Raw genomic sequence first — 72,089 nt, 5'->3', positions numbered from 1 at the left:
CAAGAGACCAATGGCAATTTGCGTTCACTGACAGAGGTTTGACTGATTGTGAAACTTATTATTCTGCCCATAAGGTTGAGTTCTTGGTTTTGAAAGGGGCCATCACTAAGTTCAAAGACTATGAATATTACGCAAAACTTCAAATACTGGCAACAATCCATTGACATATTGTGCCAAGTTGGATGTCGCTGACTAGAGACGGGCAATGGCACTGGCTGATTATGATTTCTGTGTTCTCCTACATGTGGAAATTCCCTCTATTAATCCATGTTAGTTCCTTCTATGAAACTTGAAGTTCTGTCTAGATTAGTGGTGTCAAATTCAAATAGAAATGGGGGGCCACCAGTCTGTACATAAGGATCTGTATACGTGGAATGTATACTGAGGTAGTTTTTAAATATAACACTATATTTTATTTATTTAGAGAATATATATTTATATAAATATTTATATAAATATAAATATACACACATACTATTTATAGTATGATCACTCTCCTGGTCTTATTCTATCATTCTCCTGATTTCATTTCTATTTGTTGAATATTTCCCAATTACGTTTTAATCTGGTTTGGGCCCCACTTCAGGAGTGCTGTGAGCTGCAGGGCCACTTGCTTGACATCTCTAGCCTACAGCACTAAAAGATTAAGTGACTTGCCCAGTGTCATAGAACCAGAATGTGTCAGAAATGGGACTTGAACCTAGGTTCCCCTGGGTTCTCTCATTCACTGTTAAAATCCTTATAAAAATTACCTTTACTTAATGCCTCTAATTCCTCACCAACCACTCTCAACAAGGCCTTGAAACCAAACTCTCATCCCTATCATTCTATTGACACACCTCCACAAAGATCAGCTCCTCATGGTAAAATTCAATGGCCTCTTTTTCAGTTCTCATTCTTCTTAACCTCAGTGCATCATTAGACCCTCTTGATAACTGTCTAATTTTTAATCCTCTCTGCTCTCTTAGTTTCAAAGATACCACATTCTCCTGTTTTTCCTCCCATTTTCTAACCACCTTTTCTTTGTCTTCACCAGCTTTCCATTCTCTTCTAAATAAATGGCTTACTTAACATGGCTATTCCTCAAAGAGCTATTCTTTTCATTTTAGTTATAGTCATATAGAGCTGAAAGAGACCTCTTAGGCCATCTAACCCTGACTTTACAAATAAGAAACCTAAAATCCAAGGAGGATAGAGTGACTTTCCCAAGATCATCAGAAGCAGAATTTAATCCAGGACCACTGATTCCAGATCTACTACTCTTTCTATTGTATCAAGCTGACTTTTATCTTTCCACACTACCTCTCTTAGTCACCATATTCACTCTTGCTGCCTGAATTACTTCATAACTCTATACTTTAGTTTCCTATTCCTTTTAGTTTCCTTTAAAATGAGGAAACTAGAACAAATGACCCATAAGGGTCATTCCCTTATTATATACTGGGTCAGTTGGGGGCGGGGAGGCATCTCTAATAGTCTTGATCTATATCTTGCCATTGGACCTAGATGGCTCCGGAGGAGAGAATGAGACTGGGGACTTTGCACAGCCCTCCCTCACTTAAATCCAATTCATTTGCAAGTCATGGCATCATCTTCCTGATGTCATGGTCCTCTTCAAGAGCAAAGGATAAACAACATTGGAGCAGCTAGGTGGCACAGTGAATAGAGCACTGGGCTTGGAGTCAGGAAGACCTAAGTTCAAATTTGTCCTCAGATACTTACTAGTGGTGTGATCCTGGCAAGTCACTTATTCCTGTTTGCCTCAGTTCCTCATCTGTATAATGAGGACACACTGGAGAAAAAAATGAAAAACCACTCCAATATCTTTATCAACAAAACCCCATGGAGAAAAGTCCATGGGGCCACGTAGCGTTGGACACAATTATATCAGTACCTCCCACTCAAGAGGACCAAAAATGAACTTTATATGTTTCACCCTAAATTGGCTCCTCCATCTGACTTCATTATTTCTCTGTGTGGGACCATTGTTTATCCTGTCTTTAGTAGTCATAATATTCAGGTATCTTTGATTCTTTTCCCTTACTCATGTCCAATCAATTACCAAATCCTGTGAATTCCACATCTTTTAATATGTGTTTTCTCCATTTATTCCTACTATATCCATCTCCTAATTAGCACCCAACTAGTCTATTGCAATAATCTCTTTCTTTATCCCTCTACTCTATCTTCCCTGTAATCCATCCTTCATGCTATAGCTAGAATATATATATATATATATATATATATATATATATATATATATATATATATATATATATATATATTTTGGCAAGGCAATTGGGATTAAGTAACTTGCCCAGAGTCACTCAGCTTGTAAGTTTTATATATCTGAGGCTAGATTTGAACTCAGGTCCTCCTTACTCCAGGGCTGGTGCTATATCCACTGCACCACCTACCTGCACCCAGAATAATCTTTCTAAAACATAAATATGATAATATCAGTCCTCTGCTCAAAAACCTTTAGTGATCACATATTGCCTACACCAAGGTAAATTCAGACTTTTTGTGTGCTATTCAAGGCCCTCCACAACTTGGTATCTAATAGCTCTAGCCAAATAGGAGGACTTTTTGACAAGTTTTTGTACCCTGAGACATACATTGCATTTTCAGGCCTCCATATCTTTGCTTATACCATCCCTTTTGCCTTAATTGTTCTTCCACTGCCTCTATGCCTAGCAAATTTCTTCTTAATTCAAATGCCACTTTTTCCATGCTTTCCCTGGTCACTTGGTCCATAACAGCCTTCTCTTTAAAACTTTAAATAACTTTCTATGTTTCACCTCTCTGATGCACAGATTGGGTATATTGTGTATTACAATTGCTCTGTTTTTGTCTTTTCCCTCTACCTATTAACATCATAAGGGCAGGGACCAAGTTTTATTTAAACCTTGCACTTTAACAATACTCTGCACATAGCATAACTTAATAAATGGTTGCTGAATCAAAGTTAATGGCAGCCATGTAAGACTATTGACTCATAACTGAGCTTGTAGTCCACTCAAACCCTTAGATCTTTTTCACATGAGAGGCTGTTGAGCCAGATTTCCCCCATTCTACATTTGTCAAATTTAACCTTTGAATCACTAGAAGAAACACCCTTGAACTTCTGCCTCTAAATAGATACAGATGTTTTCAAAGAGCTCAATTCTTGGCAAAAGGCTTTCCTTCTCTAAGGAGAACAAAACCAATAGATAAGGTAAGAGGACCTCCCTAAGTAACTTTCCTTTCCAACATGTCAGTTTCCATTTAGGACACAATCTTGGAAATGTTTGCTAAAGCCATAGGCCCCTAATCAATGGCTGCCTCACCAGGTTAGTCCACTCTGTCCTCCATTTCACTACAGCATAGGAATCGCCCTGCATGCAGAGGCCCACTAAGCCGAGCATGTTGGAATAAACAAACACAAGCTAAACTACACCCCTATGGCCTTCACTATTACAACTTCTCAGCAATAGTTTAGCAAACAACAAATTAGCAGCTCCCATATGCTTTGCCTGTGTCTGTGTGTCTGTCACATGTGCCAGCTTCTAAGAACACATGGTAAATGCCAACTGAACACCCAACGTTTTGGGCACAGCGAACAGAGAGAAAAAAAATCACAGTGATTTAAATGTCACAGCAATCTACTTTGCTGTGGCATATTAAGAATTCTCATGTTCCATCCACAAACTATTCACCTAGCTTAGCAGGATGGGGCTGGGGGAGGGTGGAATAGAGAAAAAGAAAGTTTCTCCATTGAAGATGTACTTACAAAATAAGGTAGCCACCCACCTGCAACCATATTATCTCCTTCTGCCATTGATCGAAATTGTAAAATAGTAGATTTTCAAGGGTTTTTCAAGGTTATTTAGTCTATCTCATTTTACAGGTGAGGAAACAGAGATTTTAAGGTTTTAACTTACAAGATAACTTCCAGTTCTAAATTGATCATCTATGATCCTAGCTGTTACATATGAAAATAAAAACAATTCCAAACATTAATGAATCCACAGAGGTTAGGGAAGTCACATCATTTCTTCAGTCTTCAGTTTCTTCACCTTTAAAATGAGAGCATAAGCCTAAATGATCTCTGAGGCATCTTCTAGCTCCATGCAAATCAATGCAGTTAAAACTAGAAGAGAAACCATGAACTAGGGGGAAAATATTTTCAGCAAGTTTCTGATTTCTAATATCTAAGATGAACTGATTCAAGAATGTAATTCTCCATTAAATGGATAGTCAAAGGATATTAACAGGACATTCTCAAAAGAAGAAAAGCAAACTAACAACTACATGGAAAAATGTTTCAAATTACTAATAAACCCAGAGAGGTTAGGAAAGCCACTTCATATTTTTAATCTTCAGTTTTCCCAAATATAAGATGAAAATGATCTCTTCTCTGCTAAATAGTGAGTTTAGATTAATCAATAAATTAAAGATGACTCTAACAAGTGAAGAAATATAGTAGAAAATCTAACACCCTTTATGAATTAAAGCGGATTATAGAATCACAGAATGTGGAACTGGAAGACACCTCAAAGATCATTTAGTCTGTGTAATAGCTTTCTCCTGCCCTGTCCAACCCCCCCCTTATAAAAAATTGTTTTCTTTGAGAAACACCTAATTTTTTTCTCCACAAAAAGAAATTCAACTTTGGTGGCCTCTGAAGTGTTTGAAGTAATCGATGTTAGGAGGAACATAACTTTGTGATTATTGCTAAAGTGGGTTTTGGGGAAATCTTTGGATGTTCCCAACCATGGTTTCTAGGATACTGGAAGAACAACAGTCTGCAAAGATATCTACTCCTTAAAGAGTTCTCTTCAATCATAATAATGGCTAGAATTTTTCAATATTATAAGGTTTGAAAAGCTTTTTACATATGTAATCTCATTTGATTCATATAATAGCGCTTTGAAATAGTTGTAAAAGTGAAGATCAATCAATCTACAAGTAGTGCCAGACACTGTGGTAAGTGTTAGGAATTCAAAGATGAAAACTGAAACAATCTCTACTCACAAGAAGTTTACTTTCTAATCAAGGAAATAGCAAGTATATAAAAATATCTACAGCATAAACATGAGGTGAATAAATACAAATATATGAATAGCACTTAAGCACAAGGCCATTTTCCTAGATGTTAGTGTTATCAATACTGGGGCAAATAGTTTGGGAGAGAGAAAGAGGTATTCTGGTAAATGCTTATCAACTGGCCATTTGGGACACAGAGGGGAATATATTCATGACACACTTTTAAGTTTAATCTGAATTATTGTTAACATTTTATTCATCACTTTCTTAAGTGTAGATAATAAACAAAATAATAAATCAAGCTCTGATTTGTAGCAGATGCCAATTTCTGAGGTATACATTCTTATACTGAAAATTTAACAATTGGCTCTCCTAATTCCTGCATACTCCTGGAAGGAAGCTATTAGCAGTTGGAGGTGAATTGGTTGAAAAAGGTTAAAAGGTTCATGCAGAAAACAGTGCTTTGAGTTATTTCTTAAAGGAAGATAGAAATTCTATAAGATGAAGGTAAGGAGGGAGTGCATTCCAAACATATGGGATTGCCAGTTCAAAGACAAAGATGGAGTGTTGGGTGTGAGAAACAGGGAAGCTACTTTGGTTGGATAGCAAAATTTAGGAGTGGAAGTAATGCCCAATGAGGCTGGGAAACAGGTTTGGGCCAAATTGGGTAGGATCTTAACATGTAAATAGATGTTTATATTTGTTCCTAGAGACTATAGGGAGATATTGGAATTTATTGAATAGGGGAATAACAGGATAAAACTTAAGTTTGGGGAAAATTACTTTGGCAGGTATCTGGAAGATGTATTGGAGAGATGATCTTGTTTGAGTAAGAAAATAATGTTTGGTGTGTAAATATATAGATAGCTATAGATACAGATATAGATATATAAATAAATATAGATATAGATAGATATAGATACACATCAAGTTTGAAGAGACAACAGAGACAACAAAGACAAACAAGTAAAGATTTTGGGATTTGGAAATGCTGGCCTGGTGTATATCTAAGAGTTATAGATGTCCATTACTCAGTAACATTTTCAGCTAACACTACTCAAGATCTGTCACAAGTCTTTTCCTTTTGTTGGGATGTTGTTGTTCTTCAACTTTTTTTTTTTAGTAGGCAAACTGGGCCATCTTTTGCCTCATTTCTTACCTAGCCCTAAATCACTGAATGGGTATGATGGGGTTGGGATCTGGGCCCCAGAAAGGAAACACCCTGGACTTTTCCTCATGGCCAAATCTCTGGCTTTCATCTAAAGCTATAATCCCATCAACTGGCTTTTCATTGTGGCTACACTCAACCTTCCATTGTCTTGCCTCCCTTTCCATTTCCCTGGAATTCTATTATCTCGTAGACTACTTAGCCACTCCTAGATCCCTCCCACAGTCTTTCTGTATATGAAGTCCATCTTGTCTCCCTTACAATGCTCAGATTCTTATAATCTAGACACTGGACAGATTCTTATAATCTAGCCAATAGCTTACTAATGTTCAGACCCCTTAAGAGTCTGCTTTACATGGCAGATGTTCTAATAAACCTTATCTTTGGCTGAAAGAAGGCTTGGGTCGAATTCTTTTGGACAGGACCCCATGTTGTGATATTGGGGTCCCTGAACTAAGACCTGGGAAAGACCTTAGCTTAAAAAGGCCAAATTCTCCCACTGCATCCAAGGCCATCACCAGTCATCCTGACCTATGTCTTGTCACTGGACTCAGATGACCCTGGAGGAGAGAGTGAGGCTGATGACTCTGCACATCCCTGCAGCACTTAAATTCAATTCACTTGCAAGTTAAGACTTCCTGACTTCATTGGTCCTCTTCAAGAATGAAGGACAAACAAGAATAACCACAACAATGTTGCTCCTTATTAGCAAAACAAAAGAGAAGGTCTAGACCTGAAAACAGAGCTGGGCTATACATGTAAAAGAGAGCCCTCCATCTCTCCAATGCCTTTGTATCAACAGAGAAGAATAAGGGGATTGTATGAAGTGGGATTCAGAAAATAGGCCACTTTCCTAGATGTCAGTGCTTTCAATACTGGGGCAATTTTAGGGAGTAGAGCCACAGAAGGGAAATCATATTGAAAAGTGTGATAGGATGAGGAGAACAAGGTTTGGTGGCTTGTACAAGATGGCAATTGGAGCAGCAGAGATCTGGATGAGGTTTAGGCTTACATAGTGCTTTAGAGACACAAAGTGCTTTACATCCATTATCTCATTGGATGCCTACAACACTGTGAGGTGGTGAGTAAAAGCATTATTACTCCCATATTGCAATAAGGAAGTTGAAACAAGATCACCCGGCTAATCCAAGTCTTCTGACTCCAACATCATTTTCAACCACACAATGATGGCTGCCGTTATTAAGTAATTGTTAAACCCAACTTACAGTGGTTTAGTATAAAGAAAGAGTACTGGATTTGGAGTCAGCAGACCTAGAGCTGATTCCTGATCCTGCTATTCTGGACCACGGTTTGCCTCATCTGTAATATGGGGAAAGGGGATGTACTAGATAATCTCCAGCATTCCTTCTGGCTCTACATCTATTATCTTGTGATCACCTTATCATTAACAACTAAAGAAAATGAACTAAGCCAGTGAACTCTGGGGTTCTGATCTCTTAAACTGAAGTATCATCTGGGTAAACATTTTATTGATGATTCCAGAGTCAGAAAAATCATAAACTATAAAGTAAGGTTATGTGCATAAAATTAAGATTTTGGTGAGCATTCCATGTCACTTCCAAGATATGGAACCTTTTTGGCTAGGAGACTGGATCAAAAAGCCTGCATCTGTCAGGAGTCTCAATATAATTTTCCTCACCCATAACTAGCTCTCTCTTTTTAGTGAATTCTTCTCATATCCAAGAGCATATCGCGATTTTGCTGCAGAGTAACACATGGCATCACTGGGAATAATAACTTGAACAATTAATAGTTTTTCCATGTCCAGGAAGAGGTAATTTTCCCATAAATGATACCAAGGAATAAGAATGGGGGGTGGGACAAATGAAGAGAGGGAGGGGGGTAGAAGGATTTATCCTGATCTGGCCTTTAAGCCAAAGCGGCCCCTAGATCAATAAGCATCATTAGCAACAGTCCCCTGAAGAAAGCCTCCTGTCACAAGGCTGACATTTAATCTGTCTCAGATGGGCCCATGTGCACGTGTGAAGAAGGCAAATCTAAAGGTTGGAGGGTCAACAACAAGAGGAGGGAGGAACAGTGATCTAACAGGACCCTCTGCGTATAAGGGGGACAATTACAGGCACAGCATTTCAAAAGCAACCACGATATTCTTAACCAACCAAAAATATCTGCTATCAATGGACTGCTAGCTCATATTTAACCTTCACTTTGAAATATATTTAAATGACTTCTCTAATGTTGTTCTTTTATCATTTGCTTTTCAAAGCAGATCTGTGGGGGAATGTTGCGTATGGAATTGATTAGTTATTTTGAAAGTTTAGCTAAGGAGCCAGTCTTCTCTTATATCAGTTATGCTTTTACCTGCCATAGGTAGCAGTTACTAAGAAATAAATCCTACTCTGTTTAAAATAATCATTTTTTTTTAACGGAGTAGATTGGGAAACTACAGTTAAAGCCAGATCCTCATTCATAAATTCATTCACCAAACCTCTGTTAAATAGCTACTGTGTGCAGAACAACGTGCTAGGTGCCAGAGGAAACTTGGTTCCTGCCTTCATTGAGCTGAAAGTCTAATATGGTAAGAAACTAACACAAATAACCTGGGAATTCATTATTACCTGTAGTGAGTAAGCCATGCCCATATTTGTATTAATTAAACTGGAGACAACTATGATCTAGTGGAAATAGCAATGGATTTACAATAAGGATTTACAAAAGTTTCACAATAACTGTACTTGAGTGCCAATTCTGCCACTTGTGAATTGTTGACCTTGGGTAGTAAGACAATCATTCACTCTCTTTTAGTCTCAGTTTCTTCATTTGGAAAATAATAATGAAGGGAATCACATAAGGATTCTCCTTTTGGTAGGTCGGGTAGAAAGCCCACTCTATCCTTCTTCCTTCTTTGCCTAGTGCATAGTTGGGGATCAAATCAGATAGTGTATTCGAAACAACATATAAATGTTGATTACTATTATTATTAGTCAATCAATTAGCAAGCATTTGCTAAGTACTTACTATGTGCTAAGCACTGTGTTAGGTGCCCAGTATACAAAGACAAAAATGGAAGAATCTCTGCCCTTAAGTCACTTACATTCTACATAGCAGGGAAACAACAAATATATTCCCTTTTCTTTGTTTCATGGGTTGGATGTCCTATGTAGAATCCAAGTAGGATAGGGGCTGCCTTTCCTCCAGATGTTCCTGTTTGTGAATGACATTGTGTTGATTGCATTAAGACTCAGAATATGAAACAGACCCTCCTCAATGAGATCTACAACTACTCAAAAGAGATTGGCCTAACAACAAACAGGAAAAGCCAACTGAATAAAAAATGCCTGTTGTCTAGACAGTTGGATGGCCAACCCATTGAGCTATTCCATTAGTACATGTATCTTGGAAAAATGCTACATACGGAGAGTAAACTGGGACCAGAATTGGCTAAGAATAAAAGAGTGGTCTGGACCTCATTTGGAAAATCATACAACACTTTTAGCAAACCCAAGTAGCTTCTTGTCACAAAAACCCATCTTTTTATCATCAACATCTTTCTGATGATGATATATGGCTTGAGGACTCACAGGGGGTTTAATAGAGTGCTGAATTTATAGTAAGTAAGACCCAAGTTCAAATCCCACTTTAGACACTTATTAGCTATATGACCCTAGGCAAGTCACAACATCTCAGTCTTGGTTTCCTCATCTGCAAAATGGAGACAATAATACCAGCTGCCTTATAGGACCGTTGTGAGGATCAAAAAGATAATGTGTGTAAAGTGTTTTTGCAAACCTTAAAGTAATACATAAATGTTTGTTATTATTATGATTATTATGACTAAGACTCATGGATGACCCCAATTTCCCAAGGATCAAAGTTACAGGTAATGAAGAGGACAACAGACAGATGCATGGTGGATAGAACATATTCCCAACTATGACTTGCATGCAAGAAATTATGGAAAAGATATCTCAAAAATGTATGATGGAGAAAAGGAGGCAGGCTTGTCTTGTAATGAGAGCAAAAAGCTATCCATCTGTCATCCTTTGCTCTCATTACAAATGATGAATGCTTCAAGCTTTTGGATAGCATCCCTATGGAAGATTTATGGGAAGACATGTGCAAGAATCACAAAAGATGAAAAGGTGTAGATGGGTGATGATCTATACCACTAGTTGTATCCATATCAATGATATCTACTAAAGCTTAAGAAATAGCTCACTTTATGATACAAACATATTTCTGAAAAGTTGGCTGGAGATTAAATTTCTGTAATTCAAATCAGATTTTTCCATTGATTTTCTTTCTTAAATTAGAAATGCATTCCTATGGGGGAATAAAAAAATTTTGGTCCAAGATCTTGTAATCATACTTCAAAATGCAACAAATCACGCATTCACAGGAAAGGGATGGTGATCTCCTTTAAAAAAAATCATAGAATATTATTAAAATATAAATAATATACTTCAACTGAAATATCACATTATGAACTGCATGAGAGTATAATTAACCACGTAAAAACTGCACTCAAAGGAGAATGCAGCATTACTCTGGTCTATCTTAGCCTCTATCCAAGGGGATTTCATTACTGAATGGATCGTTTCATTCATCTTTGTGTCCCCAGCACCAACCACAGTGCCTGGCATACAGATGGAATGTAATAAATACCACTGATTGATTGAATTGCCAGATATGCCTTGTTAGGAGGCAGCAGCCTTAACAATAAAGAAGTCCTTAGAATGGAACTCAAGTACATCAAAATGAAACTCCAGTGTATGACTGTAAGTAATAATAATAATAAAATACTCTAAGCAGTTGGCTTTCTTATTAGTGTCAGTCATAATTATAACTCTCAATCAGCTAGATCTTAACAGGATTTACTTGTGGGAATAACATGAGCCCTTTCTTCTAGAAATTGGGTACTTACTCCTTCCAAGCTTCAAGGTGATCAATTACTGATATGAAATATTAGTGGCCTAAAAGCCCTTGTATAGTCAGGATGCTCAGGGGGCTCGTATTGGGAGGCAACAGAAGGGAGTCACGCATGGATTCTCCTTTTTGCAGAGTGGATAAAAAGCCCATGCTACTCTTCTTCTTTTACCTGCTTGTTCTTCTTACTTCCTGCCCTGCCTTTTAATACCTTTGCACCAAATGTCCCTCATGCCTGGAATGCATGCTCTCCTAACTTCTGCCTCTTCTATTTCCTTCAAGACTCAAGTGCTACCTTCTACATTAAGTCCTTCCTTATCCCCTCAGGTGCTAGCATCTACCTTCCCTCCCACAACGAATACTTATTATACATGCCCCTACATACATATGTAGTCTCCCCCATTAGAATGTATGCTCTTGGAGAGCAGGGATTGTTTCATTCCCCAGTGCTTAGTATAGTGTCTGGTGCTTAGTAAGTACTTGAATGTTCATTGACCAATTTCCCTTCTCCCACAAAGCTCAATGCTATAGGGAAAAGTGAAGAAACAGAGAACATATTCAAGAATGAGGAAAGAAAAACATTAAAGTTGTGGGTTTTTTTCAAAATCTGATCCCTCAATCTAAACCTCTCCTTCTCATTTGTTGTTTGCCCAAATTCTCACTGGCTTGTCCAATATTGCTTTGATCAATGAAAGAAACTCAAATGATATTCCATGTGCTTTACCAAGGATCACCCAGAGCTACCAGCTGTCCCTCTTCTCAAGGTCTTCAAACCTATAGTTTCAAAAAGGTAAGGGTCAAGGACCCTAACAAACAGTACTACTTCTACAGGGTGGGCATTCAATAAACATTATTGAAAGAATAAATGACCTGACTTCAAATGTCAGCACTGCCATTTACTACATGTGACTACTGGCAAATAATTTAACATGATAAGTTTCCTCATATATGTGATAAAGAGATTGGATCAAAAAGTCCTTCTAGCTCCAAGTTCTAGGATCCTTTGAAGGCACCTCTGACACCACTGAGTTCCATACTGAACTTGAGAAAAATTAATAGTTAATATCAATCAGTAGGTATTTATTAAATGTGTACTGTATGCCAGGCATTGTGCTAGCTACTGGGAATACAAGTACAAAAAATCAAGCAATCATTAAATAAAAAGAGCTTTTACATTCTAGTGAGGAAGGGAGGAAGGAGGTGGAGTATGCTTTATTTCTCCAGTTCAGTCTAACCACCCTCGTGGTTTTAAGGGAAAGCTATATATGTAAAGATAATATATTTAGAGGAATAGTTAAAACAATACATTCTACTTAACTACACTTCCACTATTTTCACTTACTACCATCCAACAAGTTAGAATTCGATATAGCTCAACCTCCTCCTAAAACTGAAATTGACAAACATCAATATCACCATTTTTGTCATTTCAGGTATCAACATATAACTGTAAGCTCCTCTTGTTCCTCTTTGAATCCTATGATTTTTGTTCTTTTTTAAATAAAAGGTTGTTTTAGATCTTTAGCTGTGAATAAAGCTGTTATTCCACAAGAACCAAAGACTCTGAATTCTTCTAATGTAGTAGCAAAAATCCTGAGTTTGAGATCAGAGGACCTGGGTTACAATTCCAGTGGAATTTCTTGATGTACCTTTGTACCTTTGTGACCCTGGGAAAGTTACTTAAGTTCCTTATAGATGGTCTCTGCAGTCCCTTCCAGCTCTAAAGCTTATGACTCCATGATATGAATATTGTGATTTCATGGGCTCCCCTATGGTTTGACCACAATATACCAGCAGATCTTGAAACTCTATCTGATTGATGTCTGACTTGGTGGCTGCTACAAGTACATTCTTGTACCATTGACATCCCCTCCCTGTCAGTTTCTTACTCTATTAGAGCCCCTCATGGTAGGTAAATAGTATTTTTCATATACCACGACCCAAAGCCCTACAGTGATCATATGACTTTCGGGAAATGAAGTGTTGCCCCCAAAAGGAAAAGGTAAACATGAGAAAACATAGTCTGTACACTGAGACTGGAAGGGCAGTATGGTAATAGAAACATAACATCACTATGATAGGACTCCAAATTCAGTAATTTTTTTCATCCTACTGGGAAGGAGAAAATGATTGGGAGACAAACCTCCAGCTGGCATGGAGGGTAAAAGGATCTGCTCCCACCCTGAACAATTAAAGTTCTTGCCAGAAAGGTTTATCAAAGCATAAGAAATCTGCTATTGAAAAAGGAAGTGCCAAGACAGCACAAACTCATCTTTTTCAAATGTCTTATCCCTTCTAATCTGGGTTTGGGAAATAGGGAATATTGGCAGGAGAATAGAAAGAAGGATCCAAGCTCTGAACACAAAGTTCCTCAGGAGTATCTTGGGAAATAAAAAAAAAATGATATCAGATCTCAAATGAAACAAGAGGCAGCCCTAGAATTGATTAAACTTTATGGTTGCAACATTGTACAGTCAAATAGATGGACTCAAATAATAACCCCAGGATAATGTTTTAGAAGGAAATATAGGGAAAGAGGCCTTGGGGTAGATCCAGAAATCCCTAAAGATAGTAAGGGTTTGGCAGGGGTGGGATGAGAAACATTTTGAGGATGGAAGAAAAGGTCAAAAATGAGAAAATGATAGAAGAGTAAAACTGGAAAGAGAGAGAATGATATGATAGTGTAACTCTTCTGGCTTGCCCAAGGGTGCACAAGAAAATTTGATAACAATGTTGGGTACAAGAACAGAAATGAAGAACCAGCTGGAGAAAGTGACTCTAGTGACCCAGCCTTAGGGAAGCCTTGGAAATGGATGAAGGTAATGATTCTCTGAAATCTTCCATAAAAAATATTAAATTAAATTAAATAACATACTAGCTACATGCCACCAAAGTGCCTCTCAAAATCCCCTCTGGTCTAACCACTTCCATTCCAAGTCCAGAAAGATGATGCCCTCCTAAGCAAATCCCACCATCTCACTACTATAGACAGTTGTACTTATTAAATTCTCAAGAAAAATCAAATATGACTTCTTAAATCACGACAATGATTTTATGTATGACTCATGTGGTCTGGAGGGACACATGAAACACCTGTGGAAAGCAAAGGACAGATTAGTCAGGCAACAGTCAATAAGCATTTATCATTGAGTGCTTATTGGCTAAGAGTCAGGGATACAAAGAAAGGCAAAAACAATTCCTGCCCTCAAAGAGCTCACATTCTAACTAATGGAAGAGAGAACTCACAAACAACTGAGTGCAGAAAAGCTCTGTGGTTTGTGTGTTGTTTCCCCTATCAGAGATTAAAGATAAATGAGACAGCAGGGATGAGGGAGGAGGCAATCTGATGGAGAAGATGGGATGGAGTGGGATCACTTGTTCAAGTAGAGAGGTTTGCCTTGGCAAGAAAGGTTATCTTTTCTCATACATTAAAGGACACATGAGTTACAAATATGGTGTGCTCACCATATCACTACCTAAAAAAGTGTAATGTACAGATGTTCAAGGAAAACTAGTATCTCTGATGTGAGGGCTACCAAGCCTTTTCAGGGCTGCTTTCCACCTTCAATATGCACCTTTCAACTGACTTTCATCTGTGACTCCAAGAAGCTGTAGCATGCACAGAGGCCACACACGAGGAAAGCATTTTGGCAGATGGGCTAAATCAGGTTGGGGGTAACTGATGAGCCTCAAACACATCAGTAAGTTGGGGGTGGGGGTGTCTATACTAAGTATGTGAAGACTTCCCTTGGCAGAATGGGCAGATGAAAACAATTTGTTCCAATGCCATGAAGGCAGCTAAAGCAGGTGCTATGGAGTGATTGAACATTGAAGATGCCAAGGTCATCCACTGCATCCCAAGCCATCACCAGTCAACTTGACTTTTGTCTTGCCACTGGATTTAAATGACTATGGAAAAAAAGAATGAGACTGACAACTTTGTGCAACTCTGCCTCACTTAAGTCCAATTTATACACAAGTCAAAAGACATCAGCCATTGCATTTCATCATTTTTGCCTACCTCAAAGTCCTGTGGTGTATGCAAGTCATGAAGCAGCAGATGCAGGTACACTGGGAGCTGTAGTCACAACTCTGCCCACAGGAACATCTTCTCACTGCATTGAAGCATCGGTGAAATTCAACAGCCCCCTAAGTGTCTGAGTAGCCTTTCTAAAGGACTGCACAGCTCACCTCCTAGCATGATGAAGGGACTCAAAAAGGGGCCCTAAAAATTATCTACTTCACCCAGCCCTGGACAGTTTACCACAGCAGGCGGGGATCCTACACTATGTTCAAAACACATACACACAAAAAGGTACAAAAACTCACCATTGGTACATGGAATATGAACACAATGAATAGCTCTTGTTGTGAGGGAACTCAACAGGTATCACATCCAAATAGCAGATCAGCAGGAAACAAGACTGGCAAATGAAGGCCAGCTTACCAAAGTCAGAGCTGAATAGATGTTTTGTTTTGTTTTTTCTGGAGTGGCCACAGTGATGTGGAATGCCATGAAGGAAAGCTCCTTGCCACCATCATCAGTGCATATGTTCTTACCATGACAAACCATGATGAGGTCAAAAAGAATTCTATGAAGACCTGGAGATTCTCATCATCAATGTGCCGAAAGAGGACAAGTTTGTAATTCTTGGTAACTTTATGGCCAGAGTAGGCATAGTCTATCAGGTATGGCAGGGAGGCCTTGGGAAGAATGGACACACAAACAGCACCAGTAACAGTCACTTACTACTGAAGACATGCATCTCATGACCTTCTCATCACCAACTCTGTCTTCCATTTACCTAAATGCAATAAAATTTTATGGATGCACACTCACAGCAAAATTGGCATTTCATAGACTATGTCACTGTACAGAGAAAAGAGAGACAGGAAGTAACAGTGATGAAGGTGAGGGGTGGTATAACATATTGGACTAATTGTAGACTTACCTTCTCCAAGCTAAATATGCACATTCACCAAAAGTGGCAGCCCAAGGCAAGACAACTACCGGAAGACTTAATGTCAACAGATTAGAGCATTTCTCTGAGTGTGAACAGTGTATTGCTAACTTGGAGGGAAAGCTGAGCCAATACACAGTTGGCAACAGTGGACCAGAAAAGGAGTGGGCAGCTTCCAGAGATTTGGTGTACGTCACTACATTTACTGATCTGGGCCAGAACACTTGCAAACATCAAGATTGGTTTGACAAAAATGATGCAGAAATTCAGAAGCTGCTAAGCAAAAAATGAGAACTCCATAGGGTTTATGAGCAGGATAGTTTATCCATCTCTAAGAAACAGCATTTAACTCCATAAGTACAGGGGCAGCTAGGTGGCGCAATGGATAGAGCACCAGCCCTGGAGTCAGGAGGACCTGAGTTCAAATCTGGTCTCAGACTGGACACTTGACACTTACTAGCTGTGTGACCCTGGACAAGTCACTTAACCCCATTGCCTAGCAAAAACAAACAAACAAAAAAAAGTTAAGTGCAAGCAAAACCTGGAGGGATATGAAGTATTTGGGGCTTAGTAAGAAAGCAGATGAAATTCAGTTTTATACTGATAGTAACAATCCGAAGTGCTTTTATGATACTGTGAAGGCAATTATGGGCCAAAGACCCATGGTGCATCGCAACTACTCAGTGATGATGGAACCACATTGATTAGTGATAACAACACATTCCTAGAGAGATGGGCTGAACACTTCCATAGCATTCTCAACAGACCATCGTCAGCCAATGCTGAAGCCATTAACTATATGCCTCAGGTTGAAGTCAATCCCTCTCTAGCTGAATTTTCAACTGAAGAGGTTTTGAATGCCATTAGGCTCCTCTCCTGTGGCAAAGTGCCTGGTGTTGATTCTATTCCAGCCGAGATTTACAAGGCAAGCAGTCCATTGCTCATACAAAAGCTGACTGAAATCTTCTGAGCTATATGGCAAGAGAATAGTAATCCCAGAAGTTCAAGGATGCCTCCATTGTCCATTTCTATAAAGGAAAAGGAAATAGGTTGTCCTGCAACAATCATGTGAGGTGGGGGTACAGAGTCTCTCTCTTAGTAACTGCCAGCCAGCAAGACTCTTGCCAGAGTCCTTCTTAATAGGCTAATCCTTTACCTGGAAGATGGCCTTCTACCCAAGAGCTAGTATAGCTTCAGAAAGGGCTAACAAAACAAAAACAGCATCAAGGTCACCTACTTCACTGATGGTAAATCATTTAACTTGAAAAGGCTGCAAGCCAAGATTAAAGCGGAAGAAAAGTTGGTGAATGACTTTTTGTACATGGCTGATTTTGCTCTCAATGCAGCCTGACAATTAATACCAAGAAAACAGAGGTTCTCCCCACCAGCCAGCACCACATCATCCATATGTGGAACTATAATTATAGCAAATGGAGAAATTACAAATGGTGTGGATAAATTCTCTTGCTTTGTCAGCATACTTTCCAGGGATGTACACACAGATAATAAGGTTGATGCATATATTGCCAGAATAGCTCTGTGTTTGGGAGGCTCTGAAGGAAAGTGTGGAAGAAAAGAGATATTAGGCTGCCTACTAAACTGAAGTTCTACAGAGCCACTGGAGTGACTGTTATAGTGTTTTGAACTTGTTCTGACCTCATTATCACGTGCCTGCGAAACCTGGACAGTGTACCAGCACCATGCCAAGAAACTGAATCATTTCCATTTGGAATGTCTTAAGAAGATTCTGAAGATCACCTGGCAAGATAAGGTAATGGGCACTGAAGTCCTTTCTCAAGCTGAACTGACAAGCATTCAAATTCTACTACAGAGGGCACAACTCTGATGGACTGGCCACATTGTTCAGATTCCAAATGGATGTTTGCCTAAAAAACTATTTCACAGAGAACTCACACAAGGCAGGCATTCACATGGTGGTCAGAAGAAATGATACGAGGACATTCTCAAGGTCTCTTTGAAGAACTTTGGAATTAATGGAAGATATGGGAGACACTGGCTCAGGACTTCCCAGCATGGTGTGTCCTTATCCAAGAAGGTGCTGTACTTTTTGAGCAAAGCAGAACTGCAGTAGCTCAAAAGAAACAGGAGATGGATAAATTTAGAGACATCTCCATTCCAAATGTTCATATGGACTATTTGTGTCCAACCTGTAGTAGAGCCTTCCAAGCACGTACTGGTCCGATCAGCCACAGTCAGACACACTGTACATTGACCCCAACACACTGATGTCATTTGGGTCCTCTTTGACAACACAGGACAACAACCAACCAACCTCTGAGAAATGATGTTTTTTTTCTATTTCTAAGTATGAGCCTCTATCCAGACTAAAAGAAGTAAAATACATCTAATCTATGTTGGCTATAGAGATGATCTAGGTGGAAAAAAAGTCATTTACCTCTACTATGGAATTATTTCAATCGAGACAATTGATTCATTTCACTCATCAGACTCAAAGAGGCTCAGAGAGGATAAAGAACTCATCGAAAGTCAAAAAGCTAGTACACAGCAGAGCAGAATCCAAACGTTCTGCCCCCCAAGTTCAAAATACTATAACAGTCACTCCAATAGGACATAATACCCATTCTCCAAAAACTAGTTAGCAGATGAGGCTGGTGTTTCAGAGGGAGAAAATCATAATAATGATGGAAATGACCACTGATACACATGCTCACAACTCAAAAGAAATCCTGCCTCCAAACCTTCACTCACACTATCACCTGCCCCACCTCCATCAATTGCCCATTCTTCAACTCCAAAGCTACCTCTTTCATAAAACATCCCCAGATACCCCCCAAAGTAGAAATTATTTTCCCTTATTTTGATTGGATATGACTTTATGTTCTTACACATTTAATGTGTTCTAATTTGCATTATAACTTGTATTTATGTGGCTTATTATCTCTGCTGATAGTTTTTAAGTTCCTTAGGGACAAAGACCATGGTCTGTCTTCCCAGACCTAGCACCATCCTTTACATACAACTAGTACTTAATAAATGTTTTCCTAATGTTGAATGAATGAATGAAATCAAAAGCAGGGCAAGAGAGAATTAAGGAATGGGCCAAATGTATATGAGACATTGGATCTCAAAGAAACAATGTTCTTTCCTCTTTGTGCCCTGTTTGGTTATAATGAAGAACTCAGAGTATTTGCTGCCAACAGATGCTTGTAGGCTCTCAGTTTACTTATGTAGAAAGTGGTAGGTGTTGGTACAGATGGTATTGGTAAGTGTGGGCGAGATTGATATGAAGTAAATGGGCCAGATGGCATTTTCCCACCTACATGCATTTGCTTATGCTATTCCCTCTACTCAAAATGTCCTACCACCTCCTTTTGCTCTATCTAAATTCTATCCATCCATCAAGGCCTGTCTTCATCCTTGAAACCTCCCTAGACAACTCTAGCCCACAATGATCTCTCTGTCCTGTGCACCTCTGTAGCACTAATCTGTCAATCATATGATACCTAGCTACATCTCTCATCTTGGTATCTCACATTATTTAAATTTTCCACTATTTATGTTTTTTTGTTCCACCTACTTTGAAAGCTCCATAAGGATAGGTATACTTTACTGAATACCTCCTAAGCCCTAGCGTATTGCCTCGGCACAGGGTAGATGTTTCAGAAATATTTGATTGATTTTTTCTGGTTTGCTGACTTTGGAAAACTATTAGTAGCAGACAATTACTTCGGACCTTGTAGCTCTATTACTAAATAATGATAACACCAATTATCATAGCCTAAACTCATGGGATGAATGAGATTTTTGAAATTATTTTTTAGAGAAATATACAATGCTGCCAATTATTATTTAAAGCTTTTGGGGCCCTCTTTTTTGGAACACTTAACACCATATGGTAACTAGTCACAAATTGGATCCTTGTAGACCAATGTTTTCCAAACTAATTTAGCCCCAGAATACTTTTAAGGCTTGAAATACATTGACAGAACTCATAAGTGCTATTCTGGAGATGGTGGGATAGGTGGTGGAATACTGCCAGGGGGAAGAAGGAGGGGGCAGAGTGTATCAGGAACATTTTGGAGAAGAAGAAAGGAAATTAAAGCTATTTTCATAGCTAAAGTTTGTTGCATATAATAATTCCTTTCGATACATATAATTTTATATTTAATATTTTAGAAGGCAAAATAGTACTAGTTTTAACCATTTCACCCACAATCACCAGTTAGAGTACACAGAACACCAGAGTTCCCCAAAATCTAACTGGAGAGATGCTGGGGTGTAGACAATCTCTGCAATTGAGACAATTGATAAAGTGGAAAGAGCTCTGAATGTGGTATTGGGAGTAACAGAATTTGATTCCCAATTCTGATGACGTAGTAACAAAACAGCCCAGTTTGTGTCTCCTTCTGACCTCCATTTTTCTTTTCTCCCATGTGCTTTCATAGTGCTTTATTGATGCTCTTTCACTGGTGGATTAAGGAGCTCCCTTTACCACTGCAGGATGTCTCCTTCTCTGCCCCTTGAAGTCTTAAAGAATTGCCCATAGCCCTAAGGGGTTAAGTGTCTTGCCCAGGGCACATACCAGTAATGTGTAAGAGAAAGGGCTGGGATCCACCTGGTTTTAAGGTTGGCTCTCTATTCATTATATAACACATACATAATTATATAACTATTGCCAAGAAAAACAAACCAACACATCCTCCATGTCTGTAAATGCTTTTATTGTTTCGCACCCAGAGCATTTAACCAATAATAACAATGGCCTGATTTCTCTAATAACATCCAAAGAAGTTTAGCTATGGCTCAGAACATAAGCCTTTGTACTTATTTTCTGAAGTGGGATGATAGGAGTGGGGAGGGAAAGTGGGGATGGATCATCAGTCTCACCTAGAGTTGCTTCTGTTCCTGAATTATGGAGAGAGAGTTTGGAAATGTCTTCATGCTTTCATACGTTTTGTTGAGCTTGCAGTCTCACTGGAAGGAGAAAGCAAATCTCAGGTGCTAAACACCAAATTGCTTATTGGAACAGCTGCCACTCTGAGCTGAGTAAGCAGGACATTCAAGGATGGCACCTTCCCCTCACATACTGCAGTCAAAGATTAAGGTTTTGGAATGCAAAATAAACAAGGGGTGGAAAATCTAATCGTGAAATATAGAGGCACAGCAAGAATCCTCTGCTAAGCTTTGGAGGGTCTCCTTACTTAGCCACAGTCTACCCACACACACACAGGGACCCATGAGAGGTGATTCTATGTTGAAGGACCATATTAAGTGAGTTAGCACAGAATGCTTTTCCAAATACCCTTCAAGGATGAATGACTAACTTCCTTTGCTAAGGACAGGAGAAGCCCCTCAACAAGACTGAAGGGCTATGATGAACAAAGGCACAAAAAGTCTTTAACTAAGTCTTTGAAGATGTACTCTCATTAATGATAGTACTTGTCTCTAGACTCTCCCTAGGCTTCTCTCTAGGATGTAGATAGCAACATACTTATGGCTTCTCAGATGTGTGATTCTTATCCATGTGTATCTATCTATCCTACAGGCAATATCTGTCCAACAGTCTGGGGACTTTCTTCAAGATTTCTTGATATGGTTCCATACCATCAAAGCAACTGGCCTGACCATCAGTTTTCCCTGTCTACAATTAACTAGCTTACCTTCTCTTCTATGGGCATGTATCTCTCTGATAACGTCCCCTTATGATAACTCAAACAGTACACTAAAATTTACAAAGGACTTTCCTTGTAATCATCCTATGAGATATGCAGTATAATTTTTATTTTCCTCACTGATAGTTGAGGAAATGTGTTTATTGAGTGGAAGTGATTTGTCCATGGTCACACAGCTATTTACAGAGTTATAGTTAAAACCCAGTGCTCTTAATTCCAAATCTAGTGCTTTTCCCACTTATTGATGGGTACTTACTGAGCACTTCCTACATTCTTTGCTTTCTGGGGAATACAATACAATAGAAGGAAAATGTCTATGGCTCCCTAGGAGCTTACAGACCAGTTGGGTATACAAGTTTTTGGGTTTTTTTAAATACTTAAGGGAACTAGAGAAAACAATATAAGGCAGAATACTATCAACTCTTAAACAGTATGGTAAATCATAAGTTCTATAAGAATTCAGTCAGCTGGTCAGTAAAACATTTATTAAGCACCTACTATGTGTCAGGCATGATGCTAAGTGCTGGTGATACAAAGAAGATAAAAGATAGTCCCTGCTGTCAAGGACCTCACAATCTAATGGGTGAGACAACATGGAAATAAATACATACAGACAAGCTATATACAGATAAAATTGGAAATAATCAATAGAAAAAAGACACTGGAATTAAGCAGGATTGGTAAAGGCTACCTGAAGAGAGGGGAGATTTTAGCTGGGACAGGAAAAGAAAAGGTCATGATGGAATGTGGTAGTTATTGGAATCAAGAGAGAGATTAGAGCTAAGTAGATTTGAGAATAACGAGCATAGATGGGCACAGTCAATATGGAAGAGTGACAGGAAGTATTTTGGCCCAGCTCACCCAGAATACCTTGCCCACAATGACCTAGAAAAAGGGGCAGACTGATTTCTAATTGGGGAAGCTAAGAAAAAAGTCAGAGTGAATCATCTTTCTAGCCCTGGAAAGCCTGAGAAACAGACAGAGAGGGCTGCAGACACTAAGCATGGGGGCTGGCCCAGAGAAACTGAGTTGCTGTGTGACAAAGGTGGGAATGTTCTAGTGCCCAGGAATGGAAAAGGGACTGAGACAGAAAACAAGGGCAGAAAGCACTGGGGCAAAAAAGAAAAAAAAAAGCACTAAGGCATAAAGAGCTTCCAAGGGGATCCCTGAACTAGTGCTGGGTACAAGAATGTGTGCAATCTGGCAGTTTTGTCATTCATTACCCAGTTCATAGTCAAAGATCCACAGCAGAGAACAATGGTCACTAGTGAGCATGAGCAGACTTTGCTGCAGACTTTGCAAGAAACAAATTCTGGAAATCCAGTTGTGTGACTTGGAGCACAGGAACAGAGAGGTGACTCAGTTCTATCCTTTAATCCAACATGTAAGTCTACAGTAAAATAACCAGGGCAGGAGTACCAGACTAAAGGGGTATGATTAGTTCAGTCATTCTGAACCTGCAAAGCCTCCAAGTGGTCTAACAATGACTGAGTTCAACAGCAACCTATTGAAACTCAACCACACACAAGCCAACAGACTCAAACCTGGATTAGGAATTTGCAGAGATCAGACCAGGAAGACAGTGAACAGACTTCTCCCTGTATCACACCATACTGGGAGCACTGAAAAATTGTAGGCCCCCAAACTGAGCTGTGAAAGTAGCAGAAGGATGTAAAGGGATAGAAGCTCAAGCCAGACATTCCTCCCTCCCCGCCCAGAAGTGCTCAGAGCCCAGCACTAATATAAAGTCCAAATTCAAGAAATAGGCTGGAAGAATAAGCAAACAAAAGAGCTACCATAGTGATAAGGAAGTTCAAAACACAAATACAAAAGACAACAATGACTTAAAAATATCTACAAGCAAAGCTTCAAGTGAAAAATGCAGACTGGACACAAGCCAAACAAGAATCCCCAGAAAAGTTAAAGAAAAGCTCCATAAAATTATTTTAAAAGGCAAAAGAGAGTGATAGCTGAAAAAATGGGAAAAAGAAATAAGCACATTGGAAGAAAGAAAATTAATAGCTTAGTAAAAAGAAGTGCAAAACCTTGCTGAAGAAAATAATTCCTTGAAAATTAGAATTGATCAAATGAAAGCAAGTGACTCCAGGAGACATAAAATAACAATAATAATAATAATAATAATAATAATAATAATGCAGAGTAAAAAGATTGGAAAAATAGAAGAAAATGAAAAATATCTCACAGGCAAAACAACTAGTCAGGAAAATAGATCAAGAAGAGATAATGTAAGAATCACTGGACTATGTGACAGTCATGAATAACAAAAAAAATCCTAAAAATCATATTTCAAAAAATCATGAGAAAACTGCCCAGATATCTTAGAACTAGAGGGTAAAGAAGACATTAAAAGAATCTGCTGCTAACCTCCTGAAAGAAACCCCCAAATTGAATACTTCCAGGAATATTATAGCCCAAAATCTAAAATTCTCAGGTCAAGGGAAAAAATACTGCAAGCAGTCAGGAAAAAAAAAAATATGTACTCCAGAGTCACAGTCAGGATCACCCAAGATTTAACAGCCACCACCACAGAGAAAAGGAGAGGTTGAAATATGATATTCCATAAGGCAATGGACCTAGAATTATAACCAATAATCACTTATCCAGAAAAACAGAGTATATTCCTACATAGGAAAAAATTGACCTTTAATGAAATAAAGTACTTTCAAGCATTCCTGATGAAAAGACTAGGGTCCAGCAAAGTTTAGAAACTTTCACATTCAAACATAGTACTCAAGAGAAGTATAAAAAGGTAAACTTGATTGAGAAATCATAAGTGGCTAAACAAGGTTAAACTACTTACATTGTCATATGGGGAAATAACATAGGTAATCCCTAAGAACTTTATCATCACCAGAGATCTTAAAGGGAGTCTAATTAGACAGAAGGCCTAGGTGTGATTCTGTTATATTTGGATGATAACAAAAGAAGAATGGAAGGATAGGGAAGAGAAATGTAATGGGAGGGGGGAAGGGAGAAGAAGAATGGGGGAAATTCTCTCACATAAATGGGGCATGAAAGAAGACTTTATACAATGGAAGGGGCAGTGAGGAGAGAGTGGGAGACACTTAAAACTCACCCTCATCTTCCCCAGTTAATAAAGGGGAAAATACATATACATACCCAGTTGGGTATAGAAATTCATTTTGCTCAATAGACCAGCAGGAGGGAAAGGGATTAAGGGAAATGGGAAGAGAATAAATGAAAAGGGAATAAAGGGGAAAGGAATAAGAGAAGAGGGAAGATTAAGAGAGGTAGTTGTCAGATTCAAAACAAACTCTTAAAGAGGGAAAAGGGGAAAAAGTGAAGAAAAATGTAAGAGAATAGGATGTAAGTATACAATTAGTAATCATAGCTGTGAATGTGAATGGGATGAACTCACCTATAAGACAGAAGAGGATAGCAGAATGAATTAAAAACCAGAATGCAACAATATACTGTTTCCAAGAAACACACTTGAAACAAAAAGACAAATATGGAATATAATGGGATGGAGTAAAATCTATTATGCTTCAGCTGAAGTAAAAAAGACAAGAGGGGCAGCAATCATGATCTCAGACAAAACAAAAGCAAAAATAGACCTAATTAAGAGAGATAAAGAGGGAAACTACATTTTGCTAGAAAAGTACAAAATAATGAATTAATATTGGTACCGAAGATACATGCATCGAATGACATAGCATCAATTCTTAAAGAAAAAAAATAAATGAGTTAAAGAAGGAAATACATAAAAAAATAGTAGAGGATTTCAATTTACCATTCTCAGATTAAATAAATCCAGCTTTAAAATTAATAAGAAGTTAAAGAGATGAATAAAACTTTAGATACATTAGATATGATAGACCTCTGGAGAATATTGAATGGGAATAGAAAAAAGCATACCTATTTCTGAGCTGCATATGGCACCTTTACAAAAATCAACCATGTATTAGGGTATAAAAACTTCATAAGCATATACAGAAAGACAGAAATTTAAAATATATCTTTTTTCTGACCATAATGCAATAAAATTATGTTCAATAAAGAGGCTTTGAAGCATAGATTAAAAATAATTGGAAACTAAGAATAACTGTAAAGAAGGGATGAGTCAAAGAAGAAATCATAGAAACAATCAATAATTTCATTAAAGGTTGTGACAACAATGAGGCAATCAACCAAAATTTGTGGGATGTTGCCAGAAGAGAAAATTTCTGTCTCACACTTACATCGATAAAAGAGAGAAAGAATATATCAATGAATTGGGCATGCAACTAAAAATTTAGAAAATCAACAAATTAAAAAACCCTAGTAAAATGCCAAAATATTTACAAAAATATAAATTGTCTACATTAACAAAACAGGAAGCAGAATACTTAAGTTACCGGATCTTAGAAAAAGAAATTGAACAAGTCATAAATGAACTCCCAAAAGAAAAAAGAAAAAAAAACAACTCAGGATGAGATGGATTTATAAGTGAATTATATCAAACATTTTTAAAATTTTGTTCTTATTTTCAGTTCCAAATTCTCTCCCCACCTCCAACCTTTCCCCTACCCATTGAGAAGGTAAGAAATTTAATATTCATTATACATATGATCTACCAAACACTTAAACAACATTTGATTCCAATACCACATAAACTTTTTGGGAAAACAATAGATAAAGTTCTATTCACTTCAGTTTGTATCAGTTCAAATAATTCCGCCCAGGCTTTCCTGAAACCATCCCCTTTATAATGTCTTACAGCACATATTCCAAAAGAAAAAATTATCGGATTTGAAGACTAACTCAAAAGAGGGAAGGAGGGAAAACCAGTGGTCTAAGACAATTTAGGGTAAGTTTGGAAAAGAAATCACTTTAAAAATGGAAGATAAGCTTAAGATATGTTCAGGGGAAAATAATACACCTAAAATGGAAAGCAATTGTAAATATGGAAACTGAGCACGGGGACAGAATGAGCCCAAATATTAGACTAAGGAGAGATGAAACACCTTCATTCAAGTCTTAGAAGGGGTTGTCATATAGAAAAGGATATAGCTATCTTCTACTAGACCTCAGAAGAAAAAACTAAAAACAAAAGCTGCAAGTTTCCAAAAGGCAGATGCAGGTCTAGTGTAAAGAAACATTCCATGGCAGTTAGAGAGTTAATCAAGAGCAGAAGCTCTTTGAGGACAAGAACTTTTCAGATCTAGCGGGTTCTCCCATAGGGATCTTCAACCAAAGTCAAGGTGAGGTGTTTGTCAAGTGCACTAGAGAGGGCATTTTTGTCTAGGCACCGGTGAAACTAGACAGCCTCTGAGGTCCTTTCTAACTCTGAGATCCAATGACTTGAGTGAAGGATCCTTAAGAAAGAATACGTTTCCTAAAAGGAATGCAGAAGAAGTAAGAAGCAGGTTAAAGTACAAGCTTGTAGGCAAAGAGGAGAAAGACGAGTTGATGACAGCTCCTTGAAAACACTACAGAAATTAAGACAAATGAAATGAAGATATATGAATTGTTCATGGCCAAGTCATGTCAATATGATAAAATAAGTATACTATCTAAATTAATTGATAGATCTGATACCATACCAATCAAACTTCTAACAGATTTCTTTATATGTCTGGATAAAATCATTTCCATTTATCTGGAAGAAGAAAAGGTCAAGCATCTCAAAGGTAATAACGGGGGGAGGGGGATAGAATAAAAGAGCCCAAGTAGTACAGTATCTCAAACTGTTCTTTAAAGCAGTACTCATTAAAACTATTTGCACTAGTTTTCAAAACATGAAAAAATTAATCAATGAAGACTCTTTGATAGAAGGAATGCTGCTTTATTTCCTCTTCACATCCTCAGTACCTACCAAAGTTCCTTATACATAGGAAGCAGTTAACGAATGCTTGTTGAATTGAAGTGACTTTTAAACTGAGGCAGGGAATTAGTGCCTGGAAAGTAGGAAAAAGAGAGATCATAATAGTTTGGAAGCCAAGAGAATATGTCAAGAAGCAAAGGTGCATTTTAAGTTTCAGCTCAAGGACCATCTTCTACGTGATCTCTTTCCCAGTCCTTTAACTGCCGGTACCCTTCCTTGCAAACAACCTTGTATTTGACTATTTTGCATTTTTTTCAGTTTATATTTATGTTTTATGTATTTATATCTTCATCCTTTTCCCTCATATTAAAATATGAGCACCATACAAATAGGGATTGTTTTATTCTTTGTACTTGTATCCCCAGTACCTGGCACAATGCCAGGCACATGGTAGGTGCTTATTAAATGGTTGTTGATTGCTTGAGAAGATAATTAACTGTGATAAATCCATTAGAAAGCTCCTGGAGATCAGCAATAAGCTTAGAATGTATAGGAGGAGTGTTCGCGCAACGAAAAGATGGAATGCTGAAAAGCATTTTGTATATTATAAGTCGCTATATAATTGTCAACTGTTATTATTACAAATCTGACAATAAGGGATTGCTTCTGGATTTACAGTAGCTAGGATACTATGTCCCTTTTCAACTAAGGAGTCCCTCTGTTCTGGATTCAGACTGGGTTCAGTACTGGAGAACCTGCCTTTTAATGAAAGGTGACCTGGGTTTCCTTTCTTCATGCTCTTCAGACATACTCCAGAGACACATTATTTAAAGCTTAGGTTTGAGCTCACACCCAGGTTACCCCAAAGGGGGTAATAAAAAGGTATTCATATACAGGATAAGTCAGGTATGGGAATGGCATTTTGTTTAAGAGACAAATTAAGATTAAAGGTAAGAAATCCTTTCAGCACTGGACCACCACATGATCAGAAGCAGCCTAGAAATTTATCCTCTCCAGAAGGTATAAGCACTGCATCTCTGTATCCCATGAGTCCCCATAAGTTTCTAGCGGAGCCCTGAGCTAATGCTCCATTGAATGGCCCCTAAAGGCCTATTTAACCTCCATTGCACAAACAACCTCACTGAAAGAAGCACATCACTTTAGATTTCATTGTCAGGTATGTACATTTAAGAAGCTTATAATTCCTTGTTCACAACACATTTGCCACATAGGAAAGATTCCTTAGTACAATGCTCTGTTTGTCCCCTTTCCACTTTTCTTCACCTTTAGCATAATTTATCAAAACAAAAAAAGGAGCAAAACATGAATTGATCAGTCTCCCTGTTTTAATTTAGCAAGACAGGTCATAATGGCTTTGTTCCTTGGCCAGACATGCCAGAGAACTATTTCCACATATTAATGTGACTTGACTTGGATAGTCATAATTACCCTGACAAGATAAAGAGAATTAGTTAAAACTTAATTACAACCACATGGCTAACAAGTATGACAGTGTGTGTGTGTGTGTGTGTGTGTGTGTGTGTGTGTGTGTGTGTGTGTGTGTGTGTGTGTAGGGACTCAAATTCTTTGTTTTTGGTTTTGCTAGTCGGGAAGGAGGTTCTGCTGAGTTATACCACAAGGGCATCAATTAACAAAGTGAATCAACACAGGTCATAACCTGTCAAATCAGACGCAAAACTCAAGAGAAAAATAAATTAACAGTACTGACACCTGTCCGCCAAAGCCTAACTAATAAACAAGAAGAATAGGATCCCCGATAACACAAAGAAGAAGGACAAACCATGTAAACGAATCGATGCATGTTTTTATCAGTGTGTCATTCCTAAAGCACGAGTCTGACCAAGTCACTGCACTACTCAAGAAACTTTGGTAGATCTCCAATGCCTCTTGAATAAAAAACAAACTTCTCTGTTTGGTATTTAAAGTCTGGCAAATCAGCGAGGTCAACAAGCATTTGAGAAGCCCCTACTGGGCACCGGGCACTATGCTAAGTTCTGGGACACAAAGAAAGGCAAGCTCCTTTTCCCAAGGAGCTCACATTCTAACGGGGGGGGTGGAGCATGCAAACAACTGTGTCCACACAAGATAGGCTATAATCTGTTACTCCATACCGATTTGATATTGCCCCCCTCACATACTCACCACTCTGGACAAATTGGACTACTTGTTGCTTCCAACATTCAACATTCCATCCTTCACCTCTGTGCCTTCACAAAAGCTGTCCTCCACATCTGAGAGGCTTTCCCTTCTAAAGGTCCACCCCTTAGAAGCTCTGGCTCACTGGGAGGCTCAGCACATACTCCCCCTCCTATCTGAGTCTTTTCCTGGTCTTCCACACCCTAAATGTTAGTGCTCTCTATCTGCCTTAAAATGAGGTTGTATTTGTTCTATATAAGTTTTGTATTCAGTGTACATGCTATATCCCTCTGGTAGAATAAAACATTCCCCCCCCCACCTCAAGATCAGATACTATTCCATTTATATTTTTGCATCTCCATAAGTAGAACATAATAAAGCCTTAAGAGGACTGAGAGGTGCCTTATAAGGGAATCTTCTAAGCTAAGTTTTGTTCTACCAAGTCAAATGCTTTTTTTAGGGTAAACAACAAATATGGTGCCATTATGTGTCTTCCACACCTTTCAGTGACATTAGGATCGTGAAGTCATGGTGCTTAATAAATGCTTGTTGGGTTGTGATAAGTCACTGCTTAACACCCAGATTAGGAAAAGAAAGAGTATATTCACCTTTACAAATGGAGATAATGAAGAATTTTCTTCAAATAGCACTAATGGAATGTGACAGTCTCTAATTTCAGCCACTTCTACATAATGGTGACCATCAGGGAACTGTCCATGAAGATGATGCTTGAAAGAGTCAGCTCCACAAGGCTGCTCAAGATAATCAACACATTAGAGAACTGGTCCACCAACCAGGGAGAACAATGAGCAGAAAACTTGCAGCCCCCTCCCCAAATGTTTAATGGAAAGAAGGATGGGGTAGAATCTTCAAAAGCGATTACATGATAGATGAAGAGAATGCAGAATGTCAGGGCTTACTAATATCCTAAAGGCAGTTCATTGAGAAAGGAGATACTAGGTAGACCCTGTAACAAGGATGATATACGACAGGTTGACCATCCAACCTATAGATTGGGTTCCCTAGGACTACAACAGCTTACCGGAAGGCCAAAAACTGGATGAGAGGAGCCAACATTGAAAGATTTGATTTTAGTGCTCTTTAGGTGAGCCAACATAGAAACAGCATTCATTCCACCTTACATGTGCTGCCTTACCTGTTTCAACTCCATTGAACAAGATGCCTGCAACCCCCCATCCCCACCCCCACAAACCACCCCCCAGGATAAGTTCATCACTTCTAAACTCACCACCATGCTGCTAACTCAAGCTTTAATTGATTCCACTTCCCTCAGACCCCTCTCCCTTCTGACTGCAGGTTTGGAGGGTGAGGTACCAAATTCCTCTTTATAGAGGGCAAAAATTGGACTCTCAGCTCACTCCACTCTGCATCTGGTGCCCTGCCTTGGTTTCAACTTCACAGAACAATACAATCCAGCTTAGTACTGTCTGGTGTCCCCTCTCCCCATCCCCTTTCTGCCTCCTTTTGTGTATTCTCTCACCCTTCACATTGTCAGCTCTTTGAGAGGAGGGACTCTTTCTTTTTATTAATTGTATTCCCAGCACTTAGCACAGGGCCTGGAACACAGTAGGTGCTTAATAAATGTTCACTGGATAGAATTAGACATGAGAATTTGTATTCAAATGCTGAATATTAATATGGTTGTGAAGAGGACCAAAATGACATCACTATGTTAGAGTCAAGTTACAGTACATCCAACTGCGGCTGATCAGACCAATGTGAGATCCAAATGTTCTACCCCAGGTCGGGCACAAATAGTCCACGTGAACATTTGCGGTGGATTCTCTAAATGCGCATCTTACATTTCTTTTGAGCTATTTCAATTCTGCTTTGTTCATAGAGCACAGCACCTTCTCTGATGAGGGCACAACGTTCTGGGCAGTCCTGTGCCAGTGTCTCGCATGTCACACAATCAATTCCAAAGTTCTTAAGAGAGACCTTGAGAGTGTCCTTGTGTCACTTCTTCTGACCACCATGTGAGTGCTTACCCTGTGTGAGTTCTCCATATAACAGTCTTTTGGGCAAGCATACATTTGGAACTTGAACAATGTGGCCAGCCCATTGGAGTTGCACTCTCTGCAGTAAAGTTTGAATGCTTGGCAGTTTAGTTCCAGAAAGGACCTCAGTGTCTGGTTTCTTATCATACCAGATGATCTTCAGAATCTTCCTAAGACAACTCAAATGGAAGTGATTCAGTTTCCTGGCATGGCACTGGCATACTCTCCAGGTTTCATAGGCATACAACAATGAGGTCAGCACAACAACTCTATAGACCTTCAGTCTGGTAGTCAGTCTAATACCTCTTCTCTCCCACACTTTCCTTCAGAGCCTCCCAAACACTGAGTTAGTTCTGGTAATTCATGCATCAACCACATTATCAAAGCGCACATCCCTAGAAAGTATACTGCCAAGGTAAGTGAACTTATCCAGAGCATTCAAAACTTCTGCATTTATTATAACTGCTGGTTATACATATAGATGGCGTGGTGCTGGCTGATGGAGCACCTGTGTTTTTTTGGTGTTAATTGTTATGACACAACCTCTCTGGACAACAGTTTTCTCAAAAGCCAATTAAAAAAGCATCTATATAGAGGCAGTATGATGCAGTGGATGGAGTATTAGATTTGAAGTCAGGAAGACTTGGTTTCAAATTTTAATTCTTATAACTACTATTAGCTAATGTGATTCTTAACCTCAGGAAAATGTCCAAGAATTATCTACTGTCTTAGATCAGTTGGGTTGCAATCTGTTTTGATGGAGGGAATTCCCACACTGGGATTTAATGATACTAGTAATATCCTATATAAAATGGAGGGGGGAACTCTTGGATTAAATGACTCCTGTGATCCTTTTTACCTCTAAGTCTATAACTCTGGTGCATTCAATATTTGACTAGCTAGCATATCAATTGTCAAGGTTCTTTACTTCTGGTCTGTGACTTAAGGCCATTTTGTTTCTTGCTATCACCTCTACCAAAGAGATCATAAGGAAGTCCAATAAAAAGGTTAAACCAAAACTATTATAAGACACTACTTGTTAGACAGCTCTGAACCAAGATTCAAACTCTGAGCCCAGATCAATAACCGTATTACTTTAAAATCCTGTTATAACAATATAGTGACAACTAAAGTTAGAGACTGCCTGGGGGGCAGGTAGGTGGCACAGTGGATAGAGCATCGGCCCTGAATTCAGAAGGACCTGAGTTCAAATCAGGCCTCAAACACATAACACTTACTAGCTGTGTGACCCTGGGCAAGTCACTTAACCCCATTGCCTAGCCAAAAAAAAAACAAAAAAAAAAAGTTAGAGACTGCCCTAGCCTACTTATAGTAAAATAGTATTCCGTTATAGTTATATACCACAACTTGTTCAGCCCTAATCCAATTGCATTGTCATCCAACAGCATTACTATTATTTTCATTACAACAAAATTCACTCTTATAAATGGTTCAATAAAATACATTTTTCTAGTCTGGATTCCTTTTGCTGAGGATTGTTTCAAGGAATAATATCATCTTGACAACTGTTATACTTTATTGCATGTAATATGTAAAATTGGTTTGGATATTCTCTTGATGTTCATCTCATTTATTTATATTCTTCAAGGACTTACCCCATGGCCTATAAAGGACAACATGTCCTACGTCTTAACAAATAGGAATGTCAATAGGAGTGCTTCTGGTTGGCTGAAAATAAGACCACAATTCAATACATGGAAATTAAAGAGCTTAGACATGCACATTTCTGAGATCTGAGTAAAACATTTTGAAGACGAGTGCAAACACTTGGATATTTGACAGAAAATTCTAGCCTAATGCATGAGGTGGCCACCTATACTATAGCACCTCATATTTTTTACACAGAGCATAGGAACACTTATTCACTCTCTGGGATGGTTCACTCTCTCCAACTTTCCACTCTTCAGATGGGGCTAGCTTCCCAGAAAAGGACTACTACCATATGGTCAAACTCAAAGACTCTTGGACTCCTAGAGGTGACTCCATTGTAAGAAAAGACATTCCTTCCACTTTATCTCTAAAGCCTTTGCCAATGTGCTTCTATTTCCATAAAACCATAAACTCACAAGGCTAATGTATTTAGCTCTTAAACATAACCATTTACTTAAAAATAAGACAAAAGAAATAATAATAACATCACAGGTATTTTCATATCATGAATAGTAAATATATCAAAATCCACACAAAAATCTGGTTCACATCCTCCCACTGATCCACTGGATATGTGAGGGACAGTGGGCACTCTTACAAAAACTTCCCAAAGAGGCACATGAGTGAGAAAAAATGGAATGGAATTCACAATTATGGAACTATAAACTTCAGTTTCCTCTTTCTGTCTCAGTCCAAAAAGTTTCTTGATAAACATAGCTTCTGCATTGAATAGATGCTTCCACTGCTAAACTGAGCTGATCCTTCCTCCTTCTAACTGACTGACTGAGCCCATATGAGGTGTCAGCCAAGCTAGTCATTCTGCTCAGCAGCTTCTCTGAGTCACTACTTCCATTATGTTCCTCTGCCTAGCTAATAGTTAATAACCAAATTTTCATCTTCCATCAATGATCAGGTAAATTACATTTTCTCATGACAATAGAAAAGTTCTGGTGCCAATATTTTTCCACTTATTAGTGGATTCTTTTGTGTATTTTCACTGAATGTCTCCCATGCCTGGAATACTCTCTCTCTCCCCACATTTATCACCTGGCTTCCTTAGCTTACTTCAGGTTTAAACTAAAATCCCACCTTTTGCAAGAAGCCTTTCCTAGTACCCCTTAATGCTACTGCCTTCTCTCTAAGATTATTGTCCAATTATGTACACATAATGTATATATGCACATATATGTATGTGTGCATATATAGAGTACATATAATGTACATATGCACTTATATATCTATATGTATGAGTACATATGTATGTGTGTATTTATATATGTGCATATAAATGTATTTTATATAAGTGTGTGTATATGTCTTATTTGTACATAATTGTCTGCATGCTGTCTTCCCATTAAATTGTGAGTTCCTTGAGGACACAAACTGTTTTTGTACATCTTTGTATCACCAATACTTAGCACAGTAGCTGTCAATTAGAAAACTCATAATAAATACTCATCGACTTGAAATGACTAAAAGTTTGCAAATTCTTCATATATTAAAGCATACTGTGTTCTTCATTCACTCCAGTTTTCTACAATGTGTCACATTTAAATGAACAACTGCTGTCTCAGAACTCTAAGTCAAGTCTTAACTTTACTAACTACTTCTTTTAGAACTCAGAGGAGCCCTGCACTCCAGATGTCAAGGGAGGGAATCTGTTGCTGGACTGGAGGGCAACCGAATGCGGTCCCTTTCTTGTCTAAGATTCTGTGACAGTCAGATTGCTTGTGACAGCCACAGAATCTCAGGGGAGAAAGGGACATCAATAGCCATCTAATGCAACCCTTATTTGAAAAGAGTTCTCTCCTAAAGCATATGTAACTAATTAAGCCTTTACTTGAAGATTTCTAGGGAGAGGGAATCCACTACTCCCTCAGACAGACCTTTCTATTTTTGCATAGGTGACACAGTAGATAGAGCGTTGGGCCTGAACTAAGGAAGGCTCATCTTCCTGAATTCAAATCCAGACTCAAACATTCACTAGCTAGGTCACCCTGGGCAGGTCACTTAACCCTGTTTGCCTCAGTTCCTCATCTGTAAAATGATGTGGAGGAGGAAATGGCAAACCACTCCAATATCTTTGCCAAGAAAACCCCAGATGAGATCATAAAGAGCTGGGTACAACTGAAATGACCGAACATCAAAAAATTATTATGGAGAGTCACATAAATCATCAGCATTTCTATAAATCATTTCTATATATTGCTGACAAAGTCCAACAGGAAGAGATAGAAAAAGAAATTCCATTTAAAATAACTACAGGGGCAGCTAGATGGTGCAGTGGGTAGAGCACCTGACCTGAAGTCAGGAGGACCTGAGTTCAAATCCAGCCTCAGACACATAACACTTACTAGCTATGTGACCCTGGACAAGTCACTTAATCCCATTGCCTAGCCAAAAAAAAAACTACAGACAACATACCTGCCAAGACAAATCCAGGAACTATATCAATGCAATTACAAAACACTTTTCACACAAATAAAGTCAGATCTAAATAATCTGAAAAATATTATTTAAATCAAAGCTATCTATAGTGATATAAAAATACTATAAACCATCATTGATTAGAGAAATACAAATTAAAACAACTCTAAGGTATCACCTCATACCTATCAGATTGGCTAATACGATAGAAAAGGAAAATGACAAATGTTGGAAGGAATGTGGAAAAATTGGGACACTAATGCACTGTTGGTAGAGTTGTGAACTGATCCAACCATTTTAACGAGCACCTTGGAACTATGCCCAAAAGGTTATAAAACTGTGAATACCCTTTGACCCAGTAATACTACTATTAGGTCTGTACCCCAAAGAGATCAAAGAAAAAGGAAAAAGATCTGCACATACAAAAACATTTATAACAGCTCTTTTTGTAGCGGCAAAGAATTGGAAATTGAGGAGATGTCCATCAATTAGATTATGGCTGAACAAGTTGTAATATATAATTGTAATGGGATACTATTTTGCTATAAGAAATAATGAGGAGGAGGATTTCAGAAAAACCTGGAAAGATGTATGTGAACTGATACAAAGTGAAGTGAGTAGAACCAAGAGAGTGTCAGATACAGTAACAGCAATATTGTACAATAATCAATTTTGAATGACTTAGCTATTCTCAGCAATACAATGATCCAAGACAATTCTGAAGAGCTTATGATGAAAAAATGCTATCCACCTACAGAGAAAAAACTGACAGAATCTGAATGGAGATTTTTTTTAACTTTTTCGTGCAACTTTTTTACTTTTTCTTTTTTAACTTTTATGTGAATGCAACTTTTTTACTTTATTTTTCTTGGGGGTTTTTTGGTCTGTTTTTTTTTTTTGTAGCACAGCCAATATGAAATATGTTGTGCATGACTGCATATGTATAATCTAGAGCAAATTGCTTGCCTTTTTATTGAGGGGGAGGGGAAGAGAGAATTTGCAACTCAAAATTTTTAAAAATGAATGTTAAAATTGTTTTACAGTGGATAGAGCTCCAGCCTTGGAGTCAGGAGGACTTGAGTTCAAATCCAATCTCGGACACATAACACACAACACTTAATAGCTATGTTGTGACCCTGGGCAAGTCACTTAACCCTAATTGCCTAGCAAAAAGCAAAAAACAAAAGTGTTTTACATGTAGTTGGGGGAAATTATTTTTAATTAAAAAAAGAAGCTTTTAAAAAATTATTATGGGGAGGGATACAATAGTTGCCTTCAAATATTCGAAGAAAAGTCATATAGAATTGGGATTAGAGTTGCTCTGCCTAACACTGCAGGGCAGAATTGCAACCAATGAGTAAGAATTACAAAGGCCCAGATTTTAACACAAAATAAGGGAAAATATCCTAACAGTTAAGGTTGTTCAAAAGTAAAATGGGCTACCTTAGGAGGTAGGGAGTTCCCCATCACTGGAGGTCTTCAAGCAAAGGGTAAGTAAACACTTGTCATGAATATTACAGAGACCATTCATGCTTAGGGTAAGAGTTATACTTGATGATTTCTACAATCCCTTCTAATTCTGCCATTCTATATGATTACCTGATTCTACCTCAGGCCTCATGATTCCCTATCTATGCTGGACAATTGGAAAATTGGCAACTTGGTTTTCCCCCCATACCTCATTACCTCAACAATCTGTACTGGGTTTGCCTCACCCCCTATCCTCCAATTCCATTTGAAAAAGTCAGAATTACATAGGCTGTAGGAACTAGTAAAATTTTAAAGCCAAAATTGCTAGGAAAGTTTCCATTTCCAGGGGAAAAAAAATCATCACTTTCAAAGAATTGTAATAAGCTTACCCCCATCTGAAGTCCTGGCAACCCACAACCTACTCAACAGAACACAAAACAAGTCTATCTGAAGAAAGACTGGTATTTCTTTCAAGATGCAAATCTTCTGCTGGGTAATTTGTCTTACACACAAAAACATTAACCTTTGGAATCCAGTGTCTGTGTTAATAAAGTAATATTCAGCTCACACTAGCGGCCACCTCATGACATCCTGTTGGAGTGTAATGCAGTAACATCCCATTTGTCAGTGAGGTCAGCTCCTTAGGCACTACATAATTTGGAAATGTGAAAGATCCCAAATTATCTTTTCCTAAGGTGACAAATCAGGTACAGCACTCACAAGCCCAGACATTTTGCTCACTGAAATAAACAAAATACAACTGAATTAAGGGCATCAATCTCTTCACAGTTTAGCAAAAACAAGTTTATTTCTTATCCTGAAAACAATTCCTTAGACTTGATTCTGGAGACCAATTCATTAATCCTATTGTGTCAGAGAGAAGATTAGGTACAATTGCTAATCTATCCAGCAAGAATAAAACATGGCCATGACCCAGAATTGCATGAAGGAGACATCTAGTTACTTGCGCTCTTATTTAAAATGCAGAGCAAATATTCTGTGCTCTGGAAAGTGGATCATCCTGATGGTGTTTTTCCAAAGGCAATGTAATAGTGAGCAGATCACATCTTCACAGTCCCATAATCAACGAAAATGCAGAAAATACATGATCCCACTGCGTTTATTGCTTGTTGATCACAAAAAAGCCTTTGACATGGTAGGGCAAAACATAGTCTTAAAGGCTCTCCAACAAAGTCTTTCATGCTGATGTTAAGATCATGTAAGATTGCTTGACAGCTGCAGTTACAGATAACTTTGTTTGAGCAAGGCATAAAGGACAGAGTCGTATTCTCACCAAAGCCTTCATCATCCTCATTGAATATGTCCAACATGTGGAAGCCCAAATGAAAGAGAGATTCCTTATATGTGAGAACGTCCTCCAGATGTTACTGTTTGCAGGTGACAATGCACCATTTCATCAAGCCCCTAGTATACTATGCTGCCTCCTCATTGAGATCCATGGCCACTGAAAAGAGAACAAATATTCCACAAAAGAAAAAATTAATCAAGAATGCCTAATATACAGACTATGATATGTGGTTTAGACCTATAATTGTGTAGGGCAATGAAGCCAAACTCTAATAGGAAGGGACTCCTGTGCATATTGACTTAGAAAATCACAAATTATATTATCTATGCTGTATTCTATTTTTATTTATTTCCTAAACATTAGATTTTTTTCCTTTTTTTATTAATTTATTTATTTTCGGTTTTCAACATTCACTTTCATAAGATTTTGAGTTCCAAATTTTCTCTCCCTTCCTTCTTCCTTCCTTCCCCTCACAAGATGGCATGCAATCTGAGATAGGCTCTATATATACATTCATATAAACATATTTTCACATTAGTCATGTTGTAAAGAAGAATTAGAACCATCCCCATTAGATTTGGATCTGACTTGGCTGCACTCTTTTGCAAGTGAGTTTGATGCCTTTTATAGGGCTCTCCCTCTGCCAATACAAAGAAGCAACTCCTGTTTATTCACAGTCCTAGAGAGATGTCCAGAGCACCCTGGAAGGTAAATTGGTTTATCTCTGGTCACATAACTAGTATGTGCCAAAGGCAGAATTTAAAGCCAGATCTTCATGATTTCAAGCCTAGCACTCTGTCCACTACACTACTGTGAACTTAGAGCACCCCTCCCCCTTCAAAAAGAAAATATGCCTATCACAATCCTCCTTAATCTCTGCGCCTTCCCTCTGAAATTACCTCCATTTTTTTTTAACTGGGACAATTAAATCTTTTGTCTTCTGTAGTTTTCATTTATGATTTCTTGAAATATAGCTCTACAAAAACAGGCTTTGGAAAAGTCTTTTATGATTCCAATGGAACTATTTAACTATGCCTTTAAACCCAATTCATTTTGGCTTTCATTGATTGGCTAATCAATGGTCCCAGCCCAAGCTTCTCTTGCTCATTGTTTGGGTTTTGGAGGCTCAGAGTCAATGAAATAGAAATTGTTTCTGTTCTGGCCAGAAACTGAGGCTCTTCCCCTCTCAGAGTGACTTTTTTATGAGGCCAAACTAGGCTCTCTTTGTCTCAATTCTTACCTAGCCTTTACTCACTAAATGGGTGTTGCCTCGAACAAATTGAAACCTGGAAAAGACCTTAGCTTAAAAAGGCCAAGGTCTTCTACTGCTTCCTGGGCCATCGCCAGTCATCTTGACATATCTCGCCACTGGACTCTGATGGCTTTGGAGAAGAGAGAGTAAGGCCGTTGACTGCACAGCTCTGCCTGACGAATCCAATTCACTTGCAAGTCAAGACATTACCCTGATGACGTCATTGGTCCTCTTTGAGAATGAAGAACAAACAGCAACCTCCTGCTTACTGTGTCTATCTGTCTCCTGTTTGTACATAGCTGTTTGCATGTTGTCTCTCTACCTTACACTGACAACAGCAACTATCACTTCTGTATTTTTATATCACCCCACTTAGTGCAGTACCTGGCACACAGTAGGTACTTAATAAACGTTAATTGAATGAATCATCAGACAAACCACTGAGTTAGTCCACCAGTACATATGTCTCGTACAGACACTGAAAATTAAAAATGGAGGCGAAGAACTGAATAGAAGGATGAAAACAGGCTAGACTGTATTTCGGGAACATGTGCACTACTTTTAACAATTTCAAATTGCTCATTGTCCCTTTTCTTCCCATCTCACCCCTCCCAAAAAAGGCTTTCTTTTAAACATCATTACTTTTCTGTTGATGTGATATAGCTATGAACCAAAGACCACCACAATGTCCAAAGAATCAAGATTCCAGATAATCTCAAGAAAACAGTGAGTGGAGGCAGAGTTGAAGGCAGTTCAAACAGCTATGAGTATTTACACCTCAGAAACTAGTGCACACATCAGGGCCTGATTTAGTGGTTTGTTGATTAAATAGACTTAAGAAAGTGATGGGGAAAAAATGTTAATAATTCAGATTAAACTTAAAAGCTGTCCTGGCTACATTTTTTTTCCAGAGAGCTGGTTTGTCAAATATTTGCCACCACACCTTTGGCTATAACATTTCCAACTATGGCTAGCGCACAAGAAATCCTATGCAAGATCTTGCTCAGGACGTGTATGCTCAAAAAAGGAGATGGACTGGTTACACAGTGAGGGGGAAGGATAACAGATGGACAGCCTGAGGGCTACATTAGGATCCATATAAAATTTTGGAGGTTTTTTTGATTTGGTTTGTCTTTTTTAAGACCTGGAGGAAAGCCTCCAGCACTTTGGGTAGGTCCTTTAAGGAAGATTTATATAAGGACACAAACAAGAATCCCACAGAATGAGAAAGGAGGCATGGGTTGCTATGCACAGTGAGGAGGGAAGGACTGTGCTGATGAGCTCCCGGATCAATCCAAGCCTCCAGTGGCAACTGTAGCAAACCTAGTAAGTGGGTTGTTTTTTAACAAAAAGAAAATAAGATGACTATGCAGAATATATGCAATAAAAATAGTTTTTCTGTGTTATTCTGCAGGGAGAGGCTGTTTTATGGTAGAGAGAGAGAGTTGACCTCAGTGTCAGGGAAAACCTAGGTTCACATTCAGTGCCTCTTAATAAATGTTTGTTGATTTATTGAACCTGGCCTCCCGGTGTCTGAGGTGACTCTCTGAGACTTTAAGCTGCAGAGAATGTACCTGTAGAATAATAGTAGCTAGAATTTACATAGAGCTTTATGGTTTGCAAAGCAGTTTACATAAGTTAACTCATTTGACCTTCACATCAGCCCTGGGAGTTCCATATTTTCATATTAAGGATGAAGAATCTAAGGCCCAGAGAGGTAAAGTGATTTGCTGAGGATAACACAGCTAGGAAGCAGGATTTGAACTCAGGTCTTCCCAGCTCCAGGTCCCATGCTCTATCCTCTGTACTACCTACCTGCCTATACCACTGTAAATTACAAGAGTTCCAGGAGTTCCTTGCACTAATAAATCACAGGTCCACCCCAGAAAATAAACAAATTCTGCTATAAAATATCATATTTGTGAGTCAATAGTCCTCTTTCAAAAAGAGCTAACAAATCAAATTTATTCTGAATGACATCTCACATTTGTTTGTACTTTGTTAGGGCCCAGAGGCATACCTATATGCATTAATGATAACAACACATTTCTACAGCAATTTGGCATTTTCCTCACAAAATCCTGTGAAATGGCTGCAGAAATGCCATTATCCCCATTTTTCAGATGAAGAAACATGTTCAGATTGCTGGAATGTCTTGCCCAATATTGGTCAGGTAGTGAGTGTGTCAGAGCTGGGATTCAAAATCAGGTTTTATGAATTCAGATCTGATCCTGGTTTACTAATATGAGTTGCATGGGCAATTTGGGCACAATGTGGGTTTTAAAATCATCTAGAAATTTAATGTTTGTTTACTTTTAAACAGATAATGAAACATGGATGTTTTCATAGCACAAAAAAACAAAAAAGTATTTTTTCAGGCTGCAAGAAGACATGGGTGAGAGGCCCAATAAATTCAGTTCAATTTGACAAAAAATTTTAAACTCCTGTGGAGCTTTTCACTTCTTTAAATACAGCCAAATCCACCACAAATCTCATGACTCTTCAGAAACTTAAAAATAATTTATTCTCAATAATTTCATTCCACATTTTACCATCACTTTTTTATGAACTCACATTTTCTATAAACAAATAAGTAAATTCAACACACTTGTTAGACAAGGGTGTGTAAGAGATAGAAGAGGTTCAAACTGTAGAAGAAACAATTTCAGGAGGGAAGGAGGAAGGAAAATGCACATAAAGATGCAAATGTCATGTTATCCAGGAAAATCGATGAGAGGGGAAAGACCTCTGGGCCATGTCTATGTTGCTAACTTAGATGAAACAATTTGTGTACAAATTTTGCAAGTAGTAGAATCCAACCTGAATTTCCACTACAACCATCTATGAGGCAAAATATATCCACCTACAATGTCGAATGCTACTATTAAACAATGAGTTATACTCCATAAAGTCTCGGTCATTTTTAAGTGATGCAAATCCATTCGAAACATCCATGTAGATGGGTTTTCAGCTAAAGTATCTTCATATTTCTGAACTACTCAGACCATAGTGTGGGTAGTTTCAAATAATCCCTTTTAACTGTCAAACTTATCATATCTCTTTCAGAGAGTCCTTCAAGGCTGAAAAAAGCTATATTCCAAGTCTGAAACATTGGGCAAAATCAAAAAGCTTGATTTTATACCACCAGCTTCAGTAGCCTCTCCCAAAGAGATTGTAGGTACTGTTACTGTACCTTTAAGAGTCAATGGAATCTTGGAGGGACAATTTAATTGTCACTATGAAGAGTGTGAAGAGACCAAGTTTTTTAGCTGTCATTCCAGAGAGAATGTTTCAACTATGATGTCTGAAAAGAAGATGGGGGGTGGGGGAGGAAGGACTAAGGGAACTTATTCCTTGAGAGAAGTGAATTTAAGCTTCCTCTTTTGAAAAAAAAAATGAAAATTCTTGAGAAGATGCTTTAATCAGTATCCTAAGAGAACTAAACAGCAAAATTGTGTGAGAAGTTAGCAGTTGTAAGCAATATTTAAAGAAGACTTTGGCTGTGATCATTCTCACTAATGTGAGATCATAACTAATTATTTGTCTTTGTCTTATTGTTCATCATTCCATTAAACAGTATTGTCAGTAACCTTGATGGTATTTTAAGGCCGAACAACCAGGGAGTTTTATATAGGGAAAGAGACAAACAAATGCTTATAGAAAGAAAAAAAACTTTCTCTATTTTAAGAAATAAACATTTTATCAATTGGGGTGAGGGTTCACAGCTAAATGATTAATTAGTGAGAGATGCTATAATTTTAAAATCTAACGTGGAAATATCAGAACACATCTCTGACTGCTTTAGAACTCAAGATTAAGGATAAGTAAGGAAATTGGATGAGTAGTGAGTTAAATGGTGGTGATCACTCCACCTAGGATATATGTGGGTGGTCAACTCTGCACTCCAGCTGTATGCACAGTCCTACAATTGAGTTCAGAAGTTTAGTTTAAAACTGCTAGTTCAACAGGCTGATTTCAGACAAACCTGGAAAGACTTATATGATCTGATGCTGAGTGAAGTGAGCAGAGCCAAGAGGACTTTGTACACAATAACAGCCACGTTATGCAATGACTAAGATTGTTAAACTGAACCCTTCTCAGCATTACGAGGATCTAAGACATCTCCAGAGGCCTCGGGATGAAAAATGCTGTCCACATCCAAAGAAAGAACTGTGGAAGTCAAATCAGTATCACTTATTTTTACCTTCTGTTGAGTTTTGTTTTATCTTTCTGATGGTTCCTCCTGTTGGTTTTAATTTTTACTTACAACTTCACTAATGTGAAAATATGTTTAATGGGTATGTAAATGTAAAGCCTATATCAAATTGTGTGCTGTCTTGGGGAGGGTGGGGTGGGGAGGAAGGGGGAGAAAAATTTACAACTCAAAAGCATATGGAAGTGATTGTTGATAAATCAAAATAAATTAATAAAATTTAAAAAAACCTGCTAGTTCAAAATGCAAGCATTAACGACAGTCCACATAAAAAAGAACTAGTTTTTAGCTGACCACAAACTTAATATGAGCCACCAATATGGTGTAACTATCCTTCACATTGGCAAATAGGATAAAAGATAGAAAAAATTCAGGTTGGTGGTACTGTGGGAAATCGGGAATAATAATACATTCCAATGGTTTTGGAAAACAATTTGTAATTATGCCCAGAAAAAAAGTTACTAAAATGTTCATATCCTTTGATCAAGCATTCTCTTCACTATGAGCTCCAAGGATGTCAATGACAGAAAGTAAGTTTCCATGTAAAATATTCATAATAGCCTTTGTGGACATAGCACAAATTAGAAAGAAAGGAGGTGAATATCAGTTGAGGAATGTTAGAGGTAATTGTGGTTTATGAAAGTAATGGAATATTGTCATGTTTTCAGAAACAACAAATTGGAAGAATTCAAATAAACATGAGTAGAGGTATATGAAATGAAACGGAAAAAGAAAACAGAACCAAAAGAACACTATACCAGGTCTACAGTAATGTAAATGAAAACTGTACAAAAGGAAGCTAAACTTTGACTAAATGAAAAGACCAATATTGGCTCCGGAAAGCAAATGAGAGACATATATCCCTTCCCTACCTAGAGAAGAGAGAGCTATAGCTGCCAAATATTCCATCAAATGATCGGCATGATTCCTCTATAGGTTGGCTTCAATTTCCTGTTTTTCTTTATTACAAAGGAGGGTTCTGTTAGAGGATGCATTATATTGGGAAATGATTGTGGTATTAAAAGAAAGCATCAATAAAATTTTAAAAACCAGGAACAATATTTGTATAGTACTTTGCAAATTCTAAAGCACTATATAAATTCTGGGTATTATTATTATCAGGGCAGTTTGGTGGTGCAATGAATAGAGTGCCAGACCTAGAGTCAGGAAGACTCATCTTCCTGAGTTCAAATCTGGCCTCAGACACTTACCAGCTGTGTGACCCTGGACAAGTCACTTAACCCTGCTTCTCTCAGTTTCCTCATCTGCAAGATGAGCTGGAGAAAGACTGGCAAACCACTCCAGTATCTTTGCCAAGAAAACCCCAAATGAGGTCACTGAAAGGTAGATACGACTAAAACAATGGAACAACAATGAAATGCTTTTGAGCTAACTGTGGCACACATCGTAAATAGTTTTTGTTATTGCTGCTTAAATATCAGTCTGCCATTTTTACATCGGGCCCCATACTAATGTTACTCTTCTCTCCATAACTCTACCCACAAATGCTTCCAATTTCACTAACGTGTGAAAACAGCAGCAATATCAAATGGGTCATCTGTAAAGCAAACAAGTCAAGTTGTAAATAACAGCACACCCCGTAGCCAGATGGTACAGGTCTGGTGTGTAGAGGAGTGATTCAGCTTGTTCTGCTTGACCCAAAAGGCAAAATTAGGACCAGTGATTGGAATAATCACTTCTCCTGCTCCTGTAGCACTTCAAGTTTCATATAGTCTCTTGGAATACTACAACCTGGGAAGGTAGATAGTCTTAATATTATTATTCCCCCATTGTATAGAAAAAGAAACTGAGCATCAAAGGGTCTTCATGACTTGCCCAGGGTCATATAATTAATGTGTCTTAGCCAGAAAGTTTTATAAAGAGTCAAATTTGGTTTGATTCAAAGAAAAGCTTCCTAATATCTAAAACTGTCTAAAAGTATACTGGACTGTCTTTGAGAAATTATATTTACCTGACTCTGGAGGGCTTCAGGAGGAGATTACACAACCTCCAGTCAGGGTGCTGTAGAGAGGAATGCTGCTCAGATAAGAGTTAGACTAGATCACAGAATCATGGGGTTTAGAACTGGAATGGCCCTTAATGCCAATCTAATCCAACCATTTCATTATACAAATGAAGAAAGTCAGGCACCAAAGTATTTGGGTGACTTGGACGAGAACATCTGAATAGCAAGTAGAAGAGTTGTGATTTGGATCTAAGTTCTCTGACTTCAAAGCATGTATTTCTTTCCATTATAACACACTGACCTCTAAGCTGGCTTCCAACTTTGAGATGCTTTGATGATCACCCACTGACTTTAACTGAGTCTTAACTTCTCTTACTGACTTTCAAAGCCCCCCATAATCTGGCCTCATAATCTCTCTTCAACCTTATTCTCAACTACTTCCCAACAGGTTCCTTCCACTCGAATCAGAATTTTTGTTATTATTTTATTCAGTCATGTCCAACTCTTTGTGACCCTATGGACCATGGCACGCCAGGCCCTTCTATCCTTCGCTATTTCTCAAAGTCTGTCCAAGTTTGAGTTCATTGTTTCTGTAACACTATCTATCTATCTCATCCTCTGCTGTCCCTTTTTCTTTTTGCCTTCAATCTTTCCCAACATCAGAGTCTTTTCCAATGAGTCCTGTCCTAATAGAAATTAAGAGATATTAAAGTAGGAGGAGGAAAAAAATGGGAAAAAATCTGAGCAAAATAAAAGAGTTTTAAGAGATTTCTTCTCTAAAATCAGAGGGGGAAGAAATAGAAAAACAAAATTACCTCCCCCCATATTTTTCATTTCTTTTTCCTTCAGGCTGTCATATCTCTAAATATACCAAATGTGATCATTTTTTCTGAGCAAGCCAAGTTATACACAGTATATTTGTATGTGCCTAAATTAGCAGCATGCTTTAAAGGATGCTTTTTCAAAAAGTATTACTTCTATTTCTTCTGTTTCCCCAAATTTCTGTCTTTCCTTCCAAATCATTTTTGTCTACATGGGTTCAAATTGCTGGAATTTTTACATTTCTAGTCAGAATAATTACCTCACTCTCACTAATATACAATGGTCTTTCCCACCTTCATGATTTTGCTTACATTGTTCTATTCTCTTGGCTGAAAATGTCCTTCCTTTCCCACCCTGCCCATCTAGTCTTCAAATGTTACCTGTCCATGAATCCTGCCCTGTTTTAGCCATCACTGATTTTCCTTCTCCTCTAAACTCCTATAGCCTAGACCATTTGTAACTACACAACATTACTTCTAATAATTTATTACTATCCCTTGTGTTTACTACCACAATTAATAACAATTCACATTTGTCTGGCTCTTTAAAGTTTACAAAGCACCTTCCTCACAATAATCTGTCAATTACACCGGACTGGTATCATTATCCCCGTTTTACAGATAAGGAAATAGACTAAAAAAAGTTAAATGACTTCTCTTAGGTCACATTGCTAGTGTTGGAACTGAGATTCAATCCCTGGTCTCTGGACTCTAAGTTCAGTACACTTTTCATTAACAATAACTCCCATTAATATGTTACATTAAGTATTCCAAAGTACTATCCTGCCTCTCTTTTAATGCTGTTTAGTCTTGTTTTCCCCTCCAAAATGTAAGCCCCTGGATGAATTTCTTCTCTGTTACTCATAGAACCTTTTGTGATGCTGGGAATAGAAAGGCATTGAATAAATACTTCATTAATTGAAATTTATAGATAGAATATCACCACCAAATGCCAAAGACTAAGATCCCACAGTTCTATTATTGGATGTTTTGTCTGTAGTTTGACTCTTACAAAAATGAGTTTGTTTGGCCAAAGAGATGTTATGAGATTATTTCCCTTTACAGGGTGTGTTCATCTTGGGAAGTACTGACTAGTAGGTATAACTGGCATATGTACTCATAAATTTCACATGATGAAGAAGAATAACATAAAAAGTTGTACTTTGAGAAAGAAAGAGAAACTTTAGGTCCATGTAATATAATTTTGCCTTAAAATTTACAAACCAAAATGTCAGAGGCAAGATTGTTTTTGAATGACAACATCCAAGATGCACCAAGAAGACTGTACAAGAAACAGCAGAGAGAAAATAGAGACATCTGGCAGACAGAAGCATGGATATTCATTTATACTTTTACCATAATAAAATGGAGATAAGGAAGAGGAAGATAGTATCATACTGAAATGAACTCTCGTTAGTTTTAGGTTCCTTTAAGTCAAAGGATTTACTTTTATACTCTCTATAGCTGGACAGAGATGTGTTGGCAAATGCTTAACAACCAGTTCTCAAAACAAAAAATGTGGGCACGACACATTTTAAGTTTAATGTGAATTTTTATTAAATTTTTCTCCATCACTTTCTTAAGTCTAGAAACAACAAAACAATAAATCAAATCTCAATTTATAGTGTTTACCAATTTCCAAGTTATAAATCCTCATAGTGAAAATTTAACAATTGACTCACAAGCTGGTACAAGGTGGTTCCAACACACCACTGGCTGGCCACATGTAGTAGATGCTCCATAAAACCTTGTTCAACACCTAAGGCTTTGTTAGCACTTAAAATCTACCTATTTAAACATACACATTTTCTTCCTTCTGCCAATAACTCAGTAACAAAAGCTTCATTTCACTGTGAATGCTTTAATGTAATTTGCAGAGCCATAATTAGCGATTTTAGTACCTACGCAAAGCTTCACAACATGCACCTGAGGCAAGTAATGTGAAACATGCCTTCAAATTAACTATTTAAAACAGATTCAGATTAGGGGACATGGAGGGACAGACCACAGGTCACCACCACCCCACAGAACTTGAAGGTATTTTATTGTTATATACATATATATATAATTAGATTTGAGGCTAAGAAAAGCTCTTTTCGCTATCAATCAGCCTTTATTAAGCAACCACTACGTGCCAGGCACTGTGTTATGCACTTTACAAATACCATACCATTCGATCTTCATATCATTTACCTCCTAGAGTTGTTATAATCCCCATTTTACATTTTTTTTTTACATTTAAGAAAAATGAGGCATGCAGAGATTAAATCTCTTGCCTAGAATCACATGGCTAGTAAGTTCCAAAGGCCAGATTTGAACTCAGGTCTTCCTGACTCCAGATCTAGTGCTCTATCCACTAGGCCACCTACCTGCCCCAGGCTAGAGAAATAGGTTAAGGCCTGGTTGTGAAGAGCTAAAAGTTTGTATCTGATATTAAGAATAGTGTCTATTAAGCAGGAGAGTGACATGGCCAAAGTGAAGCTTTAAGAATATCCTTTTGGCATTGACTCATTCCATGAGAATTTATTAAACACTAGCTACAGTATAGAATACTGAGTTAGGTGCTGGGGTTGGTTAGGGTCCAATAAAACATAGCCTGTGCCTGTATGGTGACACAGTCCAACAGGGAGAAAAGACCCAAATGTAAATAACTGCAACAAACAATATCATTGAGGCATTTGACAAGTGTCCAACAAGGCACTGCATGAGATTTGAATAGAGAAAATCATCAGGAACCAGGGAAACCAAGCTCCAAAATCAGATGGCGCTTTTTGTAAGAAGTTTGGTGATATAAATTTTTAAATTCTACCCAAGCTTTGTTTTCTTAAAGGATTTTAACAGTCATAGTCCTGACTAGAATAACAGCCACAACCAAAATGATCTAAATCTTTTTTAAATTCAAGCACAGCTCTGCTTCTGTTCAGTTGCAAGTAAAGGCGTAAGAAGCTTGGATCCCCACACTCATTTTCACCCTATTTGGTCCCAGGCCTTCATTGATAAATAGTATGAAAAAATCGAGCAATGATCACTATTAGCCATATGGTTTGGCAAAACTGCAAAATAATTAGAGGTTGAATGGTGTTGTAGAAGAAACATTGGATCTAGAGTCAGAGGATGTAGATATAAATCTATAGAATCTATAATAATGCTTCTATTATTACCTTACAGTGAGGAAAATGCTTTATATACTATAAAAATCACCCCATTAATGCAAACAACTATTAAAAAATCCTAGCAAAAAACAGTTTGCTTGTTTTTTTAATTTGGTTGGTAAACAATTATGTCATTCAGAGAAAGAGATTTCAATTGATCAGGCTTTCTTGGGCTCTAGGGACCTTAGAGATCATCAAGACCCTACCCTTTTACTTTTCAAATAAAGAAACTGAGGACAAAAAATGTTAAATGTCTTGCATAAATTGACAAAGTAATAGTAACAATAATAATAACTGACATTTATATAACATTTTAAGGTTTAAAAAGCACAATAATCCCCTTAAGTAAGTAGTGTTAAGTATTGATATCTCCATTTTTATAATTGATGAAACTGAGGTTCAAAAAGCTGCATGGTGCCTGGGATCACATAGCTAGTAAGTAAGTAATAGAGTCTAGACTTAAACTCCCCTGACTCCAAAGCCAGAAGAACACCCAATCAAGTCAGTCACAAACCTTTATTAATCATCTCCTAAGTGCCAGGTATTGTGCTAAGTGCTAGGGATCGGAAGAATGCCAAAAGACAGTCCTTGCCCTCAAGGAACTCACAATTTAATGAGAGAGACAACATTCAAACAACTACTTACAAATTAGCTTCATAGGGGGATAGATGGGAAAGGCAGTGGAATCGAGAGGAATTGGGAAAGGCTTCCCTTAAAAGGAGGAACTTTATATGGAACTTGAAGGAAGCCAAGAGAGGGAAAGCATTCTATGCGTGATACAATGAGTGAAAACGCCCAACGTTGAGAAACGGAATGTCTGCTTTGAAGAACAGCAAGAAAGCCAGTATCATTGAATCTAAGAGTACATAAGGGGATGGGGTTGTAAGGTGTCACAGGTAGGAAGAAAAGGAAGGAGGGAGTACAACAGGAGGAAAGAGAAAAGGGTGGAAGGAAGGAAATAAGGAAAGCATTTGTTAAATGCTTACTACATATCAGACACTAATAAAGTGCTGAGTAAAATACAAATACAAGCAAAAAGAAAGACAATCCGTGCCCACAAGGAGTTTACATTCTTCTGGGGGAAGACGATGCGCAAAAGGGAGCTAAGAATGAAGGCCTTCCAGAAAATGGAGGCTTCTAGGAGAAATCTCTAAGGAGAGGGGTAGGGCTGACTTTGCCCAGGGATTTTCCATGGTGAGTGGGTCACCAGGGTAGTAAGCTGTTCCAGGATGATCCAGCAGTAAAGAAGAAATGATGTGAAATCCGGAAGAAGTCAGGGACAAGGTGGGAAGGAGAACGATTGAATTGGACAATAGCCTAATCAACGTTTCCTGAAAAAAAGACAGATTCTCTTTGCACAGTTTGGTCACCTGAGCTAAACTAATTTCAGTTAGTGTTGTGGACCTTCCCACTTTAGAAGTCAGGAAATATTCATTCTCAAAATATATCATTTTGACTCAGAACAACCAACAATCAGGTTCTAATCATAAACCCTGAAATCAGATATTTGTGGGAAGGAAATCAACACTTGGGAAAACTGGTGAAGTGTGTAATATGTGGGAAACCTATAATCCAAAAGTCATACTTAGAATGCTCATAGGAAAATGTATTGAGGTAGCTAGGTGGTGCAGCAGATAGAGCACCAGCCCTGGAGTCAGGAGGACCTGAGTTCAGATCCAACCTCAGACACTTGACACCTACTAGCTGTGTGACCCTGGGCAAGTCACTTAACCCCACTGCCTAGCAAAAAAAAAAAAGGAAAAAAAAGAAAAATGTATTTAATGCTGAAAATTAGTGACCTCAAGCCTTGTCAGTGGTGATCATTTTAATCAATCATAAATTTCCCTTTAAGCATCAACAAAAGAAAAAAGTTTTGATAACTGGTTTATTTCCCCATCTCCATGTTGTTCCAAATCTTACTGAAACTTTGAAGAAACCCATTGTAACGCACATATGTTTATGGTTTCAGTGACTTGACTAAGGAACCACAGCAGTGCATGCAGGAACTGAATTCCTTCTTTCTCTATCTTGGGAAGGTGGCGAAGCCTGGGTCCCAAGAAAGTTATGTTGCATTTGCTAGTGTGCTTTATATTCTTTATGCAAAGCTAGGGCAAAAGGTTAATATGGAACACCTTCTATAGAGCAAATCAGGCTGCAAAATTAAGAAATGTCATGGCTCCAATCCCACTGTACAATGTCCAGTGATGCCAAACAGTGTTAGAGGTGTTCTTTTCTTTCCCAAGACCTCAAAGGAAAATTTATTTTTTTTAACGTCTACACCTACAAAACTATTCTTTCTTCTTTGAAATTACTTTGTATATTGTGTGCATCCTGTATCCCCCAAATAGAGTGGAAACTCATTGCAGGTAAGGACTATTGCGTTTTCTTGTGTTTGAATTCCCAGTCAAGCAAAAAGCCTTGTATCTAAAGAGGCACAGAACAATTGGGCTGAGTTTAATTGAATTGAAAAGAAAGAATTCTGGCTCAAGAAAATAATAAGGAAATGAAGATTAATTGACCTGGATTGTCCAGAATGATCAGTTGTATTGGGCAGATGCCTCATGTTCCTGGTTATCTCTCTTTCTGACTCTGGGTATGTAGACACAATTTTAAAACCTGGATTTAAACCCAGAAGAAAAAAAAAGGCAATCAAAGCAACATCCTCTTGGACAGGGTACTTTCTGATCCTGGAAGCAGTCACTGAATCTTTCATAACATATCATATTTTTGCAATCTCATACTCAGAAAAGGGAACTTAACTTTCTATTTTCTGTTACATTTTTCTCTGCATTTTTTAAGGGACTGAAGTAAACATCTAAAGGACAAGAAAACAATTCACTGATCAATATTTCCTGTGCTTCTATTACTTTGTAAGGAAAACTTTGATCCAAGGCTACATTTCAGAAACTGCTACTTTAAATGATAATAAAATGTGTTTAAAAGCAATTAATAAGCAATTTTATCTAAGAAGTATGTGATTTTTGTGCAAAGGGGAAAAAAAGACTCCAGGCTTTGCCTCATCTCCTAGAAGCATCCCATATTCTTAGATGTGACGTTGCCTTGGTAACCACAACTTGGTGACCTCGTTATTTCAACCTAATCCTGCTTTGAAATTATAGTTGCTCCACCCTTTTGCCTGGCTAGCCTGATAACATAATCATTGTAAATGAGGATGGAAAAAAAAACAGCAGGATATGGTCCCCCCAGTGACACTGGACTAGTCCCACCTTATCATGAAAATAGACGAACAATTAAGCTGCATAAATCTGAAACCCAGAAAGTTGATTTTCTTATTTTTTTATAGTTTGTTATGCTGATTTTCAAAATCCAATAGCAAAATCAATGTGGTGGGGTGTTTTTAATATTACTGTTTGAAAGTGGAAGTTTCCTCTCTAGAGACCAACAAGAAAAATATAAAACCTAGGCTACCAAAGGGAGTATCCTTAATTATGCATTTGTTTAAAGCAAGGGCTGAAAAGAGATTTCAAACAGAAATAGGAATCAAAATCTAACTTGTTTGGCACATCCAACTGAAGTTATCTGGGTTCAGGTTTGCCCAGCTGAATTTCCACTGGTCAAAGCTCAGGAAATTAGCTGTTGCCATCATGCACTTCTCTTTTTTTCCCCACATGTATTTAGTCCTCTCTTACTAAATATACAGTAGGTTATAAAAGTATATTCGACTGATTAATTTTATCTAATTGAATATGTTTGCTTCAAGATCTTTGGAGAGAGGTAAAGGACACAACTGACCTAAAAATGGGCTTAACATTCTTCATCTTGTTCAGCACTGACATCCCACTTAACATTCCTCACCCATGACCCTAGCCAAGTTCTTTCACTTCTCTGGGCCTTAGTTCCCTCATCTACAAAATAAGGATGCTGGAGTTCATGATTTCCAAGGTTCCCTTCAGCTCTAAACCTATGATCCTAGGAACTATTATATAAAAACATGTAGCAAGATTCTGGCCTTACTCTCCCAACAAGGCTGGCTACATTACCCCCTGAGTCCTTGAGAAACAGATAGGTGACTATCTTCAATGCTATCTTCTCAAGCCCCCATTCTGATCTGTTCCCCTCTTTATTAACTACAAATGATTGGTTAGCACCCCAAAACTGTCATGAATTAACTTTTACAAAAGAAGAAGAAAAGACAGATTAAGCATTTATTAAGTGCCTACTATATGCCAGGCACTATGCTAAACTCTTCACAAACATTACCTCATTTAATCCTTACAACAACCCTGTGAGATGGTGCTAAAGGAAATTTACAGCAAAGATATGGCAAGAACAGGAGTTACAGGCATTTGGGGGCAAAGTCCTTCCTATACCCCTTCAGTCCCCGAATGTCACGGATTCAAGCTTCATGTGGTTTCTGCACAGCATTCACCACCAAGCTCACTTCCAAATGTGGCCTAGCTCATGGATGGATGAGTCACAGCTCCACCATTGTTGGTCTGGGTCAAGCATGCAAGATCCTTGGGATTCCACTCCTCCCTAACTGGCCTCTAGTAATTCTTAGCATGGACACCAGCTAGTGGACCTCCAGTGGCTTACCGTTCTGACCTTTCAGAGCTGTCAAGGTCATGATCATCATCAATCTCCACCTAAAAACAGGATCAAACCAGCTCACGGGGACAGAAGCAACAGCAGGGCCATGCATTCTTGCCTTCGTGCTACTTCCAGCTCTAAGTGAGAGAACACAAAGCTCTCCCCCTCCCCAACCTGGAGGCCCAAAGCAGCTCATCCTTGCCCCATGACAGCCGGGCCAAAAAGAGTGAGAGACAATAGCTGCCTCGTGCCTTTTGAATATACCCAATTCCTGCTCCAGAGCCAATCAGAAAGGTTCCTATTTACCACATGGCTATCCAGACCAGAATCAGTTATAGAATATATCCAATGGTCCATAGTCCACATGGAGATTGCATCAGCCAGGCACCTTGTACATGCTCATAGGGACTAGATTCATTGGCCACTCTCCCTGCTTCCTAAAATAGCTACCATTTATATAGCACTTTACATACATTATCTCAGTTGAGTCTTATGACAGCCTCTTAAGTTACTTGCTACACATAGCATTATCACCATTGTACAAAAACTGATGGCTTACCCATAATCACAGTTTGTAATTGTCAGAGGTGGAATCTGAACCTAAGCCTTTCTGACTCCAAATTCAATACTCTATCCACCACACTACACCATACTGCCTCTCAAGAGTCTATGATAACATAGCCTTTTGTTTCCTCATTGTATATGCATTATACTTAGGACTTTAAGGTAACTGTACGGAAACGGGTGAGTGAATTTCCACAATGTACACAGTACAGTACATAGAAAATAGTCTATCTTTTGATTTGTGTTTGCATCGCTTCCAGAAGAACCTTTTAGTGTTTGTGATTTTGCCTCTAACTGCTAAGATCCCCCAAATCTCCTCTCAAGATCGCCATCAATCAATCGACAAGCATTTATTAAGCACTTACTGTGTGACAGTGATGGTCACATGTCGGGATAACAGAGAAAAAGTGGAAACAGCGCAGGTCCCCAAGGAGCTTACATTCTAAAAGGTGAGATAATATGGATGTGTACAAGATGTCCCAAAAGTCTTAGTAGAGTCTGAGGCCATTTAAGCTATTAAAGCATCCAACTACAGAGATACTCACCGGTACAAGTATACACAAGACACATACACAGTAGCCTTAGGTAGGGGAAGCTCTAACAGCTTCAGGGAGCAGGAAAGGCCTCCTACAAATAGCGATGCTTGATCTGAGTGCTGAAGAAAGCCAGGGAGGCTAAGTGCTGAGGAAGTGAGAAGGAAGAGGATTCTAGATAGGGAAATGGCCCAGAGATCAGAGATGGAATGTCATGTGAGGAAAAGGCTAGGCTAGAAAGGCTAGAAAATAGAGTGGATAAAAGGGATCGGGTGTAAAAGACTGGATAAGAAGGGAATGCTTTGTGAAGAGCTCTAAATGTAAAAGAGAAGAGTGTATATTTGATCCTAGAGATAGCAGTGAGCCTCTAGAATTTACTGAAGAAGTAGATAGGTGGGGGAGGGGAGTGAACTCTAGGAAAAAGCACTTTGGAATTAGGATCTTGAGTGTGATGGTGGCCATACAGTGAAAGAAGGGCCATAAGGAGATATACGAAGAGAGAAATGATAATATCTGGCAATCAGTTAGATATGTGAAGTGATCATGCATTAAGAGTGAGGATGATGGAGATGTCCAAGTTTTAATCTGGATGATTAGAAGGATTGTGGTACCTCCAATAGCAATAAGGAAGTCTAGAAAAGGAAGGATTGGAGATAAAAGATCTTGAGTTTTTCTTTTAATTTGTTTCATTTAAGATTCCTGTAGAATGTCCATTTCAAAATACCCAATAGGTAGTTTATAATGTAGGATTGGAGCTCAGGAAAGAGACTAGTCTGGATATACAGATGTGGTAGTCACCAGCATAAAGATAATCATTGAATTTATTAGAACTGATAAGATCATTAAGTGAGAGAATAGATAGAGAAGACCCAGGACAGCACTTTGGGAAACACCCACAGTTAGTGGGCATGACATGCATGGAGATAGAGCAAAAAGAGACTGAGGAGAGGGGAAATGAGTAGAAAAAGCATCAGGAGAGAGAGAGAGAGAGGTGGCACAAAAACCTAGAGGAGAGAGCATGCAGGAGGAAAGAGTCAACAGTGTCAAATGTTAGAGAAATCAAGAAAGATGAGGATTGAGAAAAATGTCAATACAACTGTCAGTGTTTTCCAGCAGCCTTTTGCCAGCTCATCGTATGGCAATGCCAACATCGATGTTTCTAATGTATACCTGGCACATTGTACTTAATAAATGCTTGCTGACTGTCAACTTTCTTCTAAGTAGTCCAGACACCTGGTCCAGAACAATTCCACTTCAGTTTACCATGACCTGTGTTCAAATGAACACACTTCACTGAAAAGAACATTGAGCAGCTATGCTCAAACCCCCTATTCCGTTACACTATTTGGCACTGCTATTGTCCATGAAACAACTCAAGAAATCTGGTATAACATTCAGCTTATATTTACTTTGTGCCTTCTCCCTGGAAGGTGCTGGAAAAGTTGTAAGAAATAACTCATAGGATCTTGTCCCTGTCCTCACTGACCTTCCACTGCCCCCACATTGCCAATAAAGGTGTCCCCTTGCCTATTTCTGAGCTGGTCTGCTGGCTGAAAAAAAGTGACAAAGCCATGTTAATGAAGTCCACTGCAAATTCATCCTTTCTAATTATAACTTGTACAATGGTGCTGCTTGATAATCCTTTGGTTTATATCTTACTAACTATTTATCTTATTCCACATAGCAGCTACTGCAATCCTTTTTGCACCTTTCTCAATTATCCCACCTATGGCCCTCTTTCTAGAATCATGCATTTAGAGCTGAGAGAGACCTCAAACATCCTATATTCTAATCCTCCCTTTTTAAAAAATGTTTTGCTTATACGTTAAAAACACAGATTACCTCCACTTTGTGAAAAGTCTCTTGTAAGAAAATAAAGCAGTTAAGAAAAACTAGTAATACAGTGACCTCATCTGAAATTGCATGCAATATTTCACCTCTGGAATAAACACACACACATACACACACACACACATACCCCTCCATTTTTTTTTAATTAACAGAAATCTATTTTCTCACCCTCCTTCTTCCTACCCCATTGGGAAAAAAAGAAAAGAAGAACAAATTTCTTGTAACAAACATGCAGAGTCAGGCAAAATAGTGACAATATATAAAAATGTATATGTCTTATTCTGCATCCTAAACCCACCAGCACTTCTCTGTAAAGGATGTGTTCCTCATCTGTCTTCTGGAATCAGAGATGGTCATTGTATTGGTCATGGTTCTTACAGTGTTCAAAGTTCTTTGTTTTTACAGTTCTGTTAGTGTATGAATTGTTCTCACGGCTCTATTCATTTCATTCTTCATCAAATTACAGAATTCCTCAGAATTGCTAATTTTTGCAAATATTGATGTTATAGTATAAATTCTTCTTCTGGTTCTGCTTCGTTCTATATCAGTTTATATGAGGCTTTCCATGTCTTTCAAAAATCATCAATTTCTTCATTTCTTACAGTACAGTAATATCCGATCACATTCACCTACCACAATTCTTTCTCCCATTCTTTAACTGATGAACACCCCATCCAGTTTTTCACCACCACAAAAAGAAGTGCAATAAATATTTTTGTACATAAAGAACCTTTCTCTCTTCCTTTTGGATATATACCTAGCAGAAATTAACAGTTTAAGGATATGAACAGACAGTTCTCAAGGGAAAAAACCCAAGCTATATATAGCCATATTAAAAAATTCTCCAAATCACTACTAATTAGAGAAATGTAAATTAAAGCAATTCTGAGATTCTTTCTCACATCCATCAGAATAGTAAAAGTGATTCTTAAAAAAGAAAGTGATAAAAACTGAAGAGGCTGAGGGAAAATAGGCACACTGATACACTGTTAGTGTACCAATGAATGGGCACAACCATTTTGGAAAGCAATTTGGAAATATACACAGAAAGTTACTAACAATGCATGCCCTTTGACCTAACACCCTCATTTTACATAAGAGGGTGTTTACATCTGAGACCAAGAAAGGTGAAGCAACTCACCAGAGGTCATTTGTTGTTCAGTTGTTTCAGTCACGTCTTACTCTTTGTGACCCCATTTGGGGTTTTCTTGGCAAAGATACTGGAATGGTTTGCCATGTCCTTCTCCAGCTCGTTTTACAGATGAGAAACTTTGGCAATCAGTGTTAAGTGTTAAGTGGTCACCCAGCTAGTAAGGAAGTGTCTGAGGCTAGATTTGAACTCAGGAAGAGGAGTGTTCCTGACTTAAGGTACTCTGTCTACGTTGCCACCTAGCTGCCCCCACCCAAGGTCATACAGGTAGTAAAAAGTGGCAAAACAAGGATTTTAACCTATGGCCCCTGACTCTAGGTCCAGCACTCTTTCCAATGTACCATAATGTCTCTGCTAGACAATGACCTCTCCTCTTTTATGAAGAAAAACAAATCCATTTAACATGCTCTACCTCGCCTCTCCTCCTCCTTGCTTTGAGACCTCTCTGTATCAAATCTCTCCTCCTTCCCTCCTATTTTGAGGTTAGCACCTCATCTGAGCCCTTGATGTCTTCCCTTCCTGTTCCTTCTAGAATCTTAATCTGTGGCTCCTTCAAATTTGCCCACAGGCATGCTTCCTTTTCAAACTACCACCCCATCCATCTTCTCCCAGTTTCCCACTGCCAAACTTTTCTAATCTAAAGCATACTTTGCACATACCACCTTTCCTTCCTCACCACTCACTCACTTCTTGGAGTCTGGGTCCTGTCCCTACCACTCTGTGGAAACCACTCCTTTAGTTATCATGACTGTTATCCTGACCACTGCAACCATTGGCCTTTTCTCATTCCTTATTCTCCTTCCTTTCTATAGCAGCCATGCACTGCTGATGACCCCCTCCTTCTTGATCCTTCTTCCTTCTTGAGTTTCATCCACTTTCTAAGTCTATCATTCCACCCATTATGTCATACTGTCTCTCACTAGAGAAAATTATTTGAAAGGCATAAGCTTTGAGAAGGTTTTGAAGAAGGTGAGGGCATTGATTAATAGGAGAGATCAAATAAAACGGACCAAGTAGAAGGACTAGCATCATGAAATTTAACAGCACAAAAGAATCATGTCAGACATGGTTAGGGAAGGTTAGGTAGGGGAATGAGGAGGGTCAGAGGAGAAAGAATTTCACTTGAAAGGGATGGAGATCCATACAGAAGCAGAAAAGTACAGCAATGAGAATATGGGTCCATGCGGAGTTATGGAGGTAGATAAAAACCTGATGGAGGACTCTGGTGTTTGAATAGAAGACTCTAGAGGCTTCTCCGGTTGTAATCATTGAACAAGGATTTTTTTTTAAATTGTTTTGAAAAGTATAAAGTATTGTAAGTTACCACCATAAGGGAGGCAAGTTCTTAAGTCAGCAAAACAATGAGCTCAGTGTTTGAAGATCTTTGGCAGCTGTTTATAGACTTGATTAGAACAGGGAGATTAGAAACAGAGAGCAGCTAAGAGACTGCCACAACTGCCAGGTGAGAGAAGTGATAAAAGTCTACTAAGGGGATGCCTGCAGACTTGGAAAGAAAACTTTTAATAGAAAGACCTGGAAGAGCTTGATGGTGATTTGAAGGGAATGAGGAAAGCAAGGGCAGGAAAAGGAGAAAAACAAGTTAAAAATTGGCCCAGGGTTTTAAGTTGTGAAATAAGCATAATACAACCCTATCAAAGGGCCAATCAAATACTGGCACCTGGCTTGTGCTAGGGCCAGGGTGGGGTGGGAGAGAGAGACACACAAAAGAAGGAGACATGGTCCTTGTGATCAGAGAGCCTCCTTGAGGTCATAACACCAACTGGGCTCTTAACTAACTCTGACATCATAACCTCTCTAGGTCTCAGTTTCCTCATCTGTAATGCAATAGGGCTGGACTAGATGCTCCCTAAGGTCCCTGCAGCTCTAAGTCTATAATCCTGTGATTTCCACACAGTTCTCAAATTGTTTAAAGAATAAAATGTCTAACTTGACACTTACTAGCTGTGTGACCCTGGGCAAGTCACTTTACCCCATTGCCTCACAAAAAAAGCAGGGGTGGGGGGGAGTAAAGATAGGCTTTGCATCTAATTTGCTGTGAGTTTGGGGGCAGCTAGGTGGCACAGCAGATAGAGCACGGGCCCTGGAGTCAGGAGGACCTGAGTTCGAATTTGACCTCAGATACATAACACTCACTAGCTGTGTAACTCTGGGCAAGTCACTTAACCCCAATTGCCTCACAAAAAAAAAAAAAAAAAGAATAAAATGTCTAAATAGCCAGCAGCCTCTCCTTGCTTTAATGAAGCAAGGAGGATCCCTTAAGCCCTCGCTTGCTCAAAGACCTAGGGTGGAGATTAAAGAAAGGAGAGACACAGAGTTGTAACTGGCTATCCTGGCATCGAAAAGCAACACCAAATGTGTCCTCCATGAAGTGTAGGGAGGTAGGGAAGAAAGGGATGGCAGAGTCCCCAAGACACCTTGAGAGGAATGAATGGGGGTTAAACCAAGCCTGGAGAAAGCTGCCATTTATCAGCTTCCTAGTTTAACTTGCTCCTTAGGTTCTATACTCACACTTTCTTTACTTCTGAAGGACTTACATGCTTCCAACATCTCTGAATTCCATTTCTCTGAAACACACTCCAGTCATGCCCATTATGGCTCTGGGAAGAATTCTCAGAGAAGAGACCTGACCTGGATCCTGAAAAATTACAATGATATGGATGGGTGGAGAAGGCACCACGCTTTCTGGTAGTGGCATTTAAATGCTGTTTTGTGAATCATAGCAAACATGGTGAGCTTAAATGTAAATGGTAAGAATCCACCCAGCTAGTCTCCCTATGGACTTTCCTAGGTTTTTAGAGGAAGTCTGATCCCAGATCACCGTGATTCATGTAGCCTTTCCCTTAAAAAATAAATCTTGGACAAAAGAAATGAAATAATGGCATTTCTCCTTAACCAAAAAATAAAACAAAACCCTACAAAAGGCATTTCAAGAGACAACAAAGAATACCAGTGGTCCATAAATATCTAACTTTGGTAATAGCAAAGTGCAGGATGAGGAAACACTTGGCTAATCCCATAAAGCAAAGCTGTGGTCATTTACCCTAAGGAGAGCTGCATTTTGTTCTCAATTATACTTTTTAAATTATTAAGGGAGGAGGAGTGGGGGGCAGGGGGTGGGGTATAAACAGAATTAATAGTAATTTTTATTCCAAAGGGGGGAAGCAAGCATTAGAAATCTGTCTCCATTAAAATATTTTTCTTAAGCTCTGCAGAATTTCCCCAGCACAGAAAAACAATAGTAGGAAAGGATGTTTATAGCACTTCAGCCACTGGGGTTTCAGCTTCTCCCCCTATTCTCATATCCAAAGGTCAGAGTTCATGGGCATAGATAGGCAGGAGGCTCACTCCACAACAGTTTCTCCATTATGCTGTTTGCTGCTGCTGCTGAAGACATTCTGCCTGCATGGGCAGATGGGGCTTTCCTTTTAATTTCCTTTTATTTTTAATGACCCCTTCCTTTCTTGAAAGCCCTCTGGCTTCTCTCCTCCACCACCTATTATCAGAAAAGTACTGGACCAAAATGCCACCAGGAATCATCAAGTGAAAAGAAACCTCCTGCTAGACCACAGGGACACTAAGGAGAATGCTAGGGTCCTTTGCTTTCGTTACCCTGAGTTTTTCCAAAGCAGTATTTGAGGGACCTATACTTTCTGAAGTCAATCTTCCATTCCAGATAGCTGAGTTTTAATAAGATCTCTTTCTCTGTGGGAAAGAGCTACCAAGCCACAAACTAGATGGACAAGGAGTTGAATTCTAAAATCTGAGCCCTCAGCTTACTTTGTCTCTGTCTTAGGGCTTAGCCCAGAGCACCTCTACTGATGCCTGGGTGCAGCCATTGTCTGCTAAGGATATGATATTCTTCTGGTAAATTTGGTAGGGTTGGAAAGAGGGGTTTAGAAAGAGAGGAAAAAACATTTTTTTTCCAGTCAATAAGCACGAGAATCTATTAGACAAAGTATTTGGTTCTCCCCCCTCCCCTTTTATAAACAGATTTCTCTTAGATCACTAGTGACCCCAAGTGGCCAGAATATAATGGTAAAAATTCTCTTTGCAGAAAGAAATTCAAAAAATAGATGTATTTAATTCAATTCAACAAACATTTAGTAAGTACCTGATATGTTCAGAGCATTAAGATCAATGCTGAGAAAACAAAGAAGAAAAATGGCAGTTGCCAACCCAAAAGAATTTATATCCAATTAGGGGAAGAGAAATATTTCAGGATCATAGATACAATTGAAAGGCACTGCATTGATCATGTAATTTAACCGTTTTATTTTATAGGTGAGAAAACTGAGGTCCAAAGGGCCAAAGTTACTTTTCCAAGGAAACGCAGTCAGTCAATAAGCATTTATGAAGCAACTGCCATGTTCTAGGCTCTTGTTGGAGATTCAGAGAAAAGCAAAGAACAGTCTCTGCTCTTGAGGAACTCACAATTTAATGGGAAAGGCAAAAATGCAAACAGCTATGTACAAACAAGACAGACACCAGAATTTGAATTCAAATCTTCTGATCTTAGAGTGTCTACTCTTTCCACTTAATTACCCTACTTCTCCATCCATTTCCCACTTCTTTATCCATCCACCAGATCCACAATACCTAACTCTCTGAGAGGCTCTTTTCTACTTGCCTTATTGAAGATGGACAGCTATCCTCAGGATTATTTCCTTAAGGGACAAAAGAGTAGGGATTTCTTCTTTTTTTCTTCCAAGTCTCAAAAAGTATATATAGCAGCCTGATACAAGATTCTGATACTTCATCAAAGTCAACAGAGGAAAGCTTCCTCCTGAGAAATAACCACTTAAAAATTAGATTGTGAGCTCCTCAAGATGAAGAACTGTTTTGCTAACGTTCTTTGTATCACTGGTGCGCTGCACAATTCATGGAACATGGCAGGCTCTTAATAAACACTTATTCACTGACAATTTGGATAGGTACTGCTTCTATCAGCAGTATAGGGGAACAAGTTCTTGATCTAGAGTCAAAGGAGTTGACTTTAAATCCTGACTCTGCTGTATGCTTACTACCTGTGGGACCTTCGGTAAGTCTCTCTGGGCCTCAGTGTCCCCATCTGTAAAATGGGCTGAATGATCTCTAAGGTTTCTTCTGGTTCTAATCCTAAAATTATTTATGACTTACTTCCCATTCCTACTATATGCCAGGCACTGTTCTAGTCACTAAGGATACAAATAAAATTACCTACTCTCAAGGAGTTTACATTGTAATGGAATAGACAAAAGGATATACATAGAAAAAATGCAAAATGAAGTAGTAAGTGAAGCAGGGCAAGACTAACAGAGTTTTGTCAAGATGTTTTGATGGTCATAGCAAACACTCTTTTTCAGCAACCCTAAGGGGACGCTGCACATGGACATCACCAGATGGCCAATACCAAAATCAAATTGATAGTATACTTTGCAGCCAAAGGTGGAGAAGCTCTATACAGTCAGGTAAAACAAGAGCTGGAGCTGATTGTGGCTCAAATCATAAGCTTCTTATTGCAAAATTCAGACCTAAATTGAAGAAAGTAAAAAAAAAATAGATTATATCGGTATGACCTAAATAACCTCTCTTATGAATGTGAAGTGGAAGTGATGAATACATTTAAGGCATTAGACCTGGTAGATAGAGTGCCTGAAGAACTATGGACAGAGGTTTGCAATATTGTATAGGAGGCAGCAGCAACAACAACAACAAAAAAAATTTTTCAAGGAAAAAGAGGAGCAAGAAAGAAAAATGGCTGTCTGATGAGGCTTAAAAAAATAAGTGAGGAAAGAAGCGAAGTGAAATGTTAGTGAGAAAGAGAAAGATATAGCCAACTGAATAAATAATTCCACAGAATAGCAAGGAGAGATTTTTAAAAAGGTTTTCTTAAAAGGGCAATGCAAAGAAATAGAAGAAAACAAAAAATGGGAAAGACAAGAGATCTCTTCAAGAAAATTAGAGATATCAAGGGACTATTTCATGGAAAAAATGGGCACGATAAAAGACAAAAATGGTAAGGACTTAACAGAAGCACAAGAGATTAAGAAGAGGTGTCAAGAATATGCAGAAAAATTATACAATAAAGATTTTAACATCACCAATTAACTATGACGATGTTGTTACTGATCTAGAGTCATACATCCTGGGGAATTAAGTCGAATGGGCTATAACAATAAGGCTAGTGGAGGTGGTAGAATCTCAGCTGAACTGTTTAAAATTCTAAAAGATGATGCTTTTAAAGCCTACACTCCAATGCCAGCCAGTTCGGAAAACTCAACACTGGCCACTAGATTGGAAAAGATCAGTTTACAATCCAATCCTAAAGAAGGGCAATGTCAAGGAACATTCAGATTACCAAACAATTGCACTCATTTCACAAGCCAGCAAGGTTACTTAAGATCTGCAAGTTGGGCAGGTAGGTGGCCCTGTGAATAGAATACTGGTTCTGAAGTCAGGAAGACCTGAGTTCAAATCCAGCCTCAAACCAAACACTTGACACTTACTAGCTGTGTGAATCTAGGCAAGTCACTTAACCCCAATTGCCTTAAAAAGAAAAAAAAAAGATTCTTCAAGGTAGTCTTCAGCGATATGCAAACCAAGAATTACCAGAAGAGCAGGCTGGTTTTTGAGGAGGCAGAGGAACAAGAGATCAGACTGACAACATTTGCTGGATCATGGAGAAAGCAAGGGAGCTCCAGAAAAAAACATCTACATGTGGCAAAGAGACAGGAGTATCAGATCATCTTACTTGTCTTCTGAGGACACCTGTATGGAGTTCAAGAAGCTACAGTTAGAACTGAACAGAACATTGGTTTAAGACTGAGAAAGGAGTATGACAAGGCTGTATACCGTCACTTTGTTTATTTAACTTATGTGCACAGTACATCATGCAAAATGCCAGGCTGGAAGAATCAAAAGTTGGAATTAAGTTTGCTGGGAGAAATGGCAACAGTCACAAAAAGGCAGATAGTACCACTCTGATGTCAGAAAGTGAAGAATTAAGAAGCCTCTTGATGAGGGTAAAGGAGGAGAGTGTAAAAGATGGCTTGAAGACAAACATTAAAAAAATTAAGATCCTGGTAACTGGTTCCATCACTTCCCGGCAAAAAGATGGAGAAGAAGTGGAAGCAAGGTCAGATTTTATATTCTTGCACTCAAAGATCACTGTAGACAGCAACTGTAGCCATGAAATTAAAAGACACTTGCTCCTCAGAAGGAAGGCTATGGCAAATCTGGATGGCATACTAAAAAGCCGAGACATCACCTTGCCAACAAAATTATACTCAGAATTATATAGTTTTTCCATTAGCAATGTATGGCTATGAGAGTTGAACTATAAGGAAAGCTAAACACCACAGAATTGAAGCTTTTGAATTGGGGTGCTGGAGAAGACTCTTGAGAGTCCCTTGGACTGTAAGGAGATCAAAGCAGTCGATACTTAGTCGATACAATTAATTTGGACATTGGAAGGACAAATATTGAAGTTGAAGCTTAAATATTTTGGCCATATAATGAGAAGACAGTATTCATTAGAAAAGACCCTGATGTTGGGAAAGACTGAAGGCAAAAGTAGCAGGGGATGATAGCAGAATATAAGATGGATAGATAGTGTCAAGGAAACAGTGAACATGAACTTGGACAGACTATGGGAGATAACGGAGGTTAGAGGGCCTGGTGTGCTATGGTACTTGGGGTCACGAAGAGCTGGACACTATTGAATGAACAACAAAGAGAATAAATACTCACTGAATAAATATGAAGTAGTGAAGTACAAGGTAGTTTGGAGAGGGAGAAAACCAGCAGTTACAGGGATAAAGAATAGCTTCAATAGAAGATGGTTCTGAAACTGCATCTTGAAGAAATAGAGGGACTCTAGCAGGTGAAAATAAAAAGGGAATTCATTCCACCCATGGGGCCTGCCAGAGCAAAGGCATAAAATAAAGACAGGAGAGAAGGCCAGCTTGGCTGAGAGTTATGTCCAACAAACTTGGAAACAGAGGTTGAGGCACAGTTGTGAAGAGTTTTAAAAGCTGAATAGAGAAGTTTACATTTCATATTTTCTGGAGGAAACAGGCATCCATTGGAGATTATGGAATAGGGGAGAAACATAGTCAGACCTGTTCTTGAGGAAAATCACTTTTCCCACGTATCTACCTATCTGGCCCTCGAGTTTAAAGTTGGTCCTGTTGTCTCCTATTTTATAGGCTTCTTCCTCTGTTAATTGTGATATCCCATGAGGCTGATGGGAGAGAGAAGGGAAATTACATTTGCCTGTTTCAATTGATCTGGACAATGCTATTGTCTGCCTCTCTATACCAGAAAGAGGCATAAAACAATTTTCAGCTGAATTTTTAAAATAAAAGAGCATAAGGACTGTGTCTACCTCCAAAATCCTGCTCACCTCATCCAATTTAAGAGGTCCAAGATGTTCCCCTTACTTATATCCCTCTCCTTTTCACCCAGAAAAATTTCTGACCACCCATCAAAATGGCTCAAATTGCAGTGTTAGGAGAGTCACAGGAGTTGGAGCTGGAAATAACCACTGACTTACCTAAATCACACTATAGAAAGCAGCAAAGCAGTATTCACTGCCCTTTTCTAGAATGCTCTTTCCCTTTTTCCTAGCGTCACAGGCTTTTCAATCTTGTGTTTCCTTATCAAATTGCAAATACCTTGATTGAAAAATTAAGCTAGCTCTTCAGTCTAGATGAAAGGCACTGGAAAGATGAGACAGGTAGATAGAGCGCAGAGGTCTTACAAAGTGGAGAGGAGAGAAAGAGAGGGAAAGAAAGGAAGCTAGAAGTAGTACCAAAACCAAACATTTTTGCCACCTTCGAGATTTTCTCTAGTGTTAGGCCTATCTAGGTTCCTAAGTCAGTCTGTAAGTCAGTCAGCTAGGGATTGAGGGAGGAGTGAGACACAGGGGGCAAAGGATCCTGCACCCTGCTGATCCCGGGGTATATTGTATATAGCAGCTGTTGCCGCTAACTGAGAACAATTAAAATCATCTGGTTTAAAACCTAGCTAAGGGTTTCATGTGATCTGAACCTCTTACTCTGAGTATGAATACAATTGCTGCAGGCTGTATGAATTATTTAAATTTGTCTATTTTCACATACCTCAGGCTGTTGTTTCTAGGTGTCTTTATGTAAACTTAAATAAGATCTATGCAAATAAATAGCCTCAGTTTTGTTTTGGTTTTTTAGATAGAGTCACACCATTAAAGTGATAACTGGTATAACAGAAAGTCAGGAAACCTAATTTTAAGTCCTGACTGATTGGCCCCTGCAATAATGAGGAAATCACAAACTCTCTGTTCTGAATCTGTAAAGTGGGTTCACAGCGTTTCAGTACAGAAGAGACCTTCGAGATCCTTGAGCATAGTCAATGGGCCACCTTTGTGTGGGTGAGTTTCTCATGTGCGTGCTGAGCATCACCTCTTAATTTAAGGTGCTGCTGATACAGTCAGACCTCTAATCCAATAATGGGTTTGGATCCATTTGTCACTTCCATTTTATATTGAAACCACAAGGGCAACCTCTACTTTGGGAAACTCTTTTCCTAAGCAGATAATACTTGTATTAAATGTAGTTTGTTAGGATCTTTTTTGTTGCATATTAAGAATTCATAGGGTTGTTGTGGTTTTTTTTTTTGTGAAGTACAGAATGGTCACTTGTAACCTACAAATTCAACAATTTTTGTCCTCCTCTGCAGCTTTTTCAAGAAGTCTTACTGGACTTCCCTCTTCCCCTCCTCAAACTCCAAGATAATATATGCTTTCTTCCAAGGTCATTCTCAGGATAATTACTAGCACCTGCACTGGACAAGCTGTTCAATCAGAGATCAGAATCATTTTCCTAGGTCATTTAATATGTGTCATCCTTAGGCAAATTAAGAAAAACTGTCAGGTAAAGGCCTCCTATCCAGATAACAACCACCTATGTCTGAGATGGCCTCTGACCTATACCTAGATAAGAATTCCCACTCCATACCAGGAGATCCAACCCTTCCTTGAAGATCTTCGTTGAGGGGGAATACACTGCCTCCTGAGATAGCCCATTGCAATTTTAGACAGTATTAACCATGGTTAGGAAGTTTTCCTTGACATTAAACCTAAGTTTACCTACCTCCTTGCAATTTCAACCCTTTGTTCCTGTTTTCTATGTCTGGGACCGATCAGAAAAAGTCTGACTCCTCTTCTATGTGACAGCCTTCAAATACTTGAAGACAGCTGTCACATTTCCTCGAGTCTCTCCTTCTCCAGAGTAAAGGTCCCAAGCTTCAACCAATCCTTATGCAAGCAGGAACTCATGGCCAATCCCTCCTGAACTTCTTTGGAAACTCTCCAGCTCATCTAACATGTGGCATCCAGAACTTAATGTTGAGCAGTGTTTGTCAAACTGAATCAAAGAACCATTAAGATCATTCTTAAGTACATGGAGAGTACTTGTGGCCACATACTATATGCAGAGTAGGTATGCCAAGGGCATGGATTTTACTTTGGAGGAATAGCAACAAATGTCTATGGTAACTCCAACCATGAACGCTGAGACCTTTGGCCATATGTGCCAATAGAACACGATCACAAAAGCAATATATCGGATACGATCATGATGATGAATATTTCCAGACACTAACGTACATTCCAGCCTCTACTTTACATACGGTTGACAATTGTTGGAAATGTGTTTAAAATTATGATGAAATTTATTCACAAAGCAGGAAAAACAATCTTTTATCAAATCTTGTGTCCTCAGTTTTTTTTTTCAAAAATATGCTTACTGGACCTGTAATGCCCAGCCCTATGCTGGCTCTGATGAAAACTTGTCAGTTGATTAAAACCCAATCCTCTAGAAAAAAATGACCCAGCTCTTCACTATTGTTCACACATAAATAGTTAAACTAACAGACCAGTTGCATTCAGGAACAGTTTATGAAGCAATTGAAGTTAATTCTCCAATTCTGACACCTTCCTGAGACATCACCAGATGGGCTAATTATTCAGCACACAAACAGGCATTCCAGCTCTAGCTGTGTTAGCAGAAACAACAACAAACCCTTCCCCAGTACCCTCAAAGAGACACATGGCAACTGAACAAACGTCATCAGAGGGAAATTGAATTCCTCCTGGGAAACAAACTATGAACTTGATTTTTTAATGTTACCCACACCTATTAATAGAGTTTTGGGTGTATGTGTCAGTGTTTTCCTGTTGTGCAGATTTTTTATTTTTTTATTTTTTAACCTAGTAACAAGAATCTAATGATGTGATCAAAAAGGGCTTATTCTCTCTTTATTCCCACTGCTACCATCCTTGTAAAGCCCCCTATTATCACCTGCCTGGATCACCACAATAGTTATCTAAAGGGCCTGCCAGTGTCTGGTATCCAGACTCTCACCTCTGCAATCTGATGGGGTGCTTCAGTGCCTATGCTTGGACCCCAGTTTCTCCCTGGCCTCAAAATACTATCCCTGACAGTTTCCCTCCAGCCCAAGGACCCTGTCTCTGGCAATAACTCTTGAGTGGGCCCAGTGAAGCAAACTATCTCTCCTTGTTACAAGAACAAGCTGACCTTTGTAGAAGTTCCCTTGTATGAGGATCTAAGACTTCTCCAAAGGCCTCATGATAGAAAACACTAAACACAAAGAAGAAAGAACTATGGAGTTTGAATGCAGATTGAAGCATACTATTTGCTATTTTTTTTTCTTCTGTGGTGTTTTGTTTCCTCTTTCTGGTGGTTCCTCCTATTAGTTCTAATTCTTACAACATCACTAATGTGAAAATATGTGTAATGGGAATGTATATGTATAGCCTATATCAGATTGCACACCATCTTGGGGAGGGAGATGGGGAAGGAGGTGGAGAAAAATTTAAAACTCAAAAACTTGTGGAAGTGATTGTTGATAATTCAAAATAAGTTAATTTTTTAAAAAATTTCCCTTGTATGAACGGGACTATATCGTACCAGCAGAACTATCAAGTACTGATGCCCACAGTTACCATACACAATCCAGAGGTCAAGCTATAGACATCAACTCCCAAAGCTATCTTGTTTCAGATATAACAGACCAAAATTACGCCCCTTAGGAAACCCCCTCTCCCCATGGTTATCAGTAGTAAATAACATAGTTGTATGTTATCACCTAATTAGCATACTTGGCACATAATCCACTACTTTTTCTATATAAGCTTTAGCATTATTCCTGTTAAGTTGCAAGTTCCCTAAGGAGCTCTGCCCACCATGGCAGAATTCCTTAAGGACCTCGATCCACTGTATAGCATAAGAATAAATATTTGCCACCTTGACTCAAAGAATGCTTGAGTCTATTAATTCGTTCCAGACAACCCCGTCCTGTACTCTGGTCCTTGAGGAGTCTAAACCTCTCAGACCACAGCATTTTATGGTGCCCAATGTGGAGCCTGTCTGAAGTCTCAGGTGTTCTCTCAGTCAAGATAAGCCTTCCCTCCTCTTGCCCTGTAGTTGGGTCACCCCTCAAGCACCTAGGAAGGCTTGCAGGGGCTTTGGGTCGAGCCTGCAACAGGCTCTGGCAGATTTCCCTCTTGACAAGGGATACCTTGTTTGGGAACTTCTGTGGGTTATTTTCTCCGTCTCTTGGATGCTGGTTGAGGCAAGTAACTACAGGTACTTATTGGTTTCCCTTTATCTATAGGCTTATAGGCAAAAAGGATGGGCCAATCTCTCTCTACACCTCAAGATTCGCCCCTAGGTTATCTTTTACAGAACTGGAAAAAGCTTGGTCTCTAAGACCTTAAAAGGGAACATTTTGCCTGGCCTCTAAATGATCTGGAGGACCCCAAAAAAACTGTCTGATTTTTTGCAAGGGATTTCTCTCTGCACCTCGAGTTTCACCCCTAAACTGAAAGAAGACGAGTCAAATTCTTTTGAGGCAGGACCAGGGTCTTTTGCCCCTGAATTTGGGGGTTCCCAGCACCCCTAGACATCAACATACCCACCTCTAAGTATTGCTCCTCTATGAGGAATTCCCCTTAGTAAATCATTTCCTAAGCATCCCCCCAACCCAACTGAAAGTGTTTTTCTCATCAAATTTTTCTAGGTACTTTGTCTACATTTCTCTATTTCTCCTATTATTCTCTACTTTTTATTATCCTTTTCTGTAATGGTTTTAGTCAAGGAATTACCCTCCACCTCAATTCTGGATCAACTCTGCCTACAGTATTGCTCTTGGAAAATGGCTTATAGTTGAACAGTTTTCTAAGGATACCTTTGCTTCTTTTACAAATCACCATGAAATTTGTCAAACAGTGAGGGGGAGAAAGGGGGAGAAAAATTTTCAAATCAAAAGCATATGGAAGTGATTGTTGATAAATTAATAAAATTTTTTTAAAAAGAAATTTGTCAAACAAAACTCTCTGCTGAGATTTATCCATCAAGGAATTCTGCTTAAGGGTGGGATTCCACTGAGGATCCCATCCACTTAAATGCTAATTAAC

The sequence above is a fragment of the Phascolarctos cinereus genome, unplaced genomic scaffold (genome assembly GCF_003287225.1).
Source record: "Phascolarctos cinereus isolate Bilbo 61053 unplaced genomic scaffold, phaCin_HiC Scaffold_9;HRSCAF=440, whole genome shotgun sequence".
NCBI lineage: Eukaryota > Metazoa > Chordata > Mammalia > Diprotodontia > Phascolarctidae > Phascolarctos > Phascolarctos cinereus.
Note: the sequence above shows the minus strand (reverse complement) of the source record.